This window comes from Macadamia integrifolia, chromosome 4 (assembly GCF_013358625.1).
Source record: "Macadamia integrifolia cultivar HAES 741 chromosome 4, SCU_Mint_v3, whole genome shotgun sequence".
In the NCBI taxonomy this organism is placed as follows: Eukaryota; Viridiplantae; Streptophyta; class Magnoliopsida; order Proteales; family Proteaceae; genus Macadamia; species Macadamia integrifolia.
The window spans coordinates 26503684-26575195 of record NC_056560.1 but is presented as its reverse complement, the minus strand read 5'-3'; the positions used below and the strand labels follow the sequence as shown (position 1 = coordinate 26575195).

General features: G+C 37.3%; 6 protein-coding genes across 27 annotated transcripts in view; 4 read left to right on the top strand and 2 right to left on the bottom strand.

Annotated features, from left to right (window-relative positions):
* The window catches only part of LOC122077093 (conserved oligomeric Golgi complex subunit 3-like), a 29193-nt gene extending 21326 nt beyond the window's left edge, over positions 1-7867 (bottom strand). For 6 of the 10 annotated variants that reach the window (XM_042642878.1, XM_042642881.1, XM_042642882.1 and 3 more), the window contains exons 1-4: positions 7732-7867; positions 5906-6084; positions 4078-4161; positions 3848-3943 (exon numbers count right to left, since the gene is read on the bottom strand). In XM_042642878.1, the coding sequence (XP_042498812.1) occupies positions 3848-3943; positions 4078-4161; positions 5906-5989 (264 nt within the window). In that variant the 5' untranslated portion in view covers positions 5990-6084; positions 7732-7867. Of the gene's footprint in view, positions 1-3847; positions 3949-4077; positions 4162-5905; positions 6085-7599 lie in introns of all 10 variants that reach the window. The other 4 variants (XM_042642883.1, XM_042642887.1, XM_042642880.1 and 1 more) reach the window with 3 other exon arrangements.
* A 9947-nt stretch (positions 7868-17814) lies between these two features.
* On the top strand, positions 17815-21048 carry LOC122077004 (protein CHLOROPLAST IMPORT APPARATUS 2-like). 2 transcript variants are annotated; one of them, XM_042642706.1, is made up of 3 exons: positions 17815-19830; positions 20079-20238; positions 20657-21048. In XM_042642706.1, exons 1-3 carry the CDS (start codon positions 18844-18846, stop codon positions 20668-20670), a joined length of 1161 nt encoding a protein of 386 aa, XP_042498640.1. In that variant the 5' UTR covers positions 17815-18843; the 3' UTR covers positions 20671-21048. The 2 variants fall into 2 exon arrangements, with proteins under 2 accessions (XP_042498640.1, XP_042498639.1); XM_042642705.1 differs by having other exon boundaries at positions 17816-19830; positions 20079-20234.
* Positions 21049-24325: 3277 nt separating this feature from the next.
* On the bottom strand, positions 24326-26363 carry LOC122077003 (pentatricopeptide repeat-containing protein ELI1, chloroplastic-like). The gene has a single exon (XM_042642704.1). It carries the CDS (start codon positions 26335-26337, stop codon positions 24631-24633), a length of 1707 nt encoding a protein of 568 aa, XP_042498638.1. The 5' UTR covers positions 26338-26363; the 3' UTR covers positions 24326-24630.
* A 2670-nt stretch (positions 26364-29033) lies between these two features.
* LOC122076904 (aminodeoxychorismate synthase, chloroplastic) lies at positions 29034-54544 on the top strand. 10 transcript variants are annotated; one of them, XM_042642530.1, is made up of 14 exons: positions 29034-29266; positions 30456-30849; positions 35666-35797; positions 36946-37013; positions 37493-37557; positions 37703-37769; positions 39325-39585; positions 39672-39902; positions 40418-40681; positions 43241-43320; positions 44366-44468; positions 47030-47112; positions 52635-53285; positions 53713-54544. In XM_042642530.1, the coding sequence occupies exons 2-14, from the start codon at positions 30516-30518 to the stop codon at positions 54215-54217; spliced, it is 2844 nt and encodes a 947-aa protein (XP_042498464.1). In that variant the 5' UTR covers positions 29034-29266; positions 30456-30515; the 3' UTR covers positions 54218-54544. The 10 variants fall into 10 exon arrangements, with proteins under 10 accessions (XP_042498464.1, XP_042498461.1, XP_042498460.1 ...); XM_042642527.1 differs by lacking the exon at positions 29034-29266 and adding an exon at positions 29278-29491; XM_042642526.1 differs by lacking the exon at positions 29034-29266 and adding an exon at positions 29278-29526.
* Positions 54545-60882: 6338 nt separating this feature from the next.
* On the top strand, positions 60883-67222 carry LOC122075534. The gene is made up of 2 exons (XM_042640594.1): positions 60883-61357; positions 67072-67222. Exon 1 carries the CDS (start codon positions 61053-61055, stop codon positions 61323-61325), a length of 273 nt encoding a protein of 90 aa, XP_042496528.1. The 5' UTR covers positions 60883-61052; the 3' UTR covers positions 61326-61357; positions 67072-67222.
* A 3507-nt stretch (positions 67223-70729) lies between these two features.
* The window catches only part of LOC122075494 (pathogenesis-related homeodomain protein), a 14787-nt gene continuing 14004 nt past the window's right edge, over positions 70730-71512 (top strand). For 2 of the 3 annotated variants that reach the window (XM_042640536.1, XM_042640535.1), the window contains exon 1: positions 70731-70926. The gene's annotated coding sequence lies outside the window, so the exon portion shown is untranslated. Of the gene's footprint in view, positions 70927-71512 lie in introns of all 3 variants that reach the window. The other variant, XM_042640537.1, reaches the window with a different exon arrangement.

Below are 71512 nucleotides of genomic sequence, written 5' to 3'. Positions count from 1 at the left end.
TGACAAATATAACAAAAAAAATTCAACCTCACATTGGGGTAATACCTGAGATGAAGCAGTTTCGAGAATGGAGAGAATATGAGAACGGATAATACCAAGTGCTCGAGACGGTAGAAAGGATGTAATGGAAAATAAATTAGAGATCCAGAATCCAAACTTAAACCATATTAACTCAGACCATAATTATAGATGCTGCCATGGCCACCTGTTGATCTGCCATCATGTGTACTCAACTGCTACATATATTTTTATAACACTAAAATCACATAATTACCTGGAGCTGTCTAACTTATTAGGCTTAGTTAAGTGTTTTATTCCTAGTTTATGTTGATTGTAATAGGTCTTTGACTCTTACTAGTCTAACTACTGAGAATCGGTTTTAATTGTTATAAACAAAGCTGCTTGTCATGATAGAGGGATTAATTCTATTGTGTCCAGCTGTCTCCATCATCTTGATCTCCTCCATATCTTCTTCTTCTCTTCCCTTTGTTTTAGTCACTGCCACTGGTTGTTCTAGCTTTGAAATTATTTCATGGTACCCAAGTAAATGAGCAATAATAACCTGTGATCATCCCCACACCAGATTCTAGTTGGATAGTCTTCTGTGTCTCTTTTTCTTTGCTTGCAGCAACCTATGCTGCCTAACTTCTACCTAAGGCACTAGTAGTTGGTGATGAACCTAAGGCCCTAGTTGGTGATGATATGAAGATAAATTAGGGCCTCCTTACATCTACTACCTGCTTTTACCTACTACGGAGATTCATCTGCAGAAATCAAGGGTTATGAGTTGCATTATTATGTTAAGGAATTTTTTCTTCAGCTTCCTGAACTGATTACCTCTCCCACTCCTAAAGACAGTTATGGATGTGTTGTTGGCCATGGCCGAGGTTCTAATTTCTCTGGGAAAGGACGTGGCTCATAGGGAGGTCATGGCCATGGTGGTCGCATTAGCAGACAGCAGAGTGACTGAGCTGGCAAGCAGTGTTCCTCTTCTGGCAAGTCAAATTACATTGTTGATACAGGTTGGGCCAAATATGGTCGACTAGAGTGTGCTCAACAATTAGCCAAAAACCACTGTCTCATAATGTACACAACCTTTTACCCCTGCTCTGCAGAGAGGCTGTTTCCAAACTTGAACTCGCGACCACTAGGTCGCAATGGAGCAATCTTACCATTGCGCGAGGTCAACCCTTATTCTATTACACTTGCTTCTTCTTCTTCTTCTTCTTCTTCTTCTTCTTCTTTTTTTTTTTTTTTTTTTTTTTTTTTTTTAATATCGTGCTTCTCTTATCTATTTTGTAGGATTACACTAGTTTTACAATAAGGCAGAAGGGCAGAAGCACTGACAAGTCTCCAAGTCTCAATTGGATCAGTATTCAGTGCCTTGAAGAAGTCATCAAAACCTTTCCTCAAGGACTATGATGTTACAGCATATTGGAAGAATTGTGGGGCACACAATATCCTAATCTGGCTGGGCAGGCCCGTGATGTATTGGCCATTCCTGCACCCATGGTTGCATCAGAGTCAGAACTCAACCGGCTATAGGGTGATCCATAAATACCAAAGTAAACATCTCCTTAAAAATGTTGAAGCTTTGATATACTTGTGGCTTGCGATTGGATTTACGACCATAGTTGTCAAGCAGTTGCCTAGGCGTCAGGTGACCTAGTTGGGGTGGCGACTGTCGCCTTATTGCACTAGCGCCCTACTGTAAGGCGTAGCACTTATGTCAAATATCATTTAAGTAACTCATTAACTTAAGATATTATATTCATAAATAATCAAATATGAATATAAGTAGGAAAGGAAATGACTTCTTTTCTAAGAAGCTACATGCCCAAGAGGAGAACCAGAGACATCTCTCTTGCTGAATTGGGTCAATGTTTTAGTTGGATAGTTGATTCTTTATAGTTGGTTGGTAGATTCTTTATTGGTTGCTAGAGAATAGTATGACTACTTTGACTCATATGTAAGCAAGGACAGCTAACCAAGGCCAGACACCAGAAATAAAGAACAAATCTTTGTTATAAGTTGATTTGTTATAAACAATTTTGCATCAGTTGAATAATAAGGATGAAAATTTCATCCTACCACTAGAAATGCTACCACAGCTCTTCTTCAAAAGTTTGAAGATGGTTTTTAAGTACCATTTAACTGGATAAGGCCCAATTAAACATATAAATAAAGATTGAATCTCTGTAACTTTAATCAACTAGCCCAAAAGGGAAAATTTCTTGAAGTGCCATCAGAAATAAGTGATAACTGGATTCTAAATGAACGTGACAACATGGCTGAAAGCAAGTCCACCGGGTTGGAAGCCAACAAGTTGATAGTGCTGATAGCCTCAGCCCAAAATGACAGTAGATAGGTGCTCCAAGAGTGTGCCAAACACTATATACACATATCCTACTCAAGTTTGGCTTGGGGGCCACCCGGCACAGCCCATACTTCAGATGGGGCTGAGCCTGAGTATGAGGCCCGAAGTCCAGGCCTTGCATAAAGCCCTTATGCCCTATACTAGGTCTGGCCCTATAAACTGCAACTCCTACTCAATTTTTACCCTCAAAATGAAAATGTAAACCATTCTACCATCATCAAATGAGAGTACAGGTTAAAAAAAGGGTGGCTTTATTATTTATTGATGGCTACATAACCAAGAGCCATGATTAATTTCCAGATATTCTTTCACAAACAACTTCGTTCAACAATAATCTAAAAATTCTACTGCTCCCTGGGGATAAAATCTTCAATATGCCAAATCAATACCCAACCACATTCACTGATTCTCATGCCACGTAAAAGTTTTTGCTCCAACTGTGTTCACCAGCACGACAGTCTTCTACCCAAGTCTCAACTCCTTTTGGGAAAATACTAGATAATTGCTTCATTCTCTTACAATTTCCAATTGCTTGATGAGGGACCTTGTCTGAGATCTGGAGCTTGGGGACAAGGGCTCCCTGATAAGGTGAGATGAGTGATGGTAAAAGAAGCTTAAAAGAGGCAATATGTATATTATCAAGAAAACAAGACTAACAAAAAATCATATCAAGTTGGCAGTGGATATCAATTGGGTTCACTGAGCAGAGCAATACATCGATAACATTTACCCATTTTGAGGATTACCAATTAATCTATGAAGGAGAGAATCTAAACCATGAACCCAAGTACTATTTTTCTAAAACGGAAATATAGGCCATGTTACTTTATAAAAATTTTATTGGTGCCATGTCATGTCGGAATCAGTCGGATACTTCTATTGCCAATTCTAGTAATACATAAAAGTGTTAGGATTTCTATGCGGGCTTAACTAATACTAATTGATCTATTGGGCCCAAGCAATTATAGACCCACTCTGATTAGGAAACTCCTAGCTCTTTCCATTGTGAGAGTGGAATAGGGTTTTAGGGATTCTATTATAAATAAAATACTGACGGTCTCTGCAGCTATAACTTAATGCTTTATTGGTTTTGGGAGCATGGCTTTCTCACAAGAGCAAGTGCACAGAAAGAGAGGAAACCGTAGAGTAAGAGGCTGCAAAATATCTCAGTAGATCTACTCCACTTGTGTAGTTCGTCATTGTCATCTTCATATGAGTAATGTATAACCAAATGGGACAGAGGTTCATGATCTATGCTCATGGGGCTTCTAAACTTACAAAGGTACTTCTCTATTCCCATATGGTAAAGGATCTCCAACAAAAAGTGTTGTATCTCTGCTGTAACAGATAAAAACATGGCACCCAGTTGTCTTGAGATCACGTTTTGATTTACCAAGTTTCCCCCATAATTGAGGAGAATTAGCACTAACAATCTAAAGAATGCTAATGAAAACAAAAGCAGAAAGTTACCAGGCGGTCGCATGTATCATGCAAAGTTTTAGTCTTCGTTGCAACTAACTGATGCTGCAGTTGTAGTTGATTAAATAAATCAAGGGTATCATCCACCTGCACTATATGCAACAATATTAGGAGACTAAAGAGGGAAAGGACAGTAAATGAAATAGGCACATAGGAAAATATAACAATTAATTTAATACCATAAACTTCATATTGTTAGCACAATACAATAAAACTCTTACCATGTTGATGGGAAAGGGTCGCTCTGAAACTGCATGAGACAGTGCTGCAATTGCTGCTTGTTGCTGCTCTGTCAACGGAGCATTCTGTTGAAATTGCAAGAAGGCATTCATTCAACAACAGGAATTGAAGTGTGGTTTAGAATAGTAGTAAGAGAAGAACATTAACAAGAAATATCAAGTAATGAAAATTAAAGCAAAGAGTAAGACAGTAACTTCATTAAAAAGGAAAATTCCACCCAGCCAGATCTGTTTTAAAACTTGAGAAGGGGAAAGAGAATAAAAGGTATGATCATGTGCAGCTAAGAAAAGAAAAAGAAGCAAAGACTCATATAACCAAGCAACTTTGCATGGGTAAAAAATTCATTACCAAAAGGAGGAGATACAATGATCCCCTAGAAAAGGAGAAGGGAAAAAAACAAACACATGCAAAGCAAATTGTTCTTTGTTCTTTGGGGAATCAACACAATGAGAGGTGCCCATAGATAACTTGCTTCTGACGTCAAAAGTGATGGTGTCCCAAATCTGCTGGAAAGATCTAGAGCTAGGGTCCATTTTCTAAGATTACGCTCCATCCATATATGGTTAATGGCAACACCAAAGACAAACCCACCACGTCACAAGTTGACTTTAACAGCAAAAAGGACATATCCACCCAAATCCATGCCTTCATGAATGGGAGAATCCTTCGTCTCCTTAGCCAGCATTTGCCAGGAGTCCTTTCTAAACAGAAAAGGAAAAGGGTTAAAGCAAAGAAGAGGCGGTCCACACATTCCAGAGCATTCCAACAGAGACAGTAGGAAGGGGAGACTGGAATCTAACGATGAATGAGAAAAGACTGCGTTAGGAAAACAATTGGAGAGGTCTGCCAAACAAGTGCAATTGTTGTACATATCATTCACCATAGAGTAAGAATATGCAAGTATGTCCAATTTCATAAGATCCTAACTTTCACAGAATCTCAACTCACACCAAGTCGCTCCTCACAGGTGCAATTGTTGGTCTTCCTCATATGGCCAAAAAAATTGTCACCAACTAGAGCCAACCCCCAATGGGGGGATTTCTCATGAAATGTTTTTATCTTCAATTCTAGTTTATACGTTCCTGACACAAATCCATTAAATCTGGAAAATCTTATGTTTCTAGATTAGTAACATTCCACTACAAAAAAGCACGGCCACTCTTAGAGCCATTCTATAAAGTTTCATATTCCAGTCTAATCGTAATCAGCAATCACATGCCACTCTAAAAGTACCTCTCCTCTCATCAACCTGCTCCATTTTTACAGGTAACAAGCTTTTCAATCCCTGACTCCTTACTGGTGACTGAACAAGATAATAAACATGACCATTTGGGGGATCTCTCAGCCATTAGCCTCAACTAAATCTTCCTTCCTAGATCAATTTCAGAAACAAAAAATTCTGAAGCAACGCAATTAAGCAGATAAAAAACCCACTTCCCAAGCTAAATAGACCACAGTCTATTTTGCACAGCATCAGGCCAGGCACATTGCACTCCAACTGCTGAGATTCTTTACTATGGGAAATGATTTCTATGACTTTTCCGTAAAACAATGAAAAAGCAGTGTGGGAATATCTCCCACACCATCAGTGTAGGAAACTTTTATCCTAATTAAATAGGATGAAATCCAGGTATTATCTGAGGATGTAACATGGTTGCTAGAAATTGAAAAATAATTCAAACTGAATTTTTTTTTGAAAGGTCTACAGTTTCCCCATGCTTTCCTTTAATAATCAGAAATTCAGCATCTTACTTGGGAAAATTTCGGGTCACTGGAAATTAAGAAAGAAACATGGGTGAATTCCCATACCTGCTCCCAAGTTGAAGCAAAATTATAGCCTTTCAAAGCTGGTCCTGATTTGGGGAGAGGTGAAGAACTTGTTCTGGTCGCCATGGAACAATGAGAAGCTCTAACCTGCCTCAAAATTATCCTTACTTCAAAACCAGCGGGTTAGTAGTTCTTTTAATGCATGTCCAATGGCTGTTTACCTGATATATCAGACACAAACTGATTCAAAGAGTTGAACTTTCTAAAATTGGTTTAGTGAATCAAAATCAACACCCAACTAATTCTGCATGATCAGGCTACACTATTGAGTACAATAAAAAAAAAAAAAAAAAAAACTCTACAGCTAAGAGTTTGACATTAACATCATTGGTCCTTCACATTAGGTGTTGATTGTATGTATAATTCAGAAAGACATGAAATTTTCTTCCAAGTCCAAGTGGAACATAATAGAGTTCCAAAGTGAGTTTGTGTAGTTACAAAGTCAACTCAAATGCACGAACCTAACTTCAACTTAAATTCTAATGATCAAAAAACACCCAAAAAATAAACATACTTACCATGACCATAAAGGAGCGACTACAAATATCCTATCCATAATGGCAATCTCTCAATGAACAGTCATTAATAAAGTTGCCTAAACACCAAATCCTCATCTTCTTACAGCCGAAGCAGCATCAACAAAAACAAGAACTAAAGCCAAAAATCTAAAAGAAAATAACTATTCGTTTGTCCACCAAACATAATTAATAAAAAAAAAAAATCATTAGATGCAAGTTTGGAAGTACCATAACCCATCAAGAATCTTTGACCAACCTCAAAACCAACACAATATCCTATTTCCTGAACAATTACATAGTTCAGGGAACTATATAAACGGATGTTAGAATGATTTAACATGTCAACTTACGGCCACATTAATAAATGGAATGCTGAAAGCACAATTCTGCTTGTAATTTACTGGTCGACCATTTCAGAGAACGAAACAAAGTGAACAAAAATGGAGCGAGAGAAGAAAGACAGGCAGCTGTAGTATGTCTCTTGTACAAGAGAGAGGTTTTGGAACCAGATTAAGATCTATAAATAAGTAAATGAGGGAGAGAGAGAGAGAGGTCACTTCGGTAAGAGGGAGGGAGTTGAAAAACGATCCTTACCTCTGATAAACATTTGAATTCTAATTGTTCGGTTATCAATGCCTTTCTACCACACCAAATTAGTACAATAATATTGGATTTTTCACCTTCATCTTTGGTTTGAAACCGTCACAACGGTCTCTGGTTTCACTTCCAATTTAGGGCAACATCGTCAAACACAATAACGCGGTAATGCCCTTCTCCATGGAAGTTTAAAGCATGTAAAATGATCCAAATTTCAGGAAGTACCACTTCAGGTTCAGCGTTCAGACACTCGTATCAGTCTCAGGTGGGAATGGCGATAATATGGAACAATGGGTGTTCACTTCACCCAACCATAGTTAGCAAATTCGGATTCAGGAATTATTTGGGCCGATAATTATTGAAAGATCAGAGGTTCTATTGGTTGGATAAGATGGTGATTTCCACAATTCCCAATTGTTTGCCCAAGCATTATCTGACATTTCTGACAGAAATGAGATATCCATACCCAAAACCTACAACATTTTCGGGAACAAAAATGAAATAGATCTATCTATTACTGTGACACAATTCACGCCATTAAAGCAATTGAGAGTATTAGACCTCAAATCGACAATTTTATTCCAGAGGCTGGTCAGCCGATCCACCAATCGCTAGAACCCCCAAAAGCAAAGTTGCAGAGGAAGACCAGGAGCGAGAGAGTGAGAGGCAGAGAATGGAGAAGCAGGGAGTTACCTGAATCGCCGGATTGCATGGTGCAGCAGTGGTCGGTCGTCAACTCCTCGTCTCTCTCGATCACTCTCGAGTCCTCAACCCTGCTACGAATGAAGACTTGTTGAACAGTGAAATCATTTTATATCTATTAAAAAACGTTTGGTTACGGCTAGGTATAGTTGAATAGATTTGAAAAGTAAAATCATTTTATAGAACGTTTGGTAACGGTTAGGTATAGTAGAATAGATTATGTATAATGAGAAATAGGTTTGGCATCCCATGTGTTGAGTAGTTTTTTAAGTGGCTCACCATGCCTTAATCAAAGGCTCCTACCAGGAAGTGATTTTTTTAAATTCATTACCAATCTGTCCTGATGAATAAACGTGGGCCGTTGATCAGCCCTAGCTTTTAATAGTCGGGTCACGATTAATAAACATGGATTGCATTTTTTTTTTTTTTTTGCTAACGATGGGTATCCAAGCCTTTGACCTGACTAATCCCGTTGCCCATACTGACCCCACAACTGCATGGATCGGGTCATAACATGATTGAATGAGAACCATTCAACTTTCACTGAAAGCAGTGAAGAATACTAAATATCTCCGTGTGAGTGGCCCAAGGTGTGCCTAAACAGGTCACCGTGCAAGGGTAAAGGCCCAATCGGCCCAACTGTTTGACAACCATTCTGGCTATGTTAGTTGGTGGCTCTCCTTCAATTCTTCATCCTAAAGTAGTGAAAGTATATGCGTCCACCCATGTTTAGCTTAGTTCCTAATTGTAATTAATTGGGATTTGGCTCGTTTCCAATTCTTCATCCACCATTCTTCACACACAATCGACATGTGTCCCTTGTAAGTCTAATGGCTCTTGTAACTTGCTTTTTGAAAACACAAACCACTTACTTTTTCAAAACCAATACGATTTACTTTTTTAAAACCACATACCAAATACCAAATACCAAATACCACATACCACTTACTATGTACTGGTTACTTTTTTTTTTTTTTTTTTTTAAACCAAGGTGTTCGGACTAGTTTCCAAAATCCCAAACTCTCATATTAGAGAAAGAAAACGAAAGAGAAGGAATCAAAGAAGAAGAAGGAAACAAAGAAGAACAACAAGGAGGAAGAGGGTGCAAGGAACATAATGGGGAAGGGAAACTACTTGGAACAGGGTGCAATTAAACATAAACAACATTCCATGTTTGATATTTTATGAAAATTTCAGATTCAAGACAGGAGAAAAGTAATTGATATCTCCTTCTGATAACCAGGGCAAGGAAATTTCACGATATGGTGAAGCTTCGAATTCTTTGTCTTTAGGAAGATAAAATGGAGCTAGTTCGCGTGATGCTAGAAATTTTTTTAGTATTGATGCAATACTTAAATGAGCAAACAAATCTTTTGTCTCCAGGTTCCTACAAAAAATAACAAACTAATATATATATATATATATATATATATGCAATATATTTGGTTTAGAAGTGTCAATCTATCATGAAAATAATTTAGCATCAAGTTCTACCTTTTAATTGAGAACCTAGGTGTTTGCAGGACCTACAAGGCTACAACTCAAAAAACTACAGAAATGTACAAATGGAAACACCACCAATGCATTAACACCATTGAGAAAGTGTAATCTTGGCCTACAACTGCCTTACCTGCTGTAAATCCAAGGGAGTTGGGCTGGTGGGTTCTTAAAAAATAAAAAATAAAAAATATCTTACATATCCCATTTTATTTCTCACTCAAGTTCCATTTTTTAATTTGATTTTCTCTATATTTTTCGATGATCCACGTATTCTTCGAATCATTTAGATTTTTGGATGGAAATTAAATCCATTATATTCTTTTTCTTCTTTCTTTAATTCCATTATCTAATTTTGTCAAAATCCGTTCAATTCTCTCAACGGGTTTTTATTTCCATTTCTATTTGTTCTTAGTCTCTTAGATTGTGACTTCATACTTTCTTTTCTCCATTGGCAGAATAAAAGGGATAATTTTTTATAGTTCACTCTGTTTCTTGCACACTATTTTCCACCGCCTCTCTCCGTGTTCATATCTCGCCATCAAAAGCAGACAGAAGTGTTGATAAAGATGCTTCATTGTCTTTCATGAGGGTATTGACATTCGCTCATCTCTATTGGAACTCTTACCATCTGGTTTGTGGTTTAAAAACAAAACAGTAAATGATATGGTTTTGAAAAAGTAAGTGGTTTGTGTTTTCAAAAAGCAAGTTACGAGAGCCGTTGGATTTACGAGGGACAGATGTCAACTGTGTGGAATTGGTGGATGAAAAATTATAGACGAGCCAAATCCATGCGTTTAGTGATCTCAAACCAAAAGAGTGTCTAGTTTGATTCATGGACGCATTAAATTAGACCGGACCTACCAATCACAATTCCACTCCATTTCTGCCCTCCTAAATAAGAAATTAGGGGGATCATGTTTCGATCATGTTTCAATCCAGGCATGAATCGATCACATCTAAAAATAATAATAATAACTTAATATGCCAAAAATTACATCCCAAACTCCAAGTCATACACTGAAAAATACGAGAATAGGAACAAATCAATAAATGAATATATGTTTTCCCCCTAATTGGAGCTTTGGATTGACAGTTTGAATTGTTGGAAATAAATAAGGAAGGAAAAAAACAGTTTTTTTCTATTATTTTTTAGATACAAATGTTCTTAAACAATGGCTTAGTACCTACAATTGAATAACTTCAATTGTGTCTTGGTGTTTTAGTTGAAAATCATCATTAAGTACTCATCTTGTATATCCATTTTCTCAAATGTTGTGTGTTTGTTTGTATATCCTGCTTTCAAAACCATTGACTGCTTTTGTTGCTGATAGAATTACGGTTATCCTCCTCAAATGATGACCTAGATGTAGAGAAATAAGAACAAGCAAATAAGAGGGCTGGAGGCTGGCTCTGGGGGACTCTATAATACCTAAGTCAATATATGGAGTAGCAGATGAAGGTTCGGGGGAAAGGAATAAAAAAGAAGAAGAACTAGAGATCATATCCATTACTTGAACATCGACTTGGTATTTATAAAGGGCCAAGAGTGCTCTTTCCACGTTGGACTAGCCCATAACCAGAAACCTTGTTTTACTCGTGATTGTGCATAAATGCATGGAGAGTCCCTTCATGGTGCTTATGTGGAAAATAATATCTTAATTAGCATGTTTCTAGGGTTTCCGCTGCCATATGACCTTCTCTCACAGGTGGGGAGATTATAGACATATCAATTTTAATTGAGTGGGAATAGTAAAATACTTTTCAAATGGTGTTGTAGTGAGTAACTGGAAAATCACTATTATAATGGTTGTTAGTGATAATCCTTGGAAATCACTGGGTTTAAGTATGAGAAAAAACGTTTTTTTGAAATAAACTATCCTACTGAGTGCCTCCTACTAGAAGATAGTAGAGCCAATTGCCACCTACTCCTACACACATCCACCCACTCATATATAAATACGACAAGGCTTGATCTCACACCTCCTCCCCTGGGGGCCAGTTCTTCAAGTCGAAGTTATCATCACTGGGCTAAGCTAGTGTTCGTAATTACCATAAAACACTTGGGTTATTGTTGAACTTAAAATATAAATAAACTATAAGGGTGATTGCATAATCATTATAGTTGAAAGTTCACTTGTTGAGTCACCCCTTGATAGTGAATGTAGGCATGAATATTAAACAGTTTTAAATCTCATTATCTCTTTCCTTCTTTCATTTCATATAGATACTAACAACAATTGCATTTATCGTTTGACTGTTTAGTTAAGTTTTAAAATATGATTCATAATGCGGTATATCTCACCCTCCTCTTAGGTTGCTTCGATCCTAATAATTGGTATTAGAGTGAGGTTCTATTATTTAAGGAAGTAACAATTGGAATTAAAAAAATGCAACAAGAAGTTTTGGGAATCAATGAACATGGTTGTGTCAATTTCAGGCCTATATTGGTAGGTCCGTGTGAGCCCAACACATTTATGACCCAACTTGGACAAGCTTGATTAATAAACACAGGTAGTACATGATGCAACCACCTAGCTCGATGGACACCCGATTGGCCCAATCTAAATCGACTCTTTTAAGCCCCATATAAACTGACTCTTTTAAGCCCGACCTGAACCGCATATATTATCAATATCTTCTCAATCAATGGTGGTCGCTGCCTATGACATAGTATGGAGCATAGTTAAGGGTCTTGATGTTCGCACAGCAGTAACACTATTTATTCATCCAAAGAGAGGGGGATAGCCCTTGCCGGCATGTACAATATTGAGTTTTGCAAAGTAATATAAAATAAAGGGACCACAATGGATAGAGAAGGGCTTGGTGTTCCCTTTTAATTTATTTGTAGTACTAGTGCACTACCAAGGATTATCCTACTCTTTTTTAATTAATGAAAAAATAATAAAGGTGTGGAATCATGGTCCATCATGTGTGGTGCATTCTTGATCTTTGCAATTGTTTAAAAACATTAGACTATTTAAGCTCAACCTGAACCGCATAGGTTATTTTCTCCAGCAACAGTGTTGCATCGGCATTGGGAATGCTCGTTTAGGGATAAACAGGTTCGTAGCCCGACTAAGGTCCAATTAAAGTCCGTTTATAACAATCGAATTACAATCCGAGAGTGACCGACCCATTATAAACCGTACCATATCTGCTAGAGCTAAGCTCGTTTAGCTAAATGGGCGTTCATTATGCAGCCCTATAAATTAGTTGAGCATAGCTAGGCTCGATCAACATCGGCTCGGCCCAACCGGTTGTGAACAGATCAGGTTCACGCACGAGAATGTTCTTGTATGAGCCTGGTCTGTGGATTTAGAATCTATTTAACGAAGAGAGAGAAAATTGATTCTAAATCCACGGATCAGGGTCGTTCTCGTACATTCTCGTTCGTGAACCTGATCCGCTCTCCAACTGATTGACACCCCTTCTTGTGGCCATTTAAAAATGTGCAGTTAACATAGATCATTTTCACGTGTTGCATTCCATTAGAGGAACTCACCATCAAGGAGTTCTAGGTAACATATTATCATATTGCTTTTTCGTTTTTTATTTTTTAATACTTGTATTTGTCAAGAATCCTTTGTGGAAATTTTTGTTCATCACTTTACCAAAGCTTCGATTTTGTTGCCGCCTTCAATAACCCCATTGTGCTTAAAAGATATTGTGATGCCAAATAAATTTTTTGCTAAAAATGAATTATTGTCTACTATAGACTTCACATTAGGTGGTGGAGCGATGTCATGGAAACTAGTTAAATAGATTTATGTTATAAGTTCAACAGTTGAGGCAGAATTTGAAACTTTAGAGAAAGACAATACCAAAATCGAATAGCTAAGGGACTTGACAGTGGATATTTCATTATGGCCTAGATTGGTGTCTTCTATATAATTCATTGTGATAGATAGATTATTATCACAAAGGCAAAAGCAAGTTATACATTGAAAAGAAAAGATATATACGCTTTGAACATAATTTTGTGAGATAGTATATAAGTGAATGAATGATATACTGATTTTTTTGTTAGCTTATGTGATACGAAATCACTGAAATTAGTTTCAAATGAAAAATAAAAAAATAAAAACAGTGGATGAATTGTTTAGTACTACTATATTTTGCTCATTTCGGTTAGTCGACAATACAATACTTATCATAATGAACAAAGGATGAGTCTTCAAACTCCTAATCAGCCAAATGATTGGGAAGTGTGGGACATGTTAACTATGATGCATACTATGGAATGACTTAAGTCGATGTACGAAGTAAGGTCACTTCCAATAAGAGATTTAAGAGTGTATTCTTCAAACATTCATAACAAAAGGAACATAAATACAAATAGATGGTAGGACGTGGGTGATAAATTAGTTGGCCACACGAATGAGAATAGAGTTCAAGAAATCTAACTTCCCTTGCACTATGTATTAAGGGCCTAGTATAGATTTGAGACCACGAAATCCTACAACAAGCCAATAGATTCAAGACCACGAAATGCTTCAACAAGCCATATTATTCTAATGTGCTAAATTTATTTGTTTTGATTAATCGCATTTGTAACTTATAGAGGACTATTGTATTTAAAATAAAATAAGTTTCAAACTACCTATTTCAAAAGGTTTTATTAGTTTTTTCTCCACATGTTCTAAACTCAATACCCTTGGATGTTGCTTCTACTAAAGCAAAGTAGTGAAAAATCTTTAGGCCCACATTGGCTATAGAAGAGAGCATAATGCGGTTCATATCATATAATGGAAAATACAAGGATAGAGTTCCATGAAATAAATCCTACTATACTCTCTTATCCTTGGCTATCTTTTTCCCAATGTCATTTTTTGCTAATATAATTTGGCTGGAGCATGTTGTAAGTTAAGGATTGTCAGGAACTTGCCGATATACTTCACACTTTGTTTGACATTGAACAAGGTATTACTGATGTTGAACGAGTGTCGTTTGATGTGTCACCGACACAAGTGATCTTGTGTTGCGCATCGTCTATGATGCATTGGACGCCGACCACGACTAATTTATTGTGCCATCTCTCTCTCTCTCTCCCTCCCCCCCCCCCCCCCCCCAAAAAACCCCAAAAAAAAAAAATGTATTGGGCCCTTTTAAGACAAATGTTCTGAGGATTATCTCTTTTATATAAATAGAGGATGTCTATGACAATTTAGACATTATATTCTAAGTGTTCTACACTCACATTCTCTCTATGGTGTTGCCTTATGTTTTTACTATTTTAAGAAGTGCTTTTTTACTCATATCCTTGTTCATTGAGCACAGCCCGAGTGTGCATGGCTCAGTGAGTTTAATAACTATTGGAAGGGCATGTTGAGATCGTTTCATCTTGGAGGCTGATCAACATTACCTGGATTGCACTGCGGGGGATTCATATAGTCTTAAAGAGAATAACTGGTGTTATAACTTAGCCCCACCATTTTTTTCCTAACAACTAGAAGTTATTGTTGTACTAGACGAGTTCATGAAACATTACTACAATGCAATTTCTTTCGGTCGGTAGTAATTTGTTTAAAAATAAGTCTCTCAACCCCGAGGGGGTGGCTCAATCGGTAAAGACCAACACATCCCAATAAAGAGGTCAATAGTTAAACTCTCCTTATTGGGGCCTACCTATCCAATAATATTAAAAAAATAAAAAATGAAATAACTTTCTCTATAATTATAATTGTTCCATGTGCAAAAAATTTAGGGATTTGAGCTTGGACCATAGTCATCAAATTTTATGTGATCCACGCCCCCCCCCCCCCCCAAAAAAAGTTTCCCTTGTGACTCGAAGAAAATTAACTAAGTTTTATCTTTGTTATATTAGCCTATTCTAAATGACTCTTAACTAGGTTTTGCACATTTTTTTACTCAACTCCGACAAGTCACCCAACTCAAAACATAGATCCAATGATGCCATATATTGCTGATTTTTCCATTTCAATAATCGGATACTAAGGTGTAAATTGATCCCGCATCCATTTTCGAAGACAAACCCAATAATAAACCTAGTCAATACACTTTCCTTTTATATTTTCAACACTCTAATTCTTTTTCCCCCAAAAAAAAAAAAATGTGTACTTGCCCTTCAACCTCTTTTGAATGGTTCTTCTCTCTATATGGTAATGTACATTTGTTTGAAACTTGAGAGATGAAAAAAATGAGCACATGGCCTATGGCTTAAGCCTAGGTACATGATTTAGTGAGTACTTGGATCTGGGTCCATTGTAGGAAAACTATATCCAAGAGCGAACCCATGTAATTAAGCCCAAGCCCATTGACTAATGTTGAAGAAACCATGGTTTACCCTTAAAAGATACGACTAAGAAGCCAATTGACCACCTATCATATGGTTTTGAATCTAAGGGTGGGGACCAATGCCAAGCCTCTTGCAGACTGCATTCAATACTCTCACTCTGTGACTGGAGATAAGCATGGTAGAAGAACAAAAAGGAAAAAACAAAGGAAATGAGTCACATGTAGCATGAAATTTTCTGTCTTTAGAGACACACTTGCCAGTGTTTATCCCATCCGATATTAAAAGGCTAGAAGAATCCCAACACACCCATAGAAAGATATGAAAGGATAAGAGATGGCCATTGATTGGATAAAGAACAAAGAGATCATGGGATGGTTATTTTGCCAGCAGGTTTCTTCCTCAAATCTCAAATTTTTATCTTCAAATCATAACCATTTTTTTCTTCCTAGTACCTAATTTTGGTTTTATGGTCACCGTGCATTTTGACCTTTCTAAAAAAAAAAAAAGTATTTTTAGCTTAGATGTTATGGTCACCACAAACCCTAGCTTGTGTGCTTGACTAAAAAGTCACCAGGGGTGGGGTAGTGGTGGGCCGGTGTGAGGTGTGAGGTGTGAGGTGCGAGAAGGGAACATAGGTAGGGTTTAAAAAATTGGGAATGAAAATTGGGAGTGGGATCAATGATTGGAATCGATTAGTGGCTGATTCAGTCGATTTTGACCGATCACTATTTTAATTCAAGATTGTATTTTTTTTTTTTTAAAACTGTTGGCATGGGAGGAGAGTGGGTAGGGCAAGGATGATGATTAGGGTGGGAAGCCAAATAAGAGTGTCGGGGCTATCGGGACAGAGGGGTGATATGAGGATTTTAGAATACGAAAGGGAGAAGGAGATATGAAACTCTATTTTTCTGGGGAGAATAAGAAGTGAAGTTTAGAGTCCATACTTTGAGTAAATAAGTGTGAGTATAAAAGAGTGATAGTAATTATAGAATAATTTTGGATTTTTGTGATATTAATATAAAAAATAAATATCATATTATTACAACAAGATATTTTGTAGAAGAATCATATAAGAAGTAGAATTTTACCCCAAAAAATAAATCATATAAGAAGAGGAAAAGAGAAAATCCTTACTAAGCCCTATGGTACTAGATGTGCTAGCATTGTGCCCAACACTTTGTCTGTCTCTCTCTCCTCCTCCATGAAAAAGCCCCTTTGACCCTCTTATCCCAATCCCCCATTAGTTGAGTCGAGCTAGCTTCTAAAAATAAAAAAATAAAAAGAAGCTCTAAGGAAGCTAGCGGTGTGCAAAACGTCCTCCCTAAATCCTAAAGGCCTAGTCCAAACTAAGGATGTGAATTTAAAACCAAAAACGAATTGAATCTTTGCACCAAATCGTGACCGTTTATTAAATGGTTCAATTTTGGTTTTAAAATTGAATTCATGATTCAGTTTTGGTTTTGGTTTCAAAGTTTAAATCTTCAATAATTCGTTTAAATAAATTGTGAAATCAATTAACATATACGTATTAAGTTTAAGTGATTCAATTTCAAATTTACATATATTTTAATAAAAAAAGTTTACATTAAGAAATTATTTAAAATATATATATATATATATATAACAATGAACAATTCAATTCAATGTTACGATTTACATCCATTTCACTAAAAAATTTAAAGGTAAAAAAAATTGTTTGGATAAAAAATTTAAAATACATAAGAAATTATTTTAAAATCATTTCCAAATGGTTTCGGTTTTAATATATGAAACCGTTTATTAAATGATTTGATTTAGTTTTATCCAAAAAATCTTATATCAAATTGAATCAAACCGCTTATACCAAAATCAGGAAAAAAAAAAAAAAAAAAGAGGAAAGAAAACAAGGAAGCTTTCCGGCCATATATCAATATCAATCTGTGTTTAAGTTTATCATAAGCCATTGAACCTAAAGTGCCAAACGTATAACCTCAATCAGCCACACATGTATTAATGAAAAGGGCCAAAAACACCAAAAAGGTTCAAATCATTGTACATAAGATAAAACTATAGATTAGATTAGATCCCAACAAACAGCCAGCCTCTTCTCTAGAACCAAGTGAAAATCCGTTAACCAATGAAGCTCTGCCACGTATACACTAGAAATCTCAATCCACCAATCCCATTTTGCCACATCATCAGATAAAGTAATATTACATTTCCATAAAATCCACTAAATTTGCAAGGTGACAAAAAACCCTTGTGGTCCAAACTCCAGAGGGTACTGATGAAAAGGGCCATTGTCACTTCCTCTGTTCCCATCTTCATCTTATACCCTCAAACTCTTCTAGAGAGAGCGAGAGCGAGAGAGAGAGTGAGAGTGAGAGATCTTTACTCTCTTTTTTTATTTTCACCCTTTAATCTGTACCATCTCGTGACTTAAAATGCAATCCTCTGCCCAGATTTTCCTTTTTCCTCTCCTTCTCTCTCTTTCGCGATTAACTTTACTGATTAGGCAGAAGATTTAAACCCTCTTTTTCTGCGATTTTCCATTTTGAGACCTTTTTCATTCTGTCAAAGCCAAACCCAACTGAGTTTATAGACGATAGACTGGATTTTTGGGTTTTTGTGGAGTCATTCACATAGAATTTGATGTGGGTTTTTAGGGTTTTGGGTGAATGCTCTGCTTTCTCTTTCATAAGAAGTCAAATATAAGGAACACCAGCCATAGAACTTGAGCTCTGCTGTGGGTTTATAGAAAGAAAAAGAAAAAAGAAAGAGAGAGATGCTTGTGTGTTCTTTGTTGCAGCTTCCATAGTCTTTCTCCAAATATGCTGGATTTGAACTCTGTGGACCCATTTAGAGGAATCTGGAAAGGCCTTTAGATGGGCAGATTCTCCAAGAAAACAGCTACCAATCTTTTCATTTTCAGTTAGTTTTTAGGGTTCTAGCTCCTTCCCCTGTTTTGTTTATTCGTTTTTTCGTTTTTGTTTTCACACATCAACTTTCCCCTTTTGCTTTTGCTTTTAATATATTCCAAGAACTTTGTTTCACAAGACTCAGGGTTTAGGGTTTTGTACTCTTTTGGTTATTTTACTTAGTTCCTGTTCCAATTGGGTGGGATAAGTTTTGGGGTTTCAATCTGTGCTTAAGTTCTTTAAGGATTTGATATCTTTGCCTCATTTTTGGTCTCTGAGAGTGCTTTTGACTTTGGGTTTTAAGACCTTGAGCTCTAATGATGTGGGCTTTGAGGCTTGAATTCATTTCTGCTTTTTTATGAGCTTATTAGCTTTGAATACCACCTGGTTGTGAGGTTTCTTTGCTGAATTCACTCTTGTTGGTTTTCTCTGGACGACCTCTCTCTACAAATGTATTCCTGTACAAGTGGAGGAGGCCTGACTTATGGATTTGATATTGATATAGTGAAATCTCCATCCACTTCATCAAGAACATCACATTCCTCTTCCCCTTCCTCAACTCTCTCTGAATCAAGCAACACGTCACACAGAATCTCCACCCGAAAACCTCGAACACCGCGAAAGCGGCCTAACCAAAGCTATAATGAAGCTGCAGCCCTGCTCTCCACAATATATCCCAACATTTTCTCCACCCAAAACCTTAGAAAACCCTGCAGACACACCAAACAGTATGATTTCTTCTCAGATGAATTCCCTGAATTGCTTCCACTCTCTCCGGGCATCGACAATGCCGGATTCCTACTCGACCAACAAGTCCCCAATAAACCCACCATCCAAACAAAGCCGAAACCTGCATATTCGAGCGAAAAGCCATGTCAAAGCCCTCAGGAAATCGATTCCCTACCGGATTCTGCGGGAACAGGAGACAATTATGAGGAGGAATTTGATGCCGAATCGATACTGGATGAGGAGATGGAAGAGGGTATAGACAGTATCATGGGCAATCTCAGTGTCAACAATGATTCATATGATGACTCCGTTACTTATTCTTACAGTGGCCAATTCAATACTTACTCTGGCAATCAAATAGGATTGGGATTCGGTGGGAAATTCGGATTCGGTTACTCGATTGGTGGTGGAGTTAGAGCATTGAGGCATGTAGATGATGGAGATTGGTGGAGGTTTCCTATAGTTGATGTTCTTCAAATCTCACCCAAATTGAACAAAGTCTCATCACAGAAGAAAAAGAAGAAGAAGAAAGCAGAACACAAGGAAGAAGTGAAGAATTCGGGTTCGTTTAAAGACACTAACTCGATTTCAAATTCGGGTTTATCCCTTAAATTGAATTACGAGGAGGTTCTAAACGCTTGGTCTGATCAAGGGTCACCTTTCTCCGACGAAATTCCGGTGACATTCTCGCCGGGTTCTGATACTCTTGTACGTATCTCGTTCTCAGCTCCCGCCGGAAATTTGAACGTTGCGGAACATAACTCTTAACATACGCCATGTGTGTACTGCGCCAAGGGATGCGCATTACGCACATGGTGTTTTTGAATGATTTATACTGCCCTTTTTTTCTTTTGAGGGTATTTCGGTCAAAGTACAGTTGTTTAATATTTTTTGTTTTGACAAGAATGTCCCTGATAATGGCGTAATTGGCTTATTTTGATTTTTGGTGGGGCCAGGCGAGGCTAAGGCAGATTGATTTGTTTCCGGAGAATGGAGGGGTGAGGGAAGCAAGTGTGATGCGGTACAGGGAGAAAAGGAGGACACGTCTTTTCTCTAAAAAGATCAGATATCAGGTTCGGAAAGTCAACGCAGATCAACGGCCCAGAATGAAGGCAAGTAAGACTAGCCTTTTCATCAAATGGAATAACATGTGACACTTGTAGGGACCGTAATTAATGTTTCTTTCATTAGAGGTTTGATGGAATTGGGTGATCGTGGCCGTCCATCGAACTGACTTTTTTTTCCCTAAGGATGTGAGAAAGTGTTAAATTTCTAGGATACCCATTCGTTTCCTTTAGATGTGCATGGAAATTTCCTCCTCCTCCTCCTCCTCCTCTTTGGTTATATTATCATTGCCCATTTTTACTGTAAAACTTATATCCTTTCTTTGTATTCCATAATGAAAATAATTTCAAAATTTTAAAAATCTATTTAATGGGCCTATTGCAGTTAGATAAAGAAAGTAATTAAAAAACTAAATATTTTTTCTACCAAAAAAAAAAACTAAATATTTTTTTATTTTTATTTTGTGCAGGGGCGATTTGCTAGAAGAAGGCCAAATCTCTCATCAAGTGGTCAACGATAATTATTTCAATCATATGGATATCCTCTCTTTTGGAATTGCCAAAAAATGACTTTTTTTTTGTTTTTTTGGTGGGGAGGGGAAGGGGTGAAGAATAGAATATATGGAAATGAGTGACGATCCTAGAAGTTTTGATCTCAATCTTTTAAAAAAAAAAGAAATATCTGTTCTGCCATTTTTCTTTTGGGTGGTTGGGGGGTATTGTGGGGTACCCTTCATCTTAATTTATAGTGTCAGTTGAAGATGCATAGTTACCAAAATGATCCAAGATGTGGGTTTTTTCTGGTAAGCAAGGGAGTTTTGCTGATTAGTTTAATAAAATAACTCAATTTAAGTTTTGAATACATATTAGTTATTATTATATTTGAGCCATATTATTATATTCAAAGGCTTGAGATCTGTCATTTATAATGAAACCACTTTACAGTGCACAATCACCTTCTATTTGTGTGAGTAGAGACAGATTAATGTACCAAAATACTTTATGGGAGAGGGTTCACTGAAAATCAGTGAGGACCTGGTGCCAGTGCGAGGTTAATAGGAGTGCACATATAAGCATCAACAATGGTGGAATTTTCGCCTTTCATGAAGGATGGTTGCTCATTTCACCCCTCTCTCTCTCTCTCTCTCTCTCTCTCTCTCTCTCTCTCTCTAAGGGTCACATTGTCTTTCAAGCATCTTTTTCCCACACCTAATATTTATCATCTATGAATCAAGAATCCTCTCAAATCTTAATGTTACAAACAATTTAAGCATTACTTTGTCAATCTAAGGTCTTTTTGTGTGTGTGTGTGTGTGTGTGTGTTGGGGGGGGCACGGTTTCAAGTATTGATATGGGATCGGCCGTATCGGATCGGTATTGGCTCAAACCGATCCCCAATCTGATACCAATCTGAATCGGTGGTTATCCGGTTCATTTCAGGGGTAAAATAGGAAAAAATAGCAGAGGTAAAAGAGATCAATACCCACCGATCCGATCCGGATCAGTATCGGCAAAAGACCAAACCACAATAGAAGAGAAAACTAATGTCCCAATCTATTTAGTTCTTAGTTCTTGAATCAAGAGAGTTGAATATGCCCAAGACCTTCTTTCATAGTGTAGGTAAGAGTCACCTCTTCTACCTCCCTCCTGCACAAAGAACTCTTTATTAGAATACATATACATAAAATCAAAGAGTCAACCATCCCCTATGGAAACTACCATCACTTATAAAAATGAAAAAATCTGCATATAAAAGGAATACTATAGCAACACCAATCTGAGTCTCTTAACTATAACTCTCAACAAGTTTTTTCTTTTCTCCCATCTTCAGAAGAATTAAGTATAGACACCCACCACCCATTCATTAGAATTTTTTGAAAAGGTTAACCATATTGGTTTCATATAGAATCTATGAAAAAGACTTTCCTCTATAAGAAAAAAAGGACTTACTATCTTTGGGATCCATTGCTACATCATGCTCAATACCTTACTGGATCATAAATAAATACAACTAATGTATTTCCTAGGCAATAACGATGAATTACAAAAAGGCCCTTACCTGGACAAAGGCTTGTGAGGAATTAAGGTAAGAAGGGATAGATCGACAACTCGATATCCTCAATCCAGATGATGCAGTTAAGGTTGCTGATAGGACCATGGAAAAAGTATTCGTTAAGGTCACTCACAATTACCATTATTAGCATGAAATATTACCATGAACTTCCTTATCTAGTTGGTGAGGAAAGGCTGAAGCATAAATTATGTACACAGATACATCCCACAAGATAATTTTAGCATATGCCAAGAAGGTGGAAGTTAATTAACCAACATTGAATACCTGGTTTTAAAAATATTCCAAAGGTCCAATTTTTCAGGCTAAATAAGGAAGGGAAGTCCTCCGAAAGGATGCCCTCAGTTTTTTTTTTCTGGCCCCTTAGCCGAATGCGTGTAGAGAAATACTATGTTTGCTCTTTACTAATAGAGGGGGTGATGCTGATAAATTTTGTAGCAACAAAGAAGAAACAATAATGTCGAAAAACTCAGTTCATAACAAAACAAAAAGCAATTTCTAGCAACTGCAACGCTTCTGATGCCAAGAATAGTGCACACTCCTAGATTAAATACATATATGGGCTCAGGAACCAACGGAAAGCAAGAAGCATGGAAAGGCCAGAAAAAAAATAGTAGTATGAAAAGACACTCCACTCAAGATTTTGCACTATATCTTAGTGAGAAGCTCTTAAATTGACATTACCATCACCAGCAATAAATTGAAACATTTCAAAACAGGGAGAAGTTAAAAATAAGGGAAAACTAACATGAGTAAAGGTCGGGGTAGCAGTGATGGTGAAATGGATAGAGTATCTGATAGGCTCTACTGTAAAAGCATTTTATAGTTGTGGTTTCGTGCTAAACTTCCGCTAATTATTGACTAGCCAGTAATTTCAATGACATCTGATATATAGATAGCCAGGAAATTTTCCCCCAACAAAATGTCCAAACCATTATAAAGAGAAATAATCTCACGTCTCGACGTTTTCAACTTGAATTCATGAGAGCAGGGTTTGTTAGACAACTCTTTGGCCTGCAACCAACAGGTTCAAAATAATCAATGCTCTCTGAAGCTTGTTGTTTGTCAGAACCTGAACCAATAATACAGATCTTCAATTCAAACCTCATGAAACAGGGGTTGATCACTCTGAACCACATGAGAGAGCAGGGGTTGAACAAAACTATGATAAGCGAAGAACAATAAGAAGCTACCTAGGAACACAAACCAATATATGTTGCAGCCAAGTTGAAAGGAAATGTCATTTCTTCCATGATGCAAGCTCGTAATGCATGATCATAAATATAAAAATGACAAATAATGATGATAATTAAGAATCCCCCTCCCCCTCCCAAGCTCACACACACAAAAACCAATCTTTTTTGGGTACTAACAGTCTAACATGAAAACAAATTTAAATTAGGGACTATTTGGGTCCTCTCGTGGCAAAGAAAAAGAAGAAATCCAACGTAATACAGGAACAAGCTCTTTTTAAAACATTGGTAAATCAATGCTTTTATTTCTTGCGATTTGTTCTTCAGTTTGAGTCCCAGTTGGAGTTTCAGTTGACTTGATAAAAAAAAAATTCGCAGAGGCAAAAATATAACAAAACCATTCATACATCTCAAATAATAAAATATATATATGTATATATATAACCCTACGCAATAAACAAAGGCCACATTGACAGAGGAAAGGCCTTAACAAAATAAACAGAGCATGAAAATTACGGAAAAAATGAAGAGAACGAGGAGGAGGAGGAGAGGAAGAGAGACCTTACTGGAGACCTCATGTCTAAAGGCAGTGACAGTGAAGAAACAATTGAAGGGAACTTGCTTCTTCAAGAACCAGATATCTCTTCCTTGCTGTCTGTAGTTGCTTTCTGACGGAATGTGAGAGAGAGATCAAGTGAAAGTATTCCATACCTAGAACTCAGAAGGAAACGTTGGAAAGCGGAAGGGGACCTTATAGATTGCCTGATATAGGTTGTCGCCTCCATTCAAGATCGGAAGAAGCTTCTTCGGTAGTAGAGATTATGAGGTCATCTTCTTCGCCTGACTCTACACTACCACTAAGGAATTGCATACCAGAAACAAACTTTCTTGTAGAATATCTCACTTATTTTCTATTTTTCAAGCAACAATTAGGCATTAAATGTTCAGACAAGCATTACCTACCATCAACACTAATCCTTGCATGAACACTCACCACCAGTGAACACACGGAAGCCATTTCTATCTCAAAGGACAATTTCCCCCTTGAACTCCTCAGATATAAATTTGATGGATAAACCCCACATACCCTCAAGTTGTTGATCACCCTTATCGGGGAGTATTTGGCTTCTTCTTAGGAGACCATAAGCTATGGCCATCCTCTCACTGAGTCTTCTCAATCTCAATGTGCCTCCTCTTTCTCCTCCTCCAAATCCACCACTCCCTCCCCACTTACAACAAAACCAACCTTCTCAATTCTGTTTTTCAACTCCTCCAACATCAAATATATCTGTCTAGCCTCACAGTGATTGATGTCACCCGCCATAAACTCATGCACTATCCCATCTATTTCAATGTAACTACACCCTCGTGTGGTTTGCAGTTCTTTCCCCTTGATCAACTTCCTGACCTTCATTGCATCCTCCTCCTCTCCAGTGGCAGTGAACATGTGTCCAGCCAGCTTATACCGGTCACCAGACCTTGGTTCCAGCTCAATCAATTGCCTGAACACACGTTCCCCTCTCCTCAAGTCCTTATGGGTTCTGCAAGCACCCAGCAATGCACCCCATATAATTGCATTCGGCTTCTCCGGCATCGATACAATCAATTCTTCAGCTTCTGCCAACTGCCCAGCTCGCCCTAGCAGATCTACCATGCATCCGTAATGCTCAATCGAAGGTTTGATCCCAAATTCACGTGACAGTCTATCAAAATAGTAGCACCCTGCTTCCACACATCCAGCATGGGAGCAAGCTGACAATATGGAAACAAAGATGATTGCATTAGGATATAAACCTTCAGAAACCATCTCGTCAAAAAGCTTGAAACATTCGTTAGCTCTCACATGCATGGCAAAACCTGAAATCATGACTCCCCATGCGACAACATCTCTTCTGGGCATCTTCTCGAAGACTTGGTATCCAATATCAATGCTGCCACACTTGGCATACATGTCAACCAGAGCAGTACACAACCTGACACTAAGCTTAATTCTAGACCGTTTGACATACGCGTGTATCCATCTCCCTTGGTTCAATGCCCCCAACTGCGCGCAGGCAGATAGCGAGCTAACCAGTGCCGATTCATTCGGTAGTGGTGTACCGGATACAATCATCTCCTGAAAGATGCCCAATGCCTCCACATTCATACTATTTTGAACAAACCCAGATATCATCACACTCCAAGAAGCATCATCCTTCACAGACATTCTCTCAAACAACTGTCTGGCATTCTCCACCCAACCATTTCTCATGTAGCCTGTTAGCATCGAATTCATAACAAGTGTATTCTCGTTTCTATCATACTCAGAGAATTCCAGCAGAACACACTCTGCTGAACACAGATCATTTGCATTTGCATACATGTGAATCAGAGAACTGTGAATGTGAGTAGTTGTAAGTGACGGTTTCAGTCCAGTCTTGATTATCTGACAATGCACTTGTTTACCTTCAAAGAGTGAACTAGTCTTAGAACAGGCCTTGAGAACAAACGTATAAGTATGATTATCAGGGACTAAGCCATCTGATAACATTCCTTGATAGAGAAAAACTGAACGAAATGGATGGTTACCCAGTATAAAGTATCTGATCATGGTGTTGTACATAAAGATATTTGGTGAATTAATGGATTTGAAAACAGAGTAGGCATATGGGATATGGGGTATCAGAGCATAGGACTCGATCAGCTTTTTGGTGGCGGTTGGGTGGCGATTGAGACGGCCAGAAACAATCAATTGGGCATGTAGTTGTTGGGTTTCTTGGATGTTTTGGCGGGTTTTTTTCTGGGTTAAGATGACATCGGCAGGAATTCTTACAGTTCTGGTAATGGGTTTTCCACTGGAGGTCATTTGATTCGGTTTGAGAAGAGATGGAAGTGGAGGAGATGCCATATTAGTATGGTTACTGCTGCGGTGCTGCCCCGGATTACCAGATATTCATAGTTTGTAATTCAGTTGAGAATAATACCATTACCACCACTCATCTCCAACCCGGAATCGGACACGGCTTCCGATTCGATTCAGAATTTCCAGTACGGGGCGGTATAATTATATGTAACGGTGTCAACCGGTTGGGTCGGGTCGGGTCCGCCCAGTCTCGGTCGGGCCAATCAGGCTTGAACACTTAGAAGCCTTGCATCGTGAACGTCCGTTTAAGTAAACAGGCCTAGCTTTGGGGAGCATGGTATGGTTTATAATCGGGTTGGTCGGTGTCGAACTTTAATCAGGCTTCCTTAAACAGATCTTAACCAGACTACGGACCTATTTAAGTTTAAACGGATTCTAAACGGGCTTTAAACGTGCCTACCCTAAAATTATTTTCTTAAGTAAGTTGAAGGCCCAAAAATATGTGACGCATATCTTTAATAAATAAGATAAATGATATGAGATTATGGTTGTTCTTAAAAAAAAAAAAAAAAAAAAAGATTACGACCATTACAATTTACAAAACAAATGTTAATTAAATCAAATCCTATTACAAAGCAAAGGGTAAAAAAGTTTAATTAGTTTCTGACTAGTAGTGGCAAAATTAGAATTTTATGTAGTATTAAAGAGGTTAGACTACAACGAGTCGGTTCAAATCGGACGTATAAACGTGTCGATTCGGTCAGGCGCCCAACGGGCTAGCTACTTACACCGTGAACACCCGTTTAACAAACGTGTCGGGCTTGACTTGGACCACCCCGATTAATAAACATGTCGGGCTCAATGAAAATACTTAGGGGTATCAACATGAATGAACTTTTTAATTTAACAAGGAGGGGCAATAATTTTACGTGCCCTTGTTTCTTGGGGCAAGGGCTTCACAATTAGATAATAATTCCCGATGAATTATTGTTGCCATAATGTGTGCACTGGAGTAGGGACATACAGTCAGGCATTAGTCTTTTTCCCTTATTACTAAATTAGACAAAAGATCGTTCCTTGGTCTTGTGGCCTCTACATCAGTGTGGGGCTAATGAGAACGTGTGTAGGGACATTAATGTGTATGAATTTTTTTATTTCATAAGGGTATAATAGTAATTTTGTACTCTTATATTTGGCCACCGGAGCCACTTGATCAAGTAATAATCTTACACATCCTGAATAAATTTGATGGCCACTGGGGCATATAGATGTCAAAACCACCTGATTTCCCTAACACTATGAGGTGGGTCATTCACTTCTTCCTGACCTCTACACTTGATCTACCCATTTCGTACCTATGCTTTGCTTTGCTTTTTTCCACCATACACATGTCAAGGTCCCTCTCCATCCTCTTCCCCCTCTTATTTTCTTATCAATCCCTCTTATCTTATTGGCTATATTTGGATTATAATAATAAAAACAAAAAAACAAAAATCATGATAATACAATGATTAATTTATATATCTATCTCTTATTGAAATATTTTTTATTTTCTTTACTTGGTATCAATTAATATCTCAAACATACAATTTCTCTCATGACATCTATCTCTCCATAGATTTATCAAGATCATCATATTTCGATTCGAAATTTAAAAGTCTCAACATTAGATTGTCAATTATCCTCACTTACTTTCTGAATTGTGGTGGAAATAAAAAAAAAATATATATATATATATATATAATTTTTACATACGCTTTGCATGAATTTCAATCACATTGAGATAAAAATCAAATCGTCGAAGTTCATTGTTTCGTATGACAACTCTATGAATTAGATTCAATAATGATGTAGTGGTAAGTTGGTGAATAGTTCACAATACAACATTGATATAATAATAATAAATATATTAGTAGTTAGTAATAAATGTTGTCTAAGGATGTGAATTTGAAATCGAAATTGGAACCGAATCGATTTATTTATACAAAAATCGTAAAACCGCTTAGTAAATGGTTAGGCTCTAGTTTGAAGTTTAAGACTGATTAATTAAATGGATTAGGTCGGTATTAACTGTTTAACCTGTTGGTTACAAACCGAATTGAAACCGTGAAAATCGAACCGTTTAAACCGTTAAAATCGATCTGATTAACCCATATAATGATTAAATATCTAATTGTTTTAACAAAACATAATGGTTTAATTTATGAAATAATAAAGGATCATAGAAGTTGTCCAACAATCTATTCAATAATTTACATTTATTATGTATTTATGTAGTTAAATCCTTGCTTGTTCAATGCTTCATTTAATTTGATACAAGGTTGAAGCGTTTATCAATAAAAATAAATTTTAGTAAGCATGCAAATAAACTAGCAAACAAATTACAAATCGTTTAGAAACCATATGGAATAAATTGCAATCGAAATTAATTACAAACCATGAAATCGATACCGTTTAAAAATCGTGGAACCAAAACCTTTTACTAAATGGTTGCGATTTCAAAATGTATAATCGTTTAATAAATGATATGATTAATAAATGTGAATAAAATCAACCACACTGTATACACCGAAACCGAATCGATTAATAAAATTTTAGTAACCAATAAACTGCGTAACTGTATATGGAAAGTTTTTTCCTACAAAAAAGTAATAGTATTTTCTGTTCGCACTTAAAATAAACAGGTTAGCGGCGGCGGATTCAAATCCTCTGTGGTTGGTGGTGAATGATAGTGAATATTCAACGATTGGAAATGCACTGATATATGCACCCAGCCGACTGGTGTTCACTGCCACTCACCGCCCCTCGCAAAGGATTTTTGTTGAGGGCCGGCGGGATAAAACATCTAACGGTTGGTATCCAAGAGAGATCCGCGTGTCACGGAGAAGAGGCTGTCACGAAGAGCAAACTGTATAAAGATTCTTACACGTGGGGATCATTTCTTCAATAAAGTACAACAACGAGAACGGAAAATGTCAGTAGCTTTTCATATCGCTTTTAATGGTATCGAATCTGAGGGTTTAAAAGAGACCCCGCATGTACAATCTTTCTTACTGAATCTGTACGTATATGCAACGACAAGGTGGATCTATATGTCGTTCACCGGTCTTCACCATTGAAAAAAGTGGGAGAAATTGAGGCTATATATAGATATTGATTCACGTTTCCAAACCCTTCCTCCCTTCTCTGTACATTTACGGTAAAGCTGTTAACCCGGATCCATCTCTTCTGTTGGTAGGTGAGATTTTCTGATTTGTTGATCCAAGAAAGAATGGAATGGGTTGGATTTGATTGCTTGCTTGCTTGTTTATCTTGGTTCATTGTTTTTATTGGCACCCATCAACGTAAACCAAATGGGTTCTCAGAGAAAACTTGTTTTTCATCCATTTGCATGCAAAGTGAAACCCAGATTGATTTTTGTGGATTTTAAGTTATGTTTTGCATGTGTAGTTTGAAACAGGGAGGAAACTGTTGTGAAGAAATGATGGGTACTGGTTATTTTCTGCTTTTATTGGTCTATGCTTATTTATGTTTGATAAAATGCTCCAGAATTGATTATTGACAAATGAAGAGGAAAATCAGTTACAGTTTGTGTGTAGATGGATACCCAGTTGGAAATTTGGTTTCATTGAGTTTGTTATATCTACGTACCCTGTGTTCGAAACTTGTCTTCGCGGATTCACCCACTAACCACCAACTGTCTTGCGTTTCGTATGGTTACAAAGCGTTTCTCTTTAAGATCTCTCCTTTACAGCTCACACAAGCTGTTTTGTTATTGTTTAATGTTTATGGAAGGGCCATCTGCAATATTGAATCTTAAGTAGCTTCCTCTGTCCCAAAAATGTGCGCTTCGGAGTCTTATACCTTCATACAGGTTGATGCTAAAAGGTTTTTTGTGTTCCCTCCCCTTGTCACTGGGTGTTTCTTCTTTAACTCACCAACAATACTTGTCTTTTATTAGTTTTATGTTGTGGAATATTACTTGAATTTTTGAACCCTGTTAATCTATTTTAATCAAAATGGCTATTTTCAGTAAAAAATATTCGTCTAATAAATAACCTTTTATTCATAATAGTACTCGAATTATGTTGGCATGATTGATATAGCATTGTCAGCAGGAAGTTTTTAAGGCATGTCTCACTGGATGATGTTGCTATTTCCAGAAAGTATAGAGGCAGTAGCGGTATCTCTGATCAATTCATCATTTACCTCTGAAGATAGAGATGAATTTTGGTTTGGTCTCACCATCATATGTGATCCCATCCCCATTTTCCACGGGTTTACAGAGCACAGATGAGAAACTACCAATATCCAGAACTGTGGGACGGCTTGGTTGTTTCTCTAAGCAAGGTCAGCTTCAAGTTTTGAATTGTGATGATAGAAAGGTTGGGGTCTCTCCTCATTTGGTAATTGGATCATTACAAGAATCGAGTGTGGTAAAGAAGCATCCAGGGGATGAGGCAAATCTAAGGTGCAAAGTCGTGAGGACGTTGTTGATTGACAATTATGATAGTTACACTTACAATGTCTACCATGAATTGTCTGTCATAAATGGAGGTAAGTCTGTCTGTCCGTCTCTCTCTCTCCCACTTGCACACATTCTCTGTACCGTGACTTATTGATATCCATGTTATTTCATTTCTTCATATTATGTTTGGAATTAGAAGAGTATTTGTTTTGAGTTTCTGATCAATGACGATCATGAAATGTTCACTCATTGCTCTGAGGATCTGGTTGTGCATGCTTGCATTTTGTTGCTTAATATAGTCTACATCATGTGACACTCAGATTATTACTACAATCCCTAAAGCTGCCTCAGCCTATTCTTGTTGCCAGTGCATTGCTACTCCTAACAAGAAACAAAGCTTTTATTCCTTTTTTTTGTTGGACTGGGAAACATGTCCTACTCAAAATCCTTGGTTTGGATACAGGCCCAGGTGTTGGGATTTGACTTTAGTTTTGAATATATATATATATATATATATATATTTACGCTTTCTTGATTTTATTGAGACTAAACGTATATCTGGACACACAATCATTTGATTAGTTTTGTCACTGTACATCCAGGTAATGTGCTTGTTTAGTGAGTAGCTCCAGTGACAAAAGAGAAATATGGAATTTACCTATCCTGCTCAATATGATAATTCAAAGTCGGATTTTCACATTACTTAATTGGATGACCTAGATGAGCAAGAGGATTTCTGTTTGGTCTAGGATCATTCATTTAGGATCAAGTGCATGAAAATTTTGTGTGAGATGATGGATTTACCAAATTATACTCCTAGTCAACTAATGTGGAAACAGGCAAACCAACTGATGGGTTTCTAGAAGCCTAAAAGTTTAGGATTAGAAACACAGTAACAAACCAGAATCACAGTGAAGTAGAAGTGACCACAATTAAACATAAACATCTGGATTCTGATTTAGACTAAAACTCAATGGATTACTCTATTCAGGTATAGGAACAAACTAACAGATACTGAACTTAATCCAAGGTCTGATCTCAAGTTTCATAAGAATCCTAGTTGGATTAGGACTTCTCCGGGACAGCAAATCGAGGGCAGTGATCAACACCAGAACAGAAAATAAACAATTTGAGATTAAATAACAGTAGATCAGAAAAAATTAAATTCAAAAACAGAATAATATTCTGGCCTTAGGATCTGAAACTGGGATTTAAATAGTAACCGGATAGCAGTAACAACAGGTTTTATAATTCAGAAATCCTAACAGAATAGCACTTTTATGATCTGATATGAAGATCAGGATTGGAAACCATGAAAAACTCGGAATAAGTTCCAATAATAAGATCTGAAATCAGAATTGTATTCTCAGCAGTATTATGAAAGAAACAGAGATTTCCAGTTTTATAGCATGCTCAGGATCTTGAAGGAAAAAGACTCAGAAAATACTAACGTGATTAATGTTGAATAGAGTAGGAGAATGGAAGAATGATAGATGGCTATGAACTAAGCATCTCACCTGGAACTAGACGAAAATTCCATCAACACTACCTTAGCATCTCATCAGGGTTGCTCTGCATCCTTTTGCACTCTTTGGAATTTCACAGAACATATGGATACATAAGCCAATAATTAATAGCAAAACTGTCGGGCTTGTGAAGCCTTACAATACTTATGTAGAAGCTGAAATAGGAAAGTAGTAGGAAATTCTATCCAAAGTACGGATAGGTGTTCCACATGACTAAAATTCTACCTCATTGACGCTATTTAATTACCATGGAGGCTTATGGAAAAATCTAGAGCCTACAAGAAGGATCTTCATATGGTCTTCATTGACCTAGAGAAAGCCTACGACAGAGTACCGAGGGAGTTAATCTGGCATGTTTTGGAGAAGAGAGGGGTGTCAAGCAAATATGTGGATTTAATTAAAGATATGTACAAGGGCGTGGTGACGAGTGTGAAAACTGTGGGAGGTCAAGGTAGTGAGTTCCTAATTATAATTGGGTTACATCAAGGATCTACTTTAATCCCTTATCTGTTTACGCTTATCATGGATGATTTAACCAAGGACATTCGGGGGGAGGTTTTGTGGTGTATGCTATTTGCAGATGATATTGTTCTAGTGGATGAGATAGTTGCAAGGATTAACGATAAGTTGGAATTATGGAGATGTACCTTAGAGTCGAGAGGTCTTAAGACAAGCCATACAAAAACGGAGTATGTGGTGTGTAACTTTAGTCGCACAAGGTCGGATAATGAAGCAGTGAGCAGTGAAAATAGAGGAGAGAGAGAGATATCGCAAAGAGACCATTTTAGATATATGGAGTCAACCATAAATAAGGAAGAAGATATAGAGGATGGTGTCTCTAATAGAATTAAAGTAGGATTGATGAAGTAGAGAAGGATGTCTAGAGTATTGTGTGATCGACGCCTTTTTTAAAGCTTAAAAGGGAAGTTCTATAGAACTATTGTGAGACCGGCTATGATGTATGGGGCGGAATGTTGGGCAGTCAAGAAACGTAATTTTGATAAGCTGAGTGTTGCAGAGATGAGGATGTTGAGATGGATGTACGGTAAAACTAGGAAAGATAGGGTAAGGAGCGATTGGGTTCGAGCTGATTTGGGAGTTGCACCAATTGAGGACAAACTTCTAGAATGTCACTAAGGTGGTATGGCCATGTTCAACGGAGGCCTTAAGATGCCTCAGTAAGGAGGTGTATTTAGATCCAAATGGAAGGAGCTAAAAGAGCTAGGGCATAGAAGATGTAAGGAAAGACATGCAGAAGCTCAGTCTTCACTCTAGTATGTATGCAAATAGATCTGTTTGGAGGGTAAAGATTTGTGTAGTAGATTGCTTGTAAGTGGGATGTTCTTGCGGTGTTGCCTTGACTCTTTATTTATCCTTTTCTTTTATTTTACCCTATCGCAGATCCGTGTAGCCACCCCATTTAGTTGGGAAAAGGCTTAGTTGTTGTTGTTGGTGTCCCATATGACTAAAAACTATATCCAAACTAGGAAGAGGAGTTCTATTCAGACAAAAGACTACCCAACCTTTACAATTAAAGAAATTAACAATAGAAATATAGTAACAAAACAATCCAAACTAAACTAAGAAAGTAAATCCCATATTCGTACCTTCTATCCATGGCCAATTAAAGTGGCCTATTAAAAAGAAAACCCATTGGATTAAAGGTCTAACACATACATAATCCAACCCAAGGCTTATTTTCATAAAAATAAGCCGAATTCTTTGTTTTATTTGCGTCAACTATCCTCGGCTTGAAAAAACTGGGTCTCCAGTTTTGTAGACTCAAGGAATCAATGTGATGTGTTGGATATATGTCTTTTTAGGCATGCTAACTAAAGTTAATTTGCATTATCATATTATGTGCAATGTGTTGTCCTAAGGTTATACCTTAAAGTTTCCACAACTAGGGACAATACTGAGCATACTATTCATAGGGTTGTCACATTGTATATTCTGATTGTGACTCCAAGTCATGGATATGAGCATTCATATTGTATGTGTGTTGGACATGAACATTGTGAGAGTCTTGTATGGATCACCGTTAGGCATTTATGCAACAAGGCTCTCTGATAGTTATTTTTGTCCCCATACGTGAGAGGTATTGAGCCTGGAAGGTATACTTTGTGCATCTTGGTGTGTCAATGCTTGATGCCTACGCTAGCTATATTTCTGTAGGCTAGATTCATGATTTGTATTTGTAAGTGGAGGAGATGCTAGACTTGGAATCCACTTCCTGCTTAGGGAGAATATCTTGAGAGAATTTACTGACAATGAGTTGACAAAGTTTCGAGTTTTGTGGTAGTTTGTAAATTATTTGCAAATGCATTTAAATATGATTATTAAATAATCAAATAAAAAAAAATGTTTAGTATCCAGTCATGGTTATGTACTGGCTGGTTTGACAGATTAGCATTTTCAATGGTTGCATTTTCTATACCCGGGAGTCTGTCATGCGATATAGTTAAAGTGGAGGGACTTAAATGTAATGAATTTTACCACTTAGGGGCTTACATGTTTTTTTCCAACTGTTGTTACACTTATTATAAATTAGTGTTATTTACTGGGTTAAATAATTAAATACTGTGGACGAGTTAGACTGACCTAGTGCAACCTCAGTGGGGTAGGTTCACACCACTTGGCTAGCGCACTCAGCATGAGAGACTATAAGGTAGCTAGGGAGGAGAGAGAGGTACGAAAAACTGCATAGTCCATGATTTTCAGGGTTTTAGATTTCCCTAGAAATTGTGGCTGCCTCTTTCATGTCTTCAGGTTTTGAGATCTAGGTTTTAAAATCCTAATTCGGGAAGAACGTCTCTACTGCGTTGATCTTTGTTGCCCATGCAGATTAGCGAGTTTAGGGGTTGTAATCCCCTAGAAAACCTGCACTTTGGGTTTTGAAGTAACCCTAAACCCATTTTATTTGTATTTGTTCAAACTTGTATTGCTTGTTCTGTGGTGCAAGGGTGCAAAATTTTTGTCAGGCATTCCCTGCCATGAATAATTGGTATCAAAGCATGGTAATGCAATACAGGCTTGAGAATGCGAAGTTTGTTCTGTTTTAACATGCATCCTAATTTTTTTTGGCAAACCTCTGACCAACAGTCACGGCTGCTGGCCAGTAGGAAGGCCTTGCCCCCGGCCATCACAGTGCAGCAGTCTCTTTATATTTCTCATGTGGTTGGGAGACCGCAGGCCACCTGGCAAGCAGCCTGCAGGTGCCCAGCCAGTTTGATGTGCTGTTTTGACAAACAAGTGATTAATCTTTATAGTTTGATTGGTAAAAAGATGTCATTGTCACTTGGGTTAGATGCTTATTTAAAGATGGGTTTGTGGCTTTATTTTTTGTCACTTTCATCTTTTCTTTTCTTTTTTGCTTCAGTACCTCCAGTGGTGGTGCGTAATGATGAGTGGACCTGGGAGTATATTCAGCATCAGTTATATGAAGAGAAGGCTTTTGATAATATTGTCATATCACCTGGCCCTGGATCACCGGAATGTCCTGCAGATATAGGTAAGGAAATAACATTTAATATATAGTTGTTATATTATTCTTAATTTTTTTTGGTAATGATCCGTAGTTTTAGTATTTTAGGTTGCAAGTGTGGTCAATATGTCCAAGTCAAATTCGTGGAATCTGCACCTCCTTCGGTGAATGACCATTAAAAGTGGGGAAAGTCAAGGAGTTCTTATCTCAATATGTTTCCGCCAGGGGTTCAATTGAGTTTACTATCTCTTTGCATTGGTTAAGGTTGAGTTCACTCAGTATACACAGGAGGTCCCTGGCCTGGTGTCAGTTGTCCACTGATTATTTTGAGATTAGAGGGAGGTAAATGCTAACTTTGAACAATAGAAGGAATGTTTAGAATCAAAAGGGTTTACCATAAGTTAGGTTAAAGTAAATAAAACTAAGCAAATCCAGAACTGTATTTTTCCCAAAAAGAAGAAGAAGAAGAAGAAGAAGAAGAAGAAGAAGAAGAAGAAGAAGAAGAAGAAGAAGAAAAGAAAAAGGAAAAAAAAGGAAAATCCAACAGCTGAGTAGACTTCAGTTAAACTGATATAGAGGCTTCAATATGTAAATGTAATCGTGTGAAAACTTTCAAACATAATTGTCAGTTGTCACAAAGTCTAGGCGACCCAAAGTGTTGGAGGGGTCCTGAACGCAAGGTGACCAATATGACCAAGGCGCCTGCTTGGGCGACAAAGGCACCCAAGGTGCCTTGATGCCTAAGGTGTTGCCTAGGCAACACTTTGACAACTATGCTTTCAAATGTTCCCCAACTCCCCATATTGCTGAAAGATCAGATTGATATGGTATTTTCTTTGATTTCTTACATGCTTTCATTTCATTAGGGCCCAAAATGCACTAAAATGGACACCGGGACAAAATTAGAGCAAGTAGAAAGTTCGTGACTTCCTAATTTCTTTGACCTTCATTTGGAGGGTTCTGTACCAATTTCACCTTCCTAAAGCACATGGTAGGCCTGATCTGTGGCGGATCTCTTTGGTGGAACCTTACATGTGGGACACATGTACGTGAGTCTTGTGGTTGTTAGTGATTTGGGACATTATGAAGTGTTCTTTGTTTCAACTACATTACTGTTTTTCTTGCTTTTCGATTTTTTTTCTCATGATGTTGATGTGTTGATTTGATCTTTACAGGAATATGTCTGAGGCTGCTGCTTGAGTGCAAGGACATTCCAATTTTGGGTGTTTGCCTTGGTCACCAGGTATTGTTTATCTTTTAGTTGATTGCCTCTCTGACTACAGCTCCATATTGTTTTCCAATTACTATTACCGCTTGCACCATGATTGTATTACTGTTGCCACTGTATAACTGATTCTGCTCCTAGATGCTGTGCTGTCTATCGTAGAGAAAAAAAGTTAGTTCTTGATAAGTTCACTATTTTGTGAGAAGTTGTAACTTGTAATTGTTAATTTTGAAGAGGGATAGCTCATCTAGAGAATTTCCATTTACCGAATCCTGATTTGAGTAATTGCTGAATCAGATGGACACTAGCTGCAGAATTTTGGAACATACAGGCTACTATATATTTAAGTTATCAGTTATTTTTTTTATCAGACTGATCTTGTGGGGAAGTGAGTCCTTTGCGTTGATAACAGATATGAGGTTTTATTAGTTGTATACTTGTATTGCAATCTTTTTGTAGTTTCACACGATTGATCCTTGTGAATTCCCACCTCACAGGCTTTAGGATATGTGAATGGTGCTCGAGTTGTCCATGCGCCTGAACCAGTCCATGGACGTTTGAGGTATCTTAAATTCTTACTATGAAACAATCAATTTTTGTTTTGGTGTTCTTGGGGTTAATTGGTTTATTTTGATTTATTAGTATCTGGTTTTGTTTAGGTAAAAGATGTTGGTATCTCATTCCATCATCTGTTCATTGGCATGTAGTGAAATTGAGCACATTGGAGGTGGTCTTTTCAATGGCATCCCTTCTGGCAGAAATTCCGGATTCAAGGTGAGCTGTTCTTTTGGCCTTCATATGGAAGAAAAAGTTTAAATTTGCACATGGATTTCAATTTTCAATATTAGGGGCAGTCACTTTTCATGGTAAAAAGCTCAGGTGTCAGATGAAGACGTGGGTTCAAGTCTAAGAGTGGCCTCTTTGTACAAGAATGCCCAAAAGTTAGGGCCGTTTCCAATCCACTTCTCTCATGACCCTGCGAAAGCAGGACTTCCACTGGCTATGGCCCTTTCTTTACATGGTTTTTAAAATATCAAATCTTCCACCAGGAAAAATAAAATAAAATAAAATCATGCTGCCATTGAGTTCAAATTTCTTTTTCTTAAATGCTCTAAATGTATGTGTTTAGTTTCCTGACAATATATTTTGTTATCAATGCAATACCTATTTACTTCCTATTTTCCATAAAAATTGCATGCATCATATGTAGTGATCTCAAGCTTAAGAAATCACCCTACAGGAGGATATGGGAGGCATTTCTGAATACATTTATACTGGTTTTGATGTGTGTGTGTATGTATTTTTTTTTTTGGGGGGTGTGGTTTCATGGTAAAGACCTGAGGAGCTAAAAAGGAGAAAAACTGATTATAGAAAAAGAGAACAATTGTATAACTGATGTAAAATTACAGCAAGGAAGCTTTTCATTTAGCACCTCTTCTATGGCTGGACAATATTTACCTTTTACCTTTGCATGTACAAACTGTTACTGCACTTTGTAGAAGTTCAAATTTTACTGCAATTTATTAATAAGTTTAGAAGATTTTGTATGATTTTTGCATAGGATAATCCTTTTTTAACTTTTGATTTTTCATATGATTAATTTGTGCTGCAAGAAATTATACTGATGCTGAAGAGAATTAAAAGATGGATGATTTTTAAAATCTCTAGCGCCTTGTATAATGCTGAAGGGTTAAGGCTAGAGAACAGCATTAAGATTGTTTCTCAAGAAGATGTTGGGAAATAGCATCTCGATTTTAGACTCCTCACATGTGAGTTGATCAGAAAAGTGGAAGCTGCATGGGAGTTTTCTTTATTGTCACAACATTAATTACTTCCATATCATTTTTCTCAATCTAGTTGTTGCAATATTAAACCTTGTAACCAAAACCAGAAACCAGAAAAGAGAAGAAGAGAAGAGAAAGAAGAATGAGAGAAGAAGATGAAGCCGATAGCAGTCCAAAACAGAGCAGCCTGCGATCAGTCCAGAATAATACCAATAGCAGGTTATTATGTTATATTAATAGCCTAAAACAAAAAACCAAAATTACAAGACTACCCCTTACATAAGGATAAAACCCTAGAAGCAAAAAAGGAACCCGATAGGACCAAAAGGCCCCTATCGGGTATTGGGTCCTCAGATTAGCGCTAATCCCGATACGTCAACCTCAACACTAGTTAATTGTAAGATCTTCATAAATTTGAGGCATATTTGAGCAAGAGCACTTAAAGTGGTTTCTCAACAATTATGGGTTGCAATCACTATGGAAATATAGGCTGAATATGAGGATCATGAATGACCCTTACTCCTGTTGATTGTAACTTTTTGCAGGTTGTGCGATATCATTCCCTAGTAATAGATGCTGATTCACTTCCAGAGGAACTCATTCCTATTGCTTGGACCACTTCTAGGGACACACTTTCTTTTGTTGATGCCCAGGACTCTAATGTTATTCCCAATGCTTTTGTTGATTATTTTTCAACTAATATAAAGACATCATGCTCTTGGGCTTCCAAGAATTCCAGAGGAATGGGAGATGGAAAAGTCGTTATGGGCATTATGCACTTAGCCAGGCCTCATTATGGTGTGCAGGTATGTTGAATGCTCAATACTTAATGCTTTCTCCACTTTCACTTGTCTGTCTTTTTTAATATTGTGGTATTTTTCTTGACCTTCAGTTTCATCCCGAGAGTGTTGCTACCTCTTGTGGAAGGCAAATATTTGAGAACTTCAAGAAGATAACGGAAGATTACTGGTTGAGGTCATCCCCAATTAATGAAAGAAAGGTTCACAGTAGTGGTAAACAGGAGCTATTTCTAGAGAGACAAAACTTGGAATATTTTTGTGTGCTAGTTTCTTCCTGGGTTGATCATTATCTATCCAAACTACTTTCGGGCTGGCTGTCACCGGTTAATTCATTTGCACTTTAAGATGCTTGTTATTTGATCTTTAGGGATGATCAACCTATGTTTTGTTGTATGGGAAATTGATTGGTACTTTTGATCCAGACCCTACTAAATGCGAACTTTATTGGCTCTAACCCAAGAGTTTGACTGTCAACAAGCCATGGTAATGTGTGCTGAGTCTGAGCTCAATCTCGGATCATGAGACTCTTGACTTGGAAGTTGCATAACCGGCCCTTGGTTTCATCATGAGCCAGGTCTAAGAGAAACCCCATGGATAACAAACCTCATTCAATCTGGTAATGTTTGGGTTTCATCATGAGCAATGTCTGAGCGAAACCCCGTGGGTAACAAGTCTCATTCAATCTGGGAATGTTTGGCTCAGTTAATGACTTCATAGAGCCCTCTCTAGAAGATAGCCCAGCGATTACCTTCTGTCTTCTTTTTTCCTTGCCCCCTCCTATGGTAGTGCCGTTTTTTCTGTTTAACTTAGAGATAAACTTCCTTTAGCATGGATGCAGGTGTCTCATGAAAATCAACTGTTCAAAAAAATGCCTAATGTTGACCTTATAGCAAAGAAAGCAAATGGAAGGAATCCTTTCACTATGTACAATACAGTAATGCTTGCACATGAAAGGATTGGAGCTAGATTCTTGACATTGAAGTGGAAGAAACTTAATGGTCTGGCTAGTCAAGTTGGTGGCACCAGAAATATATTCTGTCAACTGTTTGGAAATCAGAAGGCAGAAAACACATTTTGGTTGGACAGTTCTTCAATAGAACAGGTGTCTTTCTAGCTTGCAGTTATGTGCATGCATGTGTTCATGTGCGTATATGTACCTGTACTTGCAATTTATGAATTTTCGCTTGCACTCTTGAACTTCCATATTTTAATACTTGTCAATGAGTGTGGACCAAAAAAGATATTTTTCCTAGTGAAAACAGAAAATTTTATTATTTTTTGAATGTCATACAAACCTTTCTGTCACATGACAGACTAGGATTTTGTATTTCAAACATCCTATTGCTTTTGGTAGAGTCAAACCCTAACAGCTAATGATCGTGGGAGAAGAAGAATAACATGTACTATAATAACATATACTATGGCAGAAATTGAGCCCCAAGCCTGCCCCCCACCACCAAAAAAAAGAGAGAAGAACCTCTATTGTTAAAGTGGGTGAAGTCAATAAAACTAATAAGAAGTCATATCCCTAATTTCAGGCATTGGGCCGTCCTGTATTTTCAACTAAAAGAGGATTACGATCAGTTTTCCTTTTAAGCAGTTCAAGAGTTAAAGCTTTATCAAGAGCTAACACCAGTGTAAAAGCTTCCACCTTTGTAGCAGTAGCTGTCCCACTCATGTGATCAATTTAACTGGGACCTTCTAACTCACTTGTTAAAGTTGCAATATGACAATGGACTGAAATAGGCGCTGCTGGGTCCTCTCTATCCATCTTAGCTAGCGCAAGTTAAACCCTTAATACTCTCTCAAAAAGCTATATGCTCATTTCTCCTAGAAGTAAATTTCTTCTGAATAAAGGGTTCCAACTGTTGTTTTATTTAAGAGATTAAGTTGGTGGAAGTGGACTCCCAGTCCATTGCTGATTTCTGGGGTTCAACTAGGTTACTGGATCAACACATCTGCTGAAAATGCTTTGGGAGATTATCTTAAGATGTGTGTATGCCGTATAGGTTTATTTGGTCAGTTGGTTTATTTTTTTATGCTTTCTTTATTTCTCTGCTCTTCTCAACAGGCATAATGGCAGGATTGGGTTGGTAAAAAATGCTGCTCTCCACCATGCCCCTTGTAAACTTTTATTATATTGGTTTAGTTATCAAGTAATGAGATGGTGGCTTGTAAAATGAGCCATTGGGATTGATTGAGTTATTTTTTTAATTTTTAACAGACTTGGGTGTGCTCTCTTTTGATAAATTGATATTTTATGTTATTATTACGCTGATTGGATGGTGAACATGTCATCTATACACTGAATATCCCCATATTTGTGCTCCCAAGTTCCTATTGTATCCCTTTCTTTTTCAGCTGAATTTTTAGAAGTATCATTGGATTTTAGGTTCAACTAATACCTGACTATATCCGTATCCCTTTTTTACCATATCCATATTTACTATCGTTGGCCATGCCTATGCACTTAATTAATGGTCAGGTTCATGCCTTCTAGCTAGGCATGTGCTTCAAGAGCCTAGCTCAACAGGCCCAGACCTGGCTGGTTGCCAGATGGCCCACACCTATCTATCTCACCCTCATTTCCCATTTTGATCTCCAGATGAAAAGCACTGTCAGTATCTTGAATAACAAAATGTAACTCCCATATGTTGCTTTCTTATTTCGACCTTCGAATCAACCGATCAGATTTACACAAGCAGACACGACAGTCATGTCTGCTATCAACCTTAACAAACCTCACATGCTCATTCTATGACCAAAAGTCACTGTTACACCACAAATGGAGGAGATAGGCTGAGAAGGTTCACATTTCATTTTCTCCTACTGTTCCTGATGACCTTATAGAACATTGGCTTCAGTTTCTGTATCTTGGCTCTGTGACCATTGAACTCGCAGATTTGGGTTGAAGAATTGCCTCATCATCCTTGTTCAATTGAAATCGCAAGACATAGAAACCTCCACTAATTTGAATGGACATTTGTACTACACTACTATTTCCTCGTCAAGGGCTTTTACACTTCCCAATTTCCACCATCGCTGGTTAAATTCAACTTGAAGCTCTGTATATGATCAGATATCTTTGTAGGCCTTCATCGCCTATTTTGACAGTTAGTCCCATCCAAACAAGTTAATCATGCGTTTTCCATGGTTTCTTACGTGGAAATGAACCTTAAGTGACAGGATAAGAGTTTATATGTGTGAGGCTTGAAATGAGAACTTGTATAAGATGCAGAATCTTGGTGCATAAGGGGATAAATGGTTTTGTCTAAAAAAAAATTATCCATCTTTGGCTTTGAAGTTCCTAAACTTTGAGGTTGCTTGGAAGAACTCTTCGAGTTTCTCTTCGTTTTTCCCCAAGAAACTTTGGTCCAGCGGTGGTCAAAGTAGTTTTCTTTTCTTTTCTCATTTTTTTTTGAATGATTCTTCGCATGGTATGGTTAAATTTTTTCATTATGTGAGGAAGAAATTCTATTTTTATTACTATTTGGAATACCACCCGTTTCTCTCTCTTTAGGGGGCACACACACACACAATGAATCATGCCATTAATTTTGACCTGGATGCAATTATGGTAACTGTTCTTTTATGAAGCCTGTACTTTTTTCATGTGGCTATTGGAATTTTTATTGCTTAATCCCTTTTTCTGTACATCTAGAATAGAGCACGCTTTTCATTTATGGGAGGCAAAGGTGGACCTTTATGGAAGCAAGTCACTTTTAAGCTGTCAGATCAAAGGTTTGTGTTAAATGTTGTGATACATTGTAATGAATTTGTGTTTCTTGGGATACAATTTTTCTCTTTGATGGACAAAGCATCCCCTTTGTGTGTACCCTGTTCATCTGACATACTAAATTGAAGAGCCAGCTCTTAAATGGGCCATAACTTGCAGACCTTTTTTTTCCTTTAGAAGAAGGATAATTCACTCATATCCCATAAACCCCCAACCTAATCCCCTCTCACCTCTCACCTCTCACCTCTCACCTCCATAAACCCCCAACCTAATCCCCTCTCACCTCTCACCCCCATATGAGGAAGGATTAGATCCAGGGTCTCTGCAATCAACAGCTGGGAGACCTTACCTCCAGGCCATGGGTGGTACCTTCTAAAGCCCATTTTGATATAATGACATTGGTTGTGTTTGAGGAGCTTAAATTTGTGGAATAAGAACGGTGAATATGGGAATGGAATTGAAGGTCACAAATAAATATTTTGTTTGGGTCTTGATCTATTGAGGAGCTGTAGCAGTTTTATAGCAATGAGCAGGGCCTGTTTACAATTAATAAATAGTAGCTGAGAACAAAATACCTTTGTTTGAATGTGCTTCCTCTTTGTATGTATGAGGAATGTGTGCTGGTGAGTGGAGGGAAGCCTCCCTATGTAGTCCTAATATCTGTCAACGCCTCACAGCCGATTAAGTGGGGGCCTACTTTTGTGGGAAAGTAGGACGCTCCATTTCACAGGTCAATTTTCAGCCAAACTGAGATGGCTACATCCACATGGTGGAATGAAGCATTCAAAATTCATAAAGAAGTCAAGTTTTATACAAATTGTAAGGGGAAAAAAAGAAGATGAAATTCAAGGGAAAATTTTGAATAAATAAGGGCATATGATATCTAATGGTGGGAGTTGCAGATCATGCCTGCACGTAGCAGAGACTTGCTGGCTTCTCAAGGAAAGGCTCATGGATGAGCTGCCCAAAAGACCTTGCACTTTTTGTTTTTATCTTAGCAGTAAAGAGGTTGTAGATATTCTTATATAAGTGGTTTCTGCTTCTTTTCAGTGATACAACTGCTAAATGTGGAGGTAATCTATCGATCAAGGATTCTCAAGGTTTTTTGAGAAGCATATATTTAAAAGATGGTTTTCTTGATTTTCTGGACAAGGTATTTGATTAGTCATATTGTTCATGATCCTCTTTTTGGACTTGTACTTGAATAAAAGCACTTGACATTGTGATATTGGTTTAAGGAGTGTTAATGCAATGTACTTCATTTTGATTAATGGTCTACCCTGGTTCTAACTTCTCACAGAAACTGTGTCAAAAAAAATTTGGGGGGGGGGGTGTGCAGGTGGAGAATCTGTTATACTTTGTTACCCTTGAGTGATATCTTTGGGGTACCTTTAGCCAAAAGAAGTCTTGTTTGACTGCAAGATATTGGCACATTTATCATGTTTTACTTGAAATTCAGGTTTTCAATTGAAGTACTAAAATACTCAACTCATCTAAGCCCTTATCCAAGCTAAATAGGACCAACTACACAAATCCTGATGTGCCATTCAACTCTATTCAGGGCCATATGTGGTGTTACTTCTCTCAAAGTCATTTAGGCTGAATCTTTTTTTACTCTAATTTGAACCATATCACTCCTACTTGCCATTGCAATTGGAGCTTTGTAGCAATAGCACACGTCCGTGTGATATCAAATGACTCAACTTTCCCCTAATTGGACCTACTCCTAGATCACCGCTATTGTGTTCGTTTCATATATATATGGGAAAGGGCTGGGTATGCTAGCTGATTACCTAAGAATAAGGTATACTAGCGTCTAGTGACTGTCAAGATGAAAAATAAAAGATTTCAACCGTTTATAAGCGTTCTCTTACAAAACCTAATCAATACCATCGCTCTAGTCTTCTTTTCTCTTCTTCTTCTACCTTTCCCCTTCCTCTCGGTCTCTCCGCTTCCCTTCCAAAAAATACGCCAATCCCCCGCTGCCCTCTCTCTCTCTCTCTCTGGCCCGGTCGCCTCCTCTATTTCCGTTGGTTCTGTTTGCGGACTAACCATTAGATGAGCACAGTAATGGAAGAACAGATATGTGAGGGAGATTGAAAGATATGAGGGATAGAATGCTGCTGCAACAGAACTTCAAAACAGGGTGCCGCAGGGTATGTGGCTGTAGGAGCGACTCCAAAAGAACATGTTTTCACTCTTCACCAACAACGGCACATGCGAGGTCGGCGTTGTAAGTTCTGACTCCAGTTCTAGCATCATCACCGGATGGGCCGATGCAAACCCCCTCCCCTACAGCTTTCTGCTAATCCCCTCTGCCACTCTCTCCTCACCTAAATTGGTTTTTTTTTTTTTTTTTAGATTTTCTTCTGTAGCACTTTCTTGGGAGTTTGACCTAGCGTAGAGGCTGCATAAATATTCCAACTCTATCTAGCTTACCGTAAAGGCTGAAGAGGTGGGAGCAGCAGGAGGAGGGCAGAAGAATTTGAGAGCTATGAAGGGAAGGGATTGACAGAATTGAAACTAAACAGCAAGGGCAGGGAGGGAGATCCACCGTAGGGCAGGGAGAGGGAGAGAAATGGAAAGGAGATGCAGCCGTTTGCAGGCTGGACATGGTAGTCAAGATTTCAGGTCAAGCAGCGTCATTGGTCAGTTGCAAAGGGTAGCGGGAAGAGGTGAGAGAAAGAGGGAAGGTGTAGCAACAGTGGATTGAAAGTTTGGATATCTTCTCTCGATCCAACGGTTTTATTCAAGTTGATCAAATCCTACGGTTAAAATCCTGCTATAGCACATAAGATCCCAGGGTAACCTGCTATATATATATTGTTTTACCACTCATGCATCTCAACATCCTCAACTCAGCTAAGCTAATTTTGTTTATATTTTGATTGTTTAATTGCTCAACGTTCACTCTATACATCATTTAAATATGCAGATAATCATCTTGGGACATTGATCTAATTGATTATGAAATTGGTGACCAAAACTTGTCTTCAAATACTGTTGCATTATGTGCATATTCACCCCCCCCCAACCACCACCCACAGAATAGCCAAGTTGACATCTTCACCTCATTTAAAAAAAAAAAATTGTTGACACTCCATGAAACCAATAGGAGTATGACTATTTAAATGGTTCATGGATTCCCTTACTTCCTAAAGTAGCGAACAGATTTGTCTCAGTTTAGCATAGTAATTGTATATGTTATATTGTGCTTAAATATCTCATACGAATGATACAATCACATTACAAATGGAAACTTCAGAATGATTTGTGAAAAGATGTATCTTATTATAATTTTATTTGTTATTGTACATGTGCTTCTATGCATATTAGCATGCATTCATGTGCATGAGAAAATATGGAACTTAAGGAATGTTTATCCTAATATTAGGTGTTACTGTCAATTGCATCAACTTTGTTTCACCATTTCAATGTGTATAGGGTCATATCAACTGTTAAAGCATAAGTTGTTGTCACTTATCATTACCTCAACCTTCATCCATTTAGGCCTTCAATTTTTCTTTGGGAGCTTTCAGTTAGCACTATATTACTCCTTACTGATGCAATAACTACTACACATGGAAGTCTATCTATATGAAATGTACTAACATATTTGTATTTTTGTATTTCCGAATAGGGCATATAGATGTTATCTGATTGTATTGCTTTTGGTCAAATTTCATAATATATATTTCTGTTGGCATGTAATAGGAACTCCAATCATTTCACTGTGAGAGAGAAGATTATGAAGAATTACCATTTGACTTTTGTGGTGGATATATTGGATTCATCGGGTAAGTGGACAAACCAATATGCTATATATTTACCTTAGTGGTTGACCCTTGTATGGCTCTAATCAGTCACTGTGATCCAATTGCTTCCAATCCCATTATCTGATGGGTTATACATACCCAACTTGCAATCCCCTATGTGGTTGATCATGGATATGACCCATGAATAAATGTCTGCTTGTGGGTGGGTTGATGAGTTGGGTTGATTTTTGCCAACCCTGGGAGCGGGTGGGTGGCTCTTTTAGTTGTGTGTTTTGTATAATTATCTGTCATAGTTAATTTTAATATTCTGTTTCTTATCAATAAGCTCTAAAAACATGGAATACTGAAATCTGATATATCTCTTGCATAGGTACAATCTTTTGTTGTCTGACTAATTTAACAAGTCAATCATATAGAGTTTAGATCCAATGCATCAGGTTTTGTCATTGATTGTTCCCATCTTCCTTAACATGATGTGATCTTCCACGAAGAATTTGAACTTGTTTTTGCTAGTTCATGTAAATAGGTTAGTGTTAATTGTCTGCCAAACAACATTTGTTGCATTTTTTTTTTCTTTTGGATTAATTGTGGAAGAGAAGTTCTAACTAAATAATATAAGTTTCTAAAAGTCCAAAATATTTTGCAGATTGCACTTACGATGATATATTCTTCAAACCAATTACAAATCACTCTTTTAAGAAAGCCGTTCATGGGCTGAAGAAGAATGCAATCTTGCCTCTAAGAATTAGCCTAGAATCTTTGCCCTAAGAAACCATTTACAGATTTCCAAAAGTAGTCCTAGCAAGTACCTTATTAGTACTGAACTCAGCGCAGCCTTATTCCAACTAAAAGGGGTTGGCTACATTGATATTCATTCTCCAAGCGGCTCTATTTCAGGAATTACTTGGTGCTAGGCCTAACTATATGTCTTTCCTCACACACTTCTCTTATGGTCATTTTAGGTCTACACCTGGATCTTTTAGCTTCTGTAATCTGAATAATTTCATTGCTCCTTACCGGAGCATTCAAAGGCCTCCCTTTTACATGTTCAGGGCCTTTGGGCCGCCCCGAACGACAATCTCTTTAACTTATCATGTATCGGAGCTACTCCTAAATTAGTCCTAATTTTTTTCATTCCTTATTTATATATGATAGAACGTGGGTACCTAAAATTATCGCATTTTGGTATCTCCTATCATTGATTTTCACTAGCCCACTTTCAGCACTATTATTATTGAAGTTATTCACTATATACTTAGTTTTTGTTCTATTTATCTTAAAAACCTCTAGATTCTAAGCTGGATCTCTATAATCCTAACTTGGCATTTATTTCTGTTTTTGTTTCATCCACCAAGACGATCATTAGCAGAAAGCATACACCAAGGACCTAATCATGAATGTTTCTTGTCAGCTCATCTATGATTACTGCATATAAATATGGGCACAAAGTTGATCCTTGATGTAATCCAATTGTTATTGGGAATTCACTACTCTGTCCTCCCATAGTTATTACACTAGTCGCTAGATAACTATGCATATCTTGCTCGAAACATTTTTCTTCTCCAACATCTGCCGAATTAACTTTTAATGGACTATTTCATAAGCTTTTTCCAAGTCAATAAAGATCACAAGGAGATATTTCTTACATTCTCTAAATCTTTTCAGTAGTCTCCTAAACAAATAAATAGCTTATGTTGTTGATCATCCTAGTATAAAATGAATTTAATTATCCGAAATATTAGTTTCTTGTCTTAGATGGGTTTCAATTACTCTTTCCTAGAATTTCATAGTGCCAAATTTTTATTCATACAGAATTATTACAACTTTGAATATCATATTTATTTTTATAAATCAGTTCTACCAAAATACTTTTCCTCCATTCATTTGGCATTATTCTTATTTTTATAATCTTATTAAACAAATTTTTTGGCGAAGTTATTATATTAATTTATAAGCTCATCCACACCTCTATTGGAATTCCATCTAGTTTACCTAAGGCATTCCTTAAAGATTTCTTTACTTCAAACAACTTAACTTTCTGTATATTTAAGACTTTTGGTTCTTGGTGGTTATTAATACTTTTTAAAACACTATGTTTGTATTGTTTTCATTTAGTAAGTTGAAGAAATAGCTTTCCATTTTACTTTGATTTCATCATCATTTATTAATACATTATCATATTGACTTTTAATGTATTTAATATAGTTGAAATCTCTATTCTTACCTCCCCCTTATTTCAGCTAGTATATATATATATACATCTTTTTCCACTTCCTTTGTGCCTAATTTTTTATAGAGATCCTCATATTTCTTAGTTTTCACTTTCACTATTGTCTTCTTAGCTTCATTTCTAGCGATTTTATATCTTTTTAAATCTTCCTCATCCCTACTCCTTGTAATGTTTTAAAACTAGATTTCTTAGCCTTAGTGGCTGATTGAACTTCATCATGCCACCACCTTATCCCAAGGCTAGTAATCTCACAATTCCTACAATTCAATATTTTAAAATTATTATCTATGACTATTAGCTTATGTTGTGTGGTTAAACTTGGTATATCCTTACAATCTTTACATGTTAACCTATCTACACTTTTAGTTAGAAAGAAATCTATTTGGCTACTATTTTTCCCACTTTAAAGGATATGAATATTCTTCTCTTTTTAAAGCATGTCTTTGCTTTTGATAAATCTTAAGCACGACAAAATCTAAGATTGAAACCCCTCTCATTCCTATGTCTAAAACCATATCCTGAACTCGTTCAAGTCCTCCACTCTCTCTTCCAACATATCCATTTAAATCATCTCATATCCTAACCTTTTCTCCTTGATTAATTCCTTGAACTAATCTGTGTGTTACCTAAATTGTTCTTCAGTATTTTCATATAATCTTATTTAGGGCGCATAAGCACTAATTACCTATTTTCTTGACACAAGGCAGATAGATATTATCCTATAACCAATTCTTTTAACATCTGCTTCATCATTTTTAAATCTTTCTCTATACCCATTTCTTTGATTTTTATCCCTAATGTACCAAAGTTTATAGTCATCTAATTCCTTCACTTTTTACCTTTCCATGTAGTCTCTTGTATCCATGCTATTTTATTTCTTCTCCTCAGAATCTCTTTATGTCTATCAATTCTAAACTCTGTCCACTAGATTCTATGTTTTAAGATGTTAACCTGGTCCTACGCTTTTGGACTAACTTCTTACCTACACTTGTCCATGGTGTGAGAACCTTGCCCACTTATCACCACAACCAGGCTCTGAAGTGGTACGTCTTACAGGACACCCTAGCTAACCTTTCCTCACAATGCGCTACACCTGGGGCATAGTGCATCGCATCACTTTCGGGGGATGCCCTACCATAAGTTTAAAAATGACAACTATAGAATCCATTTAAATGGTTTGGCTGAATTTTTTACAATGCCAGCTGCTGAATTGACACACCAATCCTCTTTCCTTTGTCTGGGCTTGGGATTGACAAAAAAAAAGCTGGTGGAGTTTCCTAACAAGTACCTTATTATGATTAAATTATTCATCATAGGGGCCGTTTTTTCAACACTTCTATTCCTAGAGTGTTCTTTTACAGAAGTGTTCATTTACGATTTGAAGCTGTGAGAATACTCTGGTGGAATAGAAATAGCGTTTGGTGAAACTATTTCAGAAATGTCCTTAGAACGGGAAAAAAACAGAAACAGCGTTTGGCAGGCACTTTATATAAATTCACTTCTGAACAATAAAATCAATAATTACAGCAATAGAAGATATGATTAAGAAATCCCAGAAGCAAATCATTGGCATCAAGCTCATTCACTATCATCCTTCTTCAAATGCAGTCTGGCAGCACCTCTTTAACTTTTGTGGGCAACACCTCTTTAATAACAGTGGTTTTTCTCCATCCTCTTCAAATCTGGTCAGCAGTAGCAGCAACCATAGTACAACCTTTGTAAACTCTCGGATCAATCGGGCTGGGATTCCTCCTTTTAATAATAATGCATGCTGTAATGAATCAAAGCCTAGAAACTGACTCACCAGTCCACTAAATTTGTTGTCCAACTCAACAAACAAATCATTCCAGCTGGGCCGAGACTAAGTATCTCTTTATTCAAAGTGGATTGCTGACATCATTAATAGACTTTGGTGTCTTCATATAAAGTGCAGCTGAAATGTACAACAGAGCTGGCCAAAAAACTTCTTAATTTGTCTAATTAGAAAATCAGAATTGTTTTGGTGAGAAATGAACCATTGAACCAATATGCATGCTGTGATCACACCGATTTTAAACATAAGGCTGAACTAAAATGGAACCATTGAAACCTGACCCATCAAATCTGAACCACCAAGGCTGAATAATGAACCAATAGTGAGCGACTCAACTAGGCCGACCAAAATTGGCACTTGTGTCGATATCGATTCCAACACATCAAGTATTGCTCAACACTACCAGGGATAACAGCTACAAAAGTTGGACCCAAGAAAATCCACACAAATGTCTTTGGCCATAGATGAAACAACAGTCCAAACTAGAAAAACCTCAATTAATAACTGTTTTGAAACCATCAATGAAACCATTGAAGCCTTGCGGGGTGAGAGGCTCGGGTCGAGGAGGAGAGGGTTTGGTTTCAGATGGGGGCCTTGCAGGTGATGGGGTAGAAGGGGGCTTGCGGGTACCCACGATAGAAGGAAGGGGTGACGGCAAGTTGTGCAGTGGGAGTTCTTGCGGGGGGGAGAGAAGGGTTGCGATTGGGTTGCAGGTCTGGTTCTCGATGAGGTCGTGCGGTGGTGGGATACATGAGTGATAGAGAAGGGAGGGGTTCATGTGGTGCTGGCGCATGGTGGTAGCAGGAGTGGTGTTGGAGAGCTGAGAGAGGTGGTGCTGGAGGAATGAGGGAAAACTTGAGCGGGTACTGGCCTCGGCTTTTCGATTTGCAGGCTAGACCTTTGGGAGAAATGGAATTGCAGGCAAGAATGGAGAGGGAGCTTGCATTCCATGAATTAGAAAAGGCACCTCACCCACTTTTGAGGTTTTGTGTTTTTGGGGTCAAGGTTTTTATCGGGAACACCTCTAATTTTTAAGTTTGAGTTGTTCCTTTAAGTTGTGAAAAGAGCAAACAAAACACCTTTTTGGTGTTCTTGCAATCTATTCTATATCCATTCTTTTTCACTGGTTCATTCCGTGAGAACACAAAAATGAACCGGACGTGCCAAACGCGATTCTGTTCTATTTGCATTCCCACGGAATAGAAGAACACCAGAAGCATTCTCACGGAGTGTTATCAAACGGCATCTAAATATCAGCTATGATTAGTTGGGAAAAGGGTGAGTTGTTTTAGTAAATAGATAAAAAATAGCATGAATTAGATGTCGTGTGCCCCAATAACAGTACGTGTATTGAAAGCATCAAGCAGATGTTGTGGGCCCCAGTAACAGTATGTGTATTGAAAACATCATCAATTCTGTCTCATTAGTCCTTTATGTTTTGCCATTTTACCTACAGAACCTTAAATTTAGATGTCTGATTTTGATATTCCGATAAGGCAGGTATAACCTTAAAGTTGAGTGTGGTGTAACATCTAACCGTCACAAATCAAGCTCACCAGATGCAAGTTTCTTCTTCGTCGACAACTTTATAGTAACAGATCATCTCTATGATGATGTGTATATTTTGTCTCTACATGATATCTGTCAGCCTGAAGGTTCTACAGCACAACTTGAAAGCTGCAGCACGATATCATGGTTGGAGGATGCAGAGAAAAAGCTTCTAGACCTAAATTTTTTTACTTCAGGACAGTCGAAGAAGCAGACCTCACAGCATGTGATGTTGACCCCACATAATGCAGGCTTCCTCGCAGAGAAATCTAGAGGTCAGTACATCAAAGATGTTGAGAAGTGTTTGGGGTTCATCAAAGATGGAGAAAGCTATGAGCTATGCCTCACAACTCAGATGAGAAAGAAAATTGAGGACATAGATTGCTTGGAGCTATACCTTAATTTACGAGAAAAAAATCCAGCCCCCTATGCTGCATGGCTAAACTTTGCCACTGAAAGTCTATGCATCTGCTGTTCTTCACCAGAGAGGTTCCTACGGCTGGATAAAAACGGCATTCTGGAAGCAAAACCCATTAAGGGAACCATTGCTCGTGGTTCAACTCCGGAGGAAGACACAATGCTCAAGCTGCGACTCCAACACAGGTAAATTATAACCTTGTATCTTTAATGGTTGACATTTGAATCAGCACTCTTTTGACAGAATATCATCTCTAAAGTTTAGAAATGGCTTGAAAGTATTTGAGATAACCTAAGGTACCAATTACATAGCTTGTTGATGTACTTTGGCAGAACACTACTATTCCATTCAACAGTATTAAATGATACACAGTTTTAAAAGAGTACATGCTGGGCAACTAGACTAGAATATGACAGTTCATCACCTAAAAGATATTCCATGCCAAAATTCCAATCAGACGAACCAAACTGAGTCAGTTAATAGATTTTCTACTAGATGCTCAGGAAATATTATGGTAGGTTTGATAGAGAGAACTATTTAACTGTTTCCACCAATGTATTCTACTAACATGGGTTCCTTTGCATGCTTTCTTTCATTATGTTTCTTCAATAGCGAAAAGGATCAAGCCGAAAATCTAATGATCGTTGATCTGCTAAGGAATGACCTTTCTCGCGTCTGTGAACCTGGATCAGTACATGTCCCTAAGCTGATGGAGATGGAATCATATGCTACTGTTCACACTTTGGTGAGTACAATCAGAGGGAAGAAGCAAGAAAATTTGAGCCCAGTCGACTGTGTTAGAGCCGCATTCCCGGGAGGTTCGATGACTGGTGCACCTAAGTTGAGATCAATGGAACTTATTGATTCTCTTGAAAGTTCTTCTAGAGGCATATACTCTGGCTCTATAGGATTCTTCTCTTGTAATCAAACATTTGATCTGAACATCGTGATCAGAACAGTCGTCGTGCATGAAGATGAAGCTTCTATAGGAGCTGGAGGGGCCATTGTTGCTCTGTCAAACCCTGAAGATGAGTATGAAGAAATGATTTTGAAAACGCAAGCCCCATTGAGAACCATTGCAGAATATCAAAACAGATTACAGTCTAATCAGAGTTGAATCTGAAAACGAATCTTATTATGGGAAAAAATTCCCACGCAGCCAATGTTCCATACGCCTTCTAACAGGGTTTTTTTTTTTTTTTTTTTTTTAATAAATAATTTCTCTCTCCTCCCTTGACATGTGGGCCCATGTTGATGATACTGTTCCCTGTGCTGCCATTGGTGTGCCGTGTGAGAGTCCTCTCCCACTGCTAGGTTGGGAACCCTCTCTTTTATTATTTATTTTATTTATTTGTTATACCATTTCATATTTTATTTTTTACATTCTGCCATTGTGATCGAACAATTGGAAAGAAATAAATCCATTTGGGTACTTGTTTACCTCTGTAGGGGTGTCAAAATAAGTGTGGACAAGACTTGACAGAACTCATTGACTAAGCTTGAAACCAAAAAGACTATTTAAATAAGGGTCATTCACAGCGGCACCCCTGGAGAATGCCTCTATTATAATAACACTTTCTCTATTTTATCAAATTAGATTCAGACCTCTTACCGTCCGTCACTGTAAAGGAATATACATTATGTTGATATCAGTTATTGTATTTTTTTTAAATACCAAAATGTTCTTATTAAATGTGAAAGTAATTAAACTACCTCGTTGACGTACGGCAAGAGGTCGGACAAGGCTTTGTAGAGGTCAAGAATCTTGAAGAGCTTCTCCGGTGATCGGCGGCTGATGCTGATAGCCTTGGCAAAGTTGAAGATTTGGATGGCAGGATTCTATACGGTTTTCAGGTTTTCATGAAGCAGGAGTCGTCGGCGGCAGGGCCGAGTTTGTCGAAGATTTGCTCGCAGAGTAGTTCTCACTGGCAAAGGGGATACGAACGCAAAATGCTTGTGGTCCAATCTCTGTCTTAGAGCTTTCTTAATATTTTCTTCTGATTCCTTCTTTGCTGAAGCTTTCGCAACCTTGCTCAAACCCTGGAACCATGGCTTCCCTTTGTCTTCAAAGGGTATTGGTGTTCTGTTTTAATGGAGGACAGGTTGCAGAGATGATTGTGAAGAGGGGTGCACCAGAACCTGTAGCCTTAGTGAGATTTGCCTTATGGCTCCTACACCCTGTTGCTATGCGGGTCTCTGTGTTTTGGGTCAGGATGGTCATTCATTCACAAGTTCTCTGAAATGTCATTGCAAAAGAGGGAAGTGGTTCTGCAGAACTGGTCGAGAGCAAGGTTCTTGGTCCCTCTTAAAGGAGTATTTATGTTGACCAAAGCCTTTTGTTTCTTCACCTTCTTCTCATGGGTAAGTTCCTCCTCATTCATTAAATTTCCTCTTCTTCCCCTTCCCCAATTCTCTACCCTGTGTTTATTGGGTTTGGTTTTGAGGTAAACTGGGATTGGAAGGATAAGTCAATCAAAAAATTAATTTTTCTCTTTAATTTATTAGAAAATGAACCAAGTTGAGACAGGACAGATAGAAGGCATAGATTTGAGGTTGGGACCGAGAGAAGTCATAGAAGCCTCCTTCTTCGGCTTCTTCATCTCCTCAAAGATTGAAAAAGGACGATTAATAGAAGATGAAAGACTGAAATAACTAGGGTTTTGCCTCTCCGACTTAATTTCTCACTGGCAAAGAGGACGTTCAGCTTCTTGACGATCACCACCATTGAAGATTATTCGTTCCCTGTCCTCCTCAGATGCAGTGGAATCCCACCTGAGGATGAGCTTCTCCGTGCCTTTGAATTCCTTGGACACGCTCTCAGGTGATTCCATAGCATTCACCAATCACCGGAAAAAATATATATATATATATATATATATATATATATATAGAGAGAGAGAGAGAGAGAGAGAGAGAGAGAGAGAGGGGAAAAGGAGTGAATAGGGTATAACGGTCATTTTAACTCTTCACTGTTAAGTGACTGACGGTAGGGGGTCTGAGTCTAATTTGGTGAAAAAGAGGGGGTGGTCTTATAATTGTGGCATTCTCCAGAGGGTGGCACTGTAAATTACCCTTTATTTTATCTCTCCTTCTCCGTGCAAGGTTTGAGAACTCGGGATTGGAAATGGAATCGGAAAGGGTTGATACCGATTTGGATCAGACAGAAATGCCCTTGTTTTCAATTAAAAAAGGATAATTACAATATCACTCCTTAGAGAATGCCACAATTATAGAGACATCCCCTGTCATCAGTCACTATTAAGTAAAGGATTGAAATGACGGTTGTATCCTTTGGACTAAAACATATGACCAATTCATATTCATATTTTACCCAAGTCTCTCATTACCCCTAACCTCCACTTACCTTCACTATGGAGTTCAAGGAGGGTTTCCTCTGCACAGGAAGATGCAGCACAGACTTTTTGTCTTCTGTCGCCATTGCTTTTCACAAAGAGTAAAAGATTTGGGATGAAGAGCATAGTTTTGATTTGGGGATGGAGGTCTTTTTTTGATTTAGAGTTATGGGGTTAAGTGAGGGTATATCACTTCACTTTTAAGAAGGGTATTTTGGTATTCATAAAAAATATACCAACTGATATCAGCATTTGAGGTATATTCCGTAACAACGGCTAATGGCAAGGGGTGCGAGCATAATTTAGTATTATACAGGGGGTGTCTCTCGAATTGTGGTATTTTGTAAAGGATGGCAATGTAAATTACCCATTAAAAAATTATTTTTTGGACTATTTTACCTTTAATCTGTATTGATCCACCAATATGGTATTGGCCAAATCAAATCAGTCAAGGACAATTCTGATCCAATTTGATTCTTCAAACCATATCTCCGAGTGAGGAGAGACAAAGTTATGGTTGCTTCATAGTGAGATGAGAAGAATAAAGAGGCTAATATTGAAGACAATAAATAACAAAAAAAAATAAAAAAATTCTAGGGTTTTATTAATTCATAGACCAAACTTATAGTTTATCAATAGTATATGACCCAATAAAAGAAAAATCAGATTTGGTGAATTTCACATGATGTGCAAAATAATCGAGTTCACATGACATGTAAGAAGATCGAGTCAATAAAAAACTTGTACTAATTCAGACTTGGTTTGGTCATTTATTAAATATGGCTGAGTGGTTATATCTCAGAAACCAGAAAACAAAAAAGTAGATTTTATGGTTTTCTCACACCACTCAGTGACTCGTCTGAGTCAAAATATGGTTTTTTTTTTTTTTCTGGTTCACTTTTTCTTAGGAAAAGAATTTTTTTTTTCTTTGGCTATGTTCAGGGAAAAAAATTTATATTAGATTAATGGTGAGAAGCATTGTCCTGCTTATTTATAAAAATAAAGGTAATATTCAAAGTTGTAACAATTAAAGAATTAAACTCATGAGTCATTCAATAAAATTATGGAAGAAATTAATTAGAATTTAAATGTTAAATGCTACTAACCAACTCTTGCACTACATGTTGTCTATGTCAAATTGAGCAGGAAAATTCTTTTCATGTTTTTTTTTCCTGCGAGTTCTCACAAAGGATTTGGGCAGCCAGTCCGGTGGGGTTGCGTTTGAGTAATACCCCCATTTACTTCGGTTACTAGCTTAATAATGTATCTTTTCAACTCTTGTAACCTTGGCCGTAATGAATTATCTTACGTTTTTCTACTATTATTATGACCTGCTATTTTTTATGGTGTCATAGAAATTTGATTGTTATGCGTTCCCAATCCCCCAATCCTTTCTTTGTTATCTCACAGGTGAATAAATGGTTGGCTAAATCCCAGAAGTTCTTGCTGACTTTGCTATAATAAGAGAGGCTTTTGATGCAATGGGATTGCTGACCAGATTAAAGGCTCTCTTCAACCAAGGATGGAACATGGATAGGGTTATAACTAATATGGATGGTTTGGACGTTTTATGGGATAGTGCTAATTTTTTTAGGTGGCCTTGGGCTACCTTTGCGTATCGATTGGAACTTGAACAGTTATTGACAAATATTTTTTTGTGTACAAAGTAGGACTATGACTTTAGGGACCGTTAAATTTAAAGCACAAATGGCTATGGAACATAAATGTTGTTTTGTAAATTTTCCGTAACTCTTTTCTATTTTATATCGAATAAAAAAAAAAAAAAAACTCTTACACTTCAAGCTTACCATATTGCAGAGAGAGTACTCAAGATTTTTTATTTCACAGCCATTTACAACTCCTCTTGCACTTCAAGATTTACATATTGCAGAGTAATCAAGATTTTTATTGCACAGCCATTCAAACTTCCAATTCTCTATCTGAAAGAGTTAACCTTTGGTCTTGTTGGCATTTCAAATCTTGGTAGTGACAGTTGGTCTCTACTTGGGATTCTCTACTTGGGATTTTAATGTTGTTTTTGCTCATGAAAAATCTAGGGTTCTTCCTGTGGCCTTGTATTAAATTATGTTTCATTTTTAACCCCAAGGGAGTTGGTCATTTGACAAAGATCAACACCTAAAAATTAAGAAGTCATGAGTTCATCCTTACATCTTCTTTGGCCCCAAGTCATTTAAAATTTAGATCTAACTGGTTCCCAACTCAGGTCGCGTCAGATCATTAATTCGACTGAGATTTGACACCCCATAAATTGATACCATAGGGTGATATTCCAAGGTAGGCCTCAACACCCACCACCCTAATTGGGCAAGGAGCTTGTTTTTTGAAAGATTGTTTCATTACACTCTCTTAATCTAAACATAGGGAAGCGGCTTTCGCACCTTTTTATGGATTTCGAACTGGGAAAACAGTCCATCCTCCCCTCGGTCTTTAATTGATTAGTCATATGAATACAATAGCAACCACAAATGACTTAACTATGATATGGTTTAAAATATCTCCGATACTAATATGATACCCTTCAATACGTATTTTAAATTTAAGAGATCAAATGATGATCAATACCAATACTATAATCATTTATCTTTTGTATATGACATATCTTCGATATGATATGATACTCTCCAATATGTATCTTAAATTTAACCAATCAATTTGACAATCGATAACAATATTTTAATCCCTAGGCCTAGGGAAGCAAGATTTTATAAGTTAAGATGTTGTATTAAAGCCAAACCATTTAAATTAAAAAGTAATTTACAATGTCACCCCCTAAAGAATATCACAATTATAAAAACATCCTTTCTGTTTCATCAAATTAGACTAAGACCCCTTGTCATTGCTTTGTTTTAAGTGAGTTGTTGAAATAATTGCCGTACTCTTTGACTAATCCCTTTTTCAAATATATATATATATTTTTTTCAAACAACTCTTCGCCAAAACGTTGTTTTCAGATCTGAGCTGCTTCTCTGAAGAAATCTGAAGAACAAGCGACGGAGAGGAAGAGGAACAAAGAAGAAGGAAGAAGAGAAGAAGAGGAAGGGAGAAGAGGACCATCTACTTGGAAACAGAAGAAGTAAAAAAATTATGTTAAAACATACTCAAACCCTTAAAACTTCTAAATGCATTTGCATTGATGTACGGAGACACCTTCCCCTATCCCTAAAAAAATAAAATAAGAAAGAAAAATAAAATCACTCAGGCTATGTAGTTCTAACGGTGTGATGATCAAATGTTTGATCGTCTGAGAATACTGCTTTGTAATTGTACCATCAATCAAGATTTTTATTTTTTATTTTCTGTTTTGAAGCTTAATTACTGGATGACACATTCATATTAGTGCCAAAAAATTGGGGTTTGCCTGCAATAGAAGGAGGCGATCCTTTCATACCCTACAAATAACCAATTGATTAAACCCTAGAAATAACAAACAAAAAACAAGAGAATCTGCAGTTTTTGGTCACATACATAACCATTTAAACCCTAGAAAAAACAACAAGAAAAATAAACAAGCTAATTGTTTTAGAACACTGAAAATCAAGCTAAAATAGCATATCAATATACCAAGCACAAACAGTGCTTCAATTCAAATATCTTTGTATTTTCAGTACTGCTGCTAGTCTTATCGAGAACCGAACCGACGAGATCACCGAACAAATTGGGATTTTTTTCCGTAATTCCAAGACCGATGGCGGGGCCAGAAGGGGCGGCGGAGGTCCAACTCCTCCCAAGAATATCCCCAACCATAGAAGCAGGTTTGTCGAGGCTGGATCGAGCGGTGGGAGCTGGAACTCGTTCACTTCAATCGCCGTCCGTCGTCGTGATCGTCGGTACTCCGAGAGTGAAAGAATCGAATTGGGAGAAAGGAATATTAGGTCTCAATTTGGGGATGGGGAGATATTAGATGGGTATTTTAGGTACATCATATTTAGGAAAAAAATCGTCTGCAATTCCGATCTTGTACAATTTCATGAAATGCCACATTCAGGGGGTGACACGTGTATTGATACCAATACAATGGTCTATATCTGATTTAAATGTCTTTTCACTGATTTAATGTTTTATTAGTTGTACCAGATCTGGACCATTATATTGGTATCAATACACGTGTCACCGCCTGAAGGTGGTATTGCACGGAATTATACGAGATCGGAATTGTAGACGATTTCAACCCTATTTAATAAGATTTTTTGGTATTAAAAAAAAAAAAATAACGGTTGACAGCAAAAGATAAGGTATATTCCATAATAGTTATTGACGATAGGGATCTGAGTTTAATTTGATGAAAGAGAGGGGATGTTCTTATAATAGTGGCATTCTTCTGGAGATGACATTGTAAATTACCCTAAAATATATACATTAAAAACAGAAAGAGGCGTGACTCGCCATGTTTTGACTTGCCCGACTCATCAGGTTTTGAAAAGGACGGAACGAATCGAATCGAATCGAGGGCAAAAATAAATTCTCTACATTGGATGTAGAGGTAAAGGATATAGATTTTCCTCCGTGCGACAGAAAGAAGAAGAGCTAGAAAGAAAGCCTATTGTTGAGCACTGTCAATCATCTTCCTGCGTAGCTCCAATGGCGTTGAGGAACTTCTACAACGAGATCAGAGGACTGAAAGTGAAGGATCTACCTGCATATCTGAAGCCAATGCTCTCTACCAATCACGCAAAGCAAGTGGTCACTAGAGGTTTGGATAACTATCATCGCAAGTACATCATGACTGACTCGATTGATCCTCTCTTCCATGTTTGTTTCGGTGGCATGATCTTCTCTTACCTTGTCGCTCTCCCTGAAGAGCGTCGTCATCTTGAGCACCAGGAGCATGCGAAAGAACATGGCGGCCATTAATCCCTCTTTAATCGGTCAATCGATTGATCGAGGTATGCGATTGTTTTCAATTGTTATTTCTATTTCTTATTTGATGTTTATCAGGAATTGAACGATGATTTAATTTATGGATAAAAGAATACAAAGAAATTCCTTTGCAGCCTTGTATTGTTTACATTTCTAATCTTGAATCGTTCCCTGCCGAAAGATGGCAATCAATGAAAAAAATTGTGCAGGAAAAGATTTGATTCGCTAAGATCTTCCTGCATTTTGTATGATTTTGGCATCAGAAATTCACCAGAAACCAATCTGGTATTGTTATTTTCTTTTGATTCTATGATTTCCTTCGACATTTGTTTTTTTACATTGCATACGATGAGCATGAGTGAACGACGGCGGTTGATTCAGATAAGGAATATTGTAGGTCGAGGAAGTAGGATTTTTCTTTTTGGACTTGTGAAACGTTGAGAGATACAACTTCACTGATCTAGTTAGTGGATTGGAGAGGATGAAGTCATTTTCTATGGATCACTCTTTCGGTCGTGCAGCCAGGCTTTTGGTTCCCCAGCAAAGGGCCTTTGACTTTTTTGAAATGCTGCATTTTATTCAGCGTATGTTGCGTGATATTGGTATCCGAAATTGATTGGTGGAGCAGCTAATCTGATATTGTAATTTTGTTCATTTGTTTATTTAAATTTTGGATGGACAGAACAAGTTCTGATTTGAGCATAACGTAGAAGAACAGATGCTACATCTACACAAATTAAGAGAAATAAAAACCCTCTTCATTACATTCAACTTTTTCCCACTTTTGAAATGTAATGATTTCCTTTGAATATATTGAGCATAATAGACAACAATAATTAATTGGAGTAAGGAATAATAGGTTGGGAAAGTGATGTAGACAAGCACTACAAACAGTGCAGTCTAGGCTTAAGAAGAACCAGGCCTATGCTTAGGATTATGGTTCTTCAACTGGGCCCTTTTGGTTCAGTCTAGACCAAGCCCATGATCTGGGTGTTATTGGTTCACTAAAAACCAGAAACTTGGGGTCCTTACTGTTGTACTACTACATTGTTAGCTTTGGTTTCTAATTTGTTATTTATTAATACCATTAGTTTTTCATTATATTTCCTTAATGTACAAGGCATCACTACTATATGTGTGGCATATTTTAAGTAGTTGCTATTTAGTACTTTACTTTTTGGAGGTATTAGACACCTCCTTATATTGTAAGAGACATAGAACCTCTGCCACCCGATTTTATGAATGAATGAATGCTTGGTTTGTGCCTTTGTTGCTGTGAGAAGCATTTATGTTATGTGAGAGGCCTTGATCATATCCCCAACACCTTCCCTCTTCTCTTTTCTTTCTTCTTTCTATTTCCTCTGATTTCCTGCAACTATACCTGACCTGTTGATTGACTGATGTTGCTGTTTGGGTGTGTTACCGACGCTTGTTGTTGGTCTATACAAGAGGCCTTACTGAGATGGTACCCAAACCTATTCATTTGCCTAGTTCAAGTCCTACGGTTGCTGTTAATTATCAATCTCCTATATCTGTTGTTTTCCCTAATTCTTCATTTTTTTTCCTTGCCACCTTGTAAATTTGGTTGCACTTGCTTTGCCCACAATTTACACTCGGCTATTGATAAATTGTCTCCCATGGCTGTCAAATGTGTTTTTCTTAGTTATTCTCGTCCCCAGAACAGGTACCGTTGCTATGGCCCTATACTCACTAGTATTTTGTTAGTGCTGATGATACATTTTTTGAAAGTACTCTGCACTTTTCTATTATGAGTTGTGATTTTGATATTGATTCGGTCATATTTTCACCTATTCCTTCATTGATTCCTCTTATCGATTCTCTGTCTAACCCTCAGAAGACCCTTACAAGTGTATCAGCATCGTCCCAAGACACTGACTATGGACCTTGCTCCTTCTCTAGTGATCTCCATGCAGTCTGATTCCTTGCACGCAGTTCCTGCCCCTTTGTCTGATGACTTACTAGTGGTTTGCTAGAATTTACCCAATCCTGTACATGGTTGGTTATCCTATTGACAAGTTTGTTTCCATTTATCATTTTCCGTTTCCTTTACATAATTTTGCTTTGTCTTTAACTTCTCATTCCATTTCTAATACCTATCGTGAGGCTTTCTCTCATCTCGGATGGAAGTCTGCTATGGATGTGGAAATGAATTACTTGTTTTCTCACTAGACTTCGACCTTGATCGATTTACCTTCAGGATAGGACTTAGTAAAGTGTCATTGGATGTATACTATTAAGTATAACCCCCATGGCTTGATTAAATGACTCAAAGCCTATTTTGTTACCACTAGATACACACAGACCTATGGTGTGTTTTATTTTGAGAATTTTTTGCCTATTGCTCGTCTCAATTTAGTACCTATGCTTATCACTTTTAATTAGTTTTGACTATCCATTGTATCTGTTAGGTATAAAAAATGACTTTTTATAGAGCAACCTCTTGAATATGTTGCTTGAGGTAGAATGCCAGTAAAGTTTTCCAAGATCGTCAGGTGGCGACTTATGCTCTTGCTCTCATCATTTGACATCACATATTTCACACAGAAATCCATAAAAAAGGAGGGTGTTGCTTTACATTTGGTGGCACAACCTGTCCTTCTATATTTCCATGTTAGACTGACTTTCTGGATGAAGAGATCTTGTTTGCTACAAAAGAAGACGTTGATCGAGAATCAAAAGAAGAAACCTGGAAATAAAACTTTGATGGAGCAATGAATCAAAATGACAGAGGAGTAGGAGACGACAATTTATGGGTTGAATTTTTCACTTAGAGCATGGTTTGACAAGTTCAGCTCCATTTTACTCATTGTGGATTTACACAGTGTTATTTTGATCGCTCAATGTTTGTTCGTTAACAGGACTCCAAAGTGATTGTGTTAATTTTATACGTTAATGATTATTATTATATTTTGTAATGATACACTTGGTATTACAAAAGTGAAATCCTATTTATAGCAACATTTTCAAATGAAAGACTTGGGTTTTCTCGGATATTTTCTTGGTATTAAGATTGTTCTTAGCAAGAAAGGGGTTAGTGTCTCTCAAAGAAAATATCTGCTTGATCTTTTGATTGAGACTAATACATTGATATCCAAACTTGTTGATGCGCCTATGGATCCACATTAGAAGTTTGGGGCTAATGATCGTGAAGAGCTTGCCAATAACCATCAGTACATGGGATTAGTTGGTGAGCTCATTTATCTTATTGTTACCAAGCCATGCATATCTTTTGTTGTGGGTGTTATAAGTCAATTTTGGAATCTCTTAAGCACAGTTGTCATGGCGCCAAGGCGAACCAAAGCGGTGGAGGGTTGTCTAAGCGCTTAGGCGAGAAGGCGCGCGCCTTGAGGCGAACAAGGCAACCAATTGTTATATTTTATTTTCCCTATTTTCTAATATTATTTAGTAAGCTATATATACCTTGTATCATAAAAAATCAAGATTAAGCAACATCAAGTCATTAAAAATCAACATTTAGCCATATTAAATCATAAAAAATTAACATTTAAGTCATATTAAGTTATAAAAAATCAAAATTTAGAGAAATGCTTTGGTTCTATAATAAGTTTCACTGGTCAAATGATATTATTTTTACATGAGACTTTTTGTATCAGTTATAATATAAAACCAACTTTTCAATAAGTCTAAGATTACTTAAATCCGAGTTGTAATGACAAAGTTATGCTCCGGTCAAACTTATTTTTAAGTGCGTAAATGCTGTTAAAATCGCCTGAATGAAAATAATTTTATGGATATCAAAATAAAAAATTATTTTACTGGACTTTTGGTTTTTAGCAATGTTTTAACATGATGGAATTTATAAAATTTTCATAATTGAGAAAAACTCCAGCATTTAAAAGTTGAAAATCGCCCCTATAACCAAAATCCAATTTTTCTTCTTGGACTGGGGGGGTTGACTTTTTATCCTTTTAGAATTTGATTTTTAAACTATTTTTATTGGATTCAAATAGGGGGTATTTGCTTATTTATGAATAATATCTTAAGTAAATGAATATAAAAAGCATTTACTTAAATGATATTTGGCATAAATAAGTGTACTTAAATGATATTTGGAAGGCGGCATGCAGTGCAATAAGGCGATCGTCGCCTAGGCGACGACTTGACAACTATGCTCCTAAGTATACTCACTAAGAGTTTGCTTATCGGATTCTAAGATATCTTAAGGGTGCTCCCGGAAATGGTCTCGTTTATAGACCTAATAAGCAAATTGAGTTGGTTTGGTCATTCAGATGCATATTGGGCTGGTGTTGAAGTTGATAGGAGGTCAACTAGTAGGTATTGCATGTTTGTTGGTGATAATCTTGTCACATGGAGGAGCAAAAATAGACTTTTGTGGCTAGGTCTATTTCTGAGGCTGAATATAGGGCTATAGTTCATACTACAACTGAGTTGATGTGGCTGAAATCACTTCTTCAGGAGCTTGGTTTCTCTATTACTAAACTTATAAATATGTTTTTTGACATTGGCCTGCCATCTACATTTGCTGGTGAGTGGACAAAACACATTGAGATTGACTGTCATTTTATAAGAGATGTTGTAATGAGGAGACTGATCTCAATTCCATCTGTTACTTACTGGAAATCAGTTTGGTGATATGTTCACTGAAGTCATGTTTCGCTCAGCCTTTCATGATGGTTTCAAGATGTGCATGGGTAATGTATATGCTCCAGCTTGAGGAGAGTGCTCCAGCTTGAGGAGAGTGTCGAGATTGGTATGGTTTCTCCTATCCTATCGATAGGGGTAATTTGGGGCTTTTTGTTTCTATGTTTTAAATAAGTATATTGTGGTCATGTTTATATTAATTGGGGGGGGGGGCTTTGTCGTTGTACTTGTTTCCTCTTATTATGATGCATGCTGCTCATGGTTTGGAAGTCATTCCAACCTACCATGTGTCTTGTTCTTCTCCAATTGGTTGTTTTCTGATCTGATATTGCTACAGTAATTATTATGTAAATGGAGGAAATATGGAAACTTGCTGTGCAACAAGAAAGCAGTATAGAACATGAGCGAAAGAGAAGCCACATCAAAGGGTGGACACTGAAAACATGAGAGATTCAATAACCTGTCATTTTAGCTTGTCCATGTGCTGATGGTTCAGCCAGTCATTGGCTCCAATGGAATTAGATATTCTCAGAAATCCATTAGGATCTTGCATGCCTTACCAGATTTATTATATATCACGATGGGCCACCATCATAAGAGATCAGTGGCCTTATGACTTAACATCTCATCTCATCTCATCTCATCTTCCACAATGATGTGGGTGTTTCCTAGAGTGAGTAAAAACTCTGACCTGCCTCACATGTGACAGTACTCAGCTCCACCATGACTGAATACTGAATCCATCATACCACATACCAGTTGGACCTTGAAAAACTAATGCAATGTCACCCTTATAGCCTCTATTACTCATGTGACCTCTTGCTTTTGTCCCATTCATGTATTTACGCTTCTTTCTTGTGTTCTGAGTCATGATTATATGCTGCTCCCTTCAGTACCAGTGCCATCGTTGGGGCAGTCTATGTAACAATTTTCTTATTTGAATTAGGTGTTGCAACCCATTATTTTACTTGCTGCTTAGTTTGGTACATTAGTATTGCTATTGACTTATTAGAATTCACCCTTGTTTTGTCCCCCCTCCCTGAGTTTAATCTTGTTTGTTGAATCTTATGCAATCTGTTTTCATTATGTTTTGCAGGATCAACAGGGAAACGAGCAGTTTATTTGGATAAGACTTGATTGTTTGGTGATTGTTCATTTTCACCTTATGGATACTGTAGGAAAAGGATATTTCATCTTCAGTTATGAGACACCAGCATTGACTGTTTGAAATAAATCCAGTTCACTCATATTGTTATACTTCATTTCTCTAGTAGCATAACTTTAAAGGTTTGCTGGTTGGCAAGTCTGCACACAACTAGAAATTATTTTGCTTATTACTTTCGTTGTCAGTTTTTGATCTACTTCCTGTTATTAGTTCTAAAGTACAATATTCTGAGTTGCCACAGATGTGGTGCAGAGGCCCTATTTATGCCTTTATCCTAGATGCTTCTCATAGTTTCAATCACTGTAGAATCCTCGTTTCTGCAAAATTTGTTGCTAACATAAATCATTGAATTGCTTGTTCACTATCTTGTTGGTGAAGTCTCTCTCTGATGACTACCTTCAATATTCTGAGTCCCAACAGTCTGATCAGTTTCGATTGTTACAGTTTTGGTTTTGTCACAAATGAGTATCAAAGTGTCCACCATTTACATTCTTCATCAAATATCTGACCAATTGATGGTGCCACCATTGACTGGTTCCAGAATGAGCGAAAATTTTATTCACTTTAAGGTTGATCCAGTTATGTCATTGCTTTAACCAGTGTCTTTTTTGGACAGTCCTTCCTAAAATGTTGTGTATCTTGGCCATCCATCCCCAAGATCAACTGAAGAAACGTCAACCAGAAGTTGACATATTGAAGAAAATGCCAGGAACAGACTTTGAACTTTTAAGGTCCCGTTTGATAACCATCCTGCTCTCAATTCCTTGATTCTAGGTGGGATTGTTTTTTTTTTTCCCAAAGATTTTTGAGCCTAAGATTGGCATTTGGTAACACTATTCTCGAATCGATTCAGGAACAGAATAAGATCAGAATCAGCATTCGATACAATGTGTTCCATTCTTCAATTTTACACTCCCCAATGTTTACCAAATTATCTCAACTCATTTTGGTTTTATATTTTTGGGAAGAATAACGCTACCTGGTCATGTGGCCCCTGTATCAGCACCAACACCAGCACGAGCATGGGGCTAATGAGGGTGCATGCAGGGGCATCAACATGGGGTGAGTATTTTGTATTTCACAAGGGTCGGGCTGTCATTTTGCCCCGAATTTCTAGCAGCAGGGGTCATGCAACAAGTTAACATTATTTTCCCCTATTCTTTTTTAATCAAATGAGAGGAAATCTCCCTCTCTTTCCTTGCAAAAACAAAGGCAAGCACTATGCGATTTCATTCCGACGGAGTATACAAACAGATCATTGAAATCAATGTGAAATAAAAATTGGAAGAAAAGAAAAAAGAGAATCAACAAGCCAAGTTCTAGATGGGTTTTCTTCATCTTCATCTATCACGTGGTACCCTTGAATGTTAAAAAGGGAAGTTTAAAAATTGGTATCAGCTTGTGTTTATGATCCCCTCTATCCTTTTTTCTCGATAAAAAAAGGGGAAAGTATTAAGTATGATGATGGTTTTATGGCTTAAATGGATGACTTCCTCATGTATTTTGATCAAATTTAACGTTTGTAATCATTTTGCAGTTAAACATAGTCTCTTTTATATACTATTTGAGGGGGAGCTTCAAATAAAGCTTCCACTATTATCATGGTATTGTCATCACTAAGAAAAGAAAAGGGAGAATGTTGACCAAAGGGTTCATACCTCATGTTTTAGATGATGATAATTTGGGATTACTAATATGCATGAGCATATAAAATGATTAATCGATCACAGAAGTATTTTGGCATAAAAAAGGTTAGACAAAGTTTTCCTTCGGCTCGGTGAAAGAAGAGAGAGTTCTGATGCGATCCCCCTCTCTACTTATATATCTCCTCCCTATTGTATGGTGTTGATGAGGATGAGGCATGGTGAACTAAAACCCGTTCACCATGGCCTCCGAGAAACCTTCTTCAAAAAGGATTATTATTGTGTAAAAAAGCATCTTAGAGACAAAAATAGTAGAAGTCTCAAAGATGCAATGGAAAGCTTCACCAAGATCCTAGCTTATCATAGGACGGAGAAACCAAGTCTTAGAAACATCAAGAAGAAAAAAATCTCTATTAGACAGGATTTTTTGCTAATTCTTTCTAAACAATTGTGGCCTATATATAAGGTACTCTATATAAGGTACTCTTAGATATTAAAACAAGAATTTTAACGATACTGGTCATAAGCTTACTAAGAATCATTCTACCTTTGGGCTTGATTGCTTCTTGAGGTATTTGAGCTTTGTATTTGCGATCTACTTTCTTAGAGGTTATTTTTTGTTCTCTCAACTTCTTGAAATGATGTTTCTTGTGTGGAGGCTAGGGACACACAATAAGTGTTACTTATTGACATTGTAATTGGTTTTGATTGCTATTTTGAAAGGCAATTGAGAATATGGTGAATTCCAAGTGCTTGTGTAGCTTTTGTAATGAACATGTGGAAGATGGAGAAGCGCCTCTTGGCATGGTGATTGCTGCAAGTGCAGTAGAGCGTTGAACTAAGTCACTTGTACAACTCTCCCTCCCCCCTCACCCAATCGAATATGACACATCTTGTTATTCTCCTCCCTTCACCCCCTCACCCCTGGCCGCCATTCTATGGGTTGGGACATCAACCCCTAGTGGCCTATGGGCCCTTGATAGGATTTGACAACAAAAAAAACAAACAAACATATGGCACTCTAAAATTCTTCCTTGTCTTTCTTGTTTATTTTCTCTTGCTTTCCCTTGTTTCTTGAGTAAGAGTGAGTCTTTTTTGGATAAAGAGAATTCTATTGAGGAAGCACATGGAAAAGTTTTGCACTAAAAAAAAAAAAATTGCATTAACTCTATGGAGAAGTTTTTTTAACTCAATTTTTATCCTTTTCATTTTAAGGATTCGACTATTCTCCAACTATTTGATCATTCAATCAGTTGCCTTTCAATTATCCAACACTTGGAGATAGATGTCCAAGCTCTCTTAGTCGTCGAATGGGTGAGATAAACAATTGGAGTTGGAGAGGATCTTTGTCCATCCCAATTCACCCCCCTCCTAGGGCCTCTCCAATCTTACCAAGCTAAATGATGAGAAGAAGTGGTTTTAGATTTTGTGTCACCCACTTAGGAATTGTTTGCTAAGAACAATGTTTCAAGAATGGGGAATCGAATCAGTAGTCACCGATCTCGATTTTTGATGATTCGACATGGCCAATTCATAGACCAAAACCCTAAAATCATTGAAATTTCAGATCTAAGGGCCGATTCTAGGGTTTTTTGGGACCGATTCCATCCCCAATTCCACATTTTATAACCTTGGTTAATAACATCTTGTTTTAGTGGCCATTGATTCCAGTCCATGGTTGATCTTAGCCTTAGGCTTAAACCCATTTTTGTTGGGTTTGTTTGTTAACCTCAAAGTGGGTGAACTCATAATGACATGATTAATTATCCCATTAAACTAGTTTTGGCTGGACTAGAACCAGACCCTAATCCACCCTTAACCATCATTTTCTCTTAATTAGATGAAATTACCCCTTGATCAAACTCATAAGAAAGGTAATTATGAAACCTGTAAATTTTTTCCAATAGAGGGGTTAATGGGTTATATTGCTAAATTCTAATTTTCAACAATTTTCCATGGGAGAGAAGGAGAGAGGATACGCAGACCGTTGGCTCGCTGAGTTGCCAAAACCGGCGACCGGAATTTGACCAGAGCAATCAAACCCAGATTTAGTTTTTGATTACATAATTCTCAATGCAGAGATCAGTTTATCCAAATGCTCTCAAAGATCTCTCTCTCCTTCTTTCTTTCTTGTCTCACAGAGGTGAATAGTCTCAGTTACCTCCTCTGTTCTACATTTCTGAGCTTTTTATTTATACTTTGTTTGGAATTTCTCTGTTGAAGTAGGGTTGTTTTCAGAACTGATCAATTATTACTTTTGGGTATTTGGGTTTTTCTTTTTTGGAGGAGTGTATGTTGTTTGTGTTTGGGATTAATGTGAATTGAACCGTGTAATCTCAGTGTTGTTTTTGGTTTCATGGCGAAATTTAACTTTCTGGGTACATGTTTTCTTCTTTTGGGTTTGATCACAACCCACAAGGTTTAATTTTCGAATTTATTTGAATAAAAGAATGATTAGTGCTGAGTTCGGTTTCTTTGTGAAACTCTCCTTTTGAACTTGTTCTGGTGATCATAGATTTTTTTGTTCCTAAAAGGTTGAGATGTAAAAATGGCGTGAGGCCCAAGTGATTGACATGGTTTTATTGCTTACTTTCCTTAAACTTAACATTTATATTTGTTCTGGGTTCTTAAAATTTTTTTCTTGGACTATCATACGTCCTATTTCATTCGAAGGTGAGGTAATGAAATGGCCATAGGTCTTGGTGATTGGCATGGTCGGGTAGCTTATA

Excerpts from the sequence above, each read along its gene's own strand:
- LOC122077004 (XM_042642705.1), top strand. The coding sequence starts at position 18,844 with ATGTATTCCTGTACAAGTGGAGGAGGCCTGACTTATGGATTTGATATT. Across the intron at positions 19,831-20,078 it reads CGCCGGGTTCTGATACTCTT|GCGAGGCTAAGGCAGATTGA; the intron begins GTACGTATCTCG and ends TGGTGGGGCCAG. Across the intron at positions 20,235-20,656 it reads ATCAACGGCCCAGAATGAAG|GGGCGATTTGCTAGAAGAAG; the intron begins GCAAGTAAGACT and ends TATTTTGTGCAG.
- LOC122077003 (XM_042642704.1), bottom strand. The coding sequence starts at position 26,337 with ATGGCATCTCCTCCACTTCCATCTCTTCTCAAACCGAATCAAATGACC.
- LOC122076904 (XM_042642530.1), top strand. The coding sequence starts at position 30,516 with ATGAATTTTGGTTTGGTCTCACCATCATATGTGATCCCATCCCCATTT. Across the intron at positions 37,770-39,324 it reads GCAGAAATTCCGGATTCAAG|GTTGTGCGATATCATTCCCT; the intron begins GTGAGCTGTTCT and ends AACTTTTTGCAG. Across the intron at positions 43,321-44,365 it reads TTTAAGCTGTCAGATCAAAG|TGATACAACTGCTAAATGTG; the intron begins GTTTGTGTTAAA and ends GCTTCTTTTCAG.
- LOC122075534 (XM_042640594.1), top strand. The coding sequence starts at position 61,053 with ATGGCGTTGAGGAACTTCTACAACGAGATCAGAGGACTGAAAGTGAAG.